The following is a 72,089-nucleotide window of genomic DNA, read 5'->3' as shown; positions in this document are numbered from 1 at the left end:
GTGATACATTTCGGTGATGCTCAGTGATAAAAAAATCGTCGCTAAGCCTATTTAGCGATAAATATCGCTACTTGTTGGTAATATGCCTTTAAGTTTCCCGTTATAAAGCTACTTTCCTTGACGTATCGAAATACTTAAAAAATATGAATTTTCGAAAAGCATGCATCGAATTCAATGGAGTGAGTCCTCTTCGTTCTGAACTATATTAACATGAGTGGTTATTGTTCCTGTTTGAAGGTCTATAGGATGACGTGATTGGTAAATCTTGAAACTGGTTTTATCCTTCTTGATTAATCCGAGTTGCGGATATGTCTATTTAATCGTGTATTACAGCTAATAATACATTAACCTACTTACATGTTCATGTTATCCATGATTTGAATTGCAGAGTCTAAGTGTGGGATACTTTTAAATTAATTTCCATTTTTTAGGTTTTTAAGACTTCTATGGAGTGGTGATGAAAGACAAAAGCTGGATGTGATCAGCCCTATCCTGCGATTCATGTTCAATGTCCCCTTCTTTTTCTCTTGATCATTTTCTATCCAGCAGTACTTGACCTACATACAAATGAAGGATATCAACTGTGATGTGTACTTCCAGAGCATTGAATTACTGTGGACTAGGCTGGGAATGTTTCCAAAGATGCATCTAGTATTTGAGGACTATTCACTAAAACATTTATAAACATGAGAATTATTATTACAGAGGTGCTCTTTTTCGTACCCTTGCTTGCCTTGTAATGAGCCAAGAAGCATCCTTGACCCTATTTGTAAAATTGCAAAGAGTCTTTTCTATGTTCCTAATTGGTATATAACTATACTGTGAGGTTTCCCGTTTGGGTCCCATTTCATATGTATTGGTGCCAATTCATGAAGGCATGTAGGGGTACATAAAAGAGAACAATCGGAGTACTATTGTATAAGCTCCAAAATGACTCTATCACTGTCTGAGTGGGTGTATTACTTTCTGTATCTTTTTACACATAGATATGTGAGTTGAAGAATAAGTAGGAGAGTGCCTCTATAACTGAACATACATCGTACTACAAGTGCACATGAAACTCAGTTACAATACGTATTATGTTTTAAGCTCATAGCTCCCTGTCCAATGGCCTAAACACAGCCTGCCTTAGGGGTGAGTTACATATACAGGCTCTACAGTAGCGGGCCTGACACATCGTTAACTGTCTATTTGTCTCCACGAGTAAGTGTCAGTTCTTCACCACATATCTAAATGAGTGTCTCAATCCCTGTGTGGGTGTGTCATTGGATATGTAAGTAAGTATGTTGGTATATGTCTGGGTGTCTTAGTTACTCTATGTCTCTCGCAATGTGCTTTTAAGGGGCTGCATGGATTCCCTTCTGGATGTGTTAGTGAGTATTGGGATATTTAAGTGTGTCTACTACAGTCTCGCTTACTGCTGGAGGCATAAGGACTGTATGTGTAAGTGAGTGAAAGTTTGGGTGCCTCTGTCACTGTCTGACTGGGTATATTACTGGGAGGGCTGGACGGAGCTCGCAAGGTTGCACTTCATGGAATTCTGCAGAGTTACTGGAAAACTCCATGAAATTCTGCAGAGTTCTGTACATAGTCGAAGTAAGGGGGAGAAAAGCACCTGCTACTCCTAGGCATATCACACCACTAATTAATTCTTCATGGCACAGACAGGCGCTTGTAATGGGAGGTTCAGTGCCCAATATTTAAAGAAGATCTAACTCCCATGCTCAGTAATTCCCTGAGATAATACTGAGAAAGACACACGTCTGATTCTCATGGGATGCAAGATCACCATAGCTCAAGAAGTTAACTGCAGTAGACTTGCACCGGTAATTGAAATAGGAACACAAACCCAAAAATGAAATGTTGCATGTGCACATCGATGTACTTTGGCTAATCATGCACGTCTGAGAAAACTGTGAGGGTACAAATGAAGTCAAACTGGCACAATATAATGTCACCAGCCAATGGACCAGTACCTACTGACCATGTACACCAACCCCAACCTGTCATTCTTAAATCTTATCGTACCTTTGCTACTTTGTCTGCACAACTTCACGCTCATCCCTTCAGCCGATGAGGCACTGTTTGGGGACTTAGGAAGGTATGCCCTGCTCACTACTCCAGCTGCCATCTTGGGGGGGAATTTGTGTTGGCGGGCTAGTTATCTTGGCCCCACCTGCCCTCAGAAGCATAAAAGCCGGGTCAGTACGCTCGCGCGCATACTTAGAGGATTCCTGAGGCGGAAAGCCGGGAATCATAGATCAGTTGTTTTTAATTGTAGTTGTTTTTAAATCTTATTGCACCTTTGCTACTTTGTCTGCACTATTTCACGCTCATCCCTTCAGCCAATTACACGCTGTTTGGGGACCTAGGAAGGAACACCCTGCTCACTACTCCAGTCACCATCTTGGGGGGGAATTTGTGTTGGCGGGCTAGTTGTCTTGGCCCCACCTGCCCTCACAAGCATAAAATGAATGACCTCACTAGCTCGGACACGCAGCAGGCGAGTGCAGCAGGCGCGCCACAGGCAAGCCTGTCTGCGCCCGTCCGCACCAGACCGAGCTGGGAGGCGAGAAACTCTGCCCAAATTGCACCCAAGGATTCATCTGCTGCCCTTTTGACATACACGGGATAGACATTGCATAAGATAAGATCCACCGCATATAGCAATCAAGGGCTTGCAAATAGTTGTCACACTAAGCTCTCTGCCCTGCTAGAAGTCCGTGTTGCCTGCAAGACATGTAAGTTTCAGTATACTCCGGGTATGGTTCGTTCAAATGAGCTCGGGATGGAGCATTACTTTATCGGCCACCTGGACCTAAAACAAACTTTGTCAATTATTTGACAGAATTTGTCACCATGCAGGCTTTGGCTTCCAGTAAATTCACTTTCCTGGGGGATTTTAACTTTCATGGAGAGGACCCTATGAACCTTGAAGTAATGAAGCTCACCTCCAGTCTGAATGACATTGGTCTATCACAACGGGTGTTTGGGCCTACCCACTGTGCAGGCCATATGCTAGATCTTATATTTACAAATATGGAGCAGTTAAAGATCCATCCCCCGCTTACTCTCACATGGACAGATCATTGTATGATCTTATTTACTCTCCTGCCTCAAATTGGCTCAATCCATATGAGGCATTCAAATCCAACAAAGAGACAATGGCATTGGCCTTGGCAGAAACTCACTTTGGAAGCCTTTAATGAGACATTTCCTCTTTACAATAAGGATTTCGGGCAATATCACCAGGATACATCTGACATGTTGGCCAGTTTTAACTCAGCTTTGGTAAAGATATTAGATGTAGTTATTCCTGAGTGTAAAAAGACCCTAGCTACCCGGCGGCATTCTGCCCCCTGGTACTCAGGCGACTTGAAAATTAATAAGTAATTGGGTAATGTTTTAGAGAGACAATGGAGAAGCACTAAAAACTCTGCTGATAAGCAAAGTTATAAATTAGCTCTATCCCACTACCACCAAAAAATTTAAATTGCCAGACTTACGTATATTCGTAATCAAATAGAACAATCTAGCAACTCCTCTAAAGCATTGTTTATTTTTGTCAAGGACTTTGCATCACCCCAAGCATGCAAACAGTCGCCACTAGAATCCCAGGAAATTTGCGATTCATTAGCACATTTTTTCCCAAAACAAAATCTCTTTGATCTATGCTAATTTTCCTACTACGAGCACAAATAATATTAGATCTACCAAAGATCTGGATGTTCTTACGATAGCTACTGCTTGTCATCTTAATCAGTTTGAGACCATTCCGCTGGAGGATGTAAGCAGTCTACTATCGGCAGCTAAATCCGGCACACCGGGTGACATGTGTTCCCCTAACATTATGGCCCTTCTCTCCCCTGTGTGTGCCTTGAAAATACAGAAAATGTTTAACTCCTCTTTTTGAACTGGTTCAATCCCCATTGCCTGGAAAGAAGCTTATGTCAGGCCTATCCTTAAGAAACCGACGGCCGATCCGCAGGTTCTTAGCAACTACAGACCGATATCTTTGCTGCCTTTGCTGGGTAAAATATTGGAAACTGTAATAAATAAACAACTCCGCCATTACTTAGAATCTAATGGCATTCTCGACCCTTCACAGTCTGTCTTTCACCTGGATTTTAGTACAGAGACGGCCATTTTGGCTGTCACTGATTCAATAACACTAACTCTTGATGCTGGAGGATCCATGATACTGATCCTCTTGGACCTCTCCGTAGCATTCATTACCATTTCTCATCGACTGATTGTGGAGAGGCTACATGAGTGTGGTATCACTCGGAGATTTCCGGTGGCGCTAGAGAGCAAGCAGAGCGCAGCAGTGAGCGCGGCGGTGGCGGCGGCGGCAGCAAAAGCAAGCGAGCAAGCGCCGAGCCCCGAAAAAAAGCAGCGAAAAGTAAAACCGGAAACCCGAAAAATAAAAAGCTGCGAAGAAGAAGCGAGGGAAGCCGCGGGAGAGCCGCGGGAGCCGTGGGAGAGGAATCCGGGCAAATTCGGGCAAACTCGAGCCCAAACACTGCCGTAACCCGCTCGAACCGAACCAGGGCTCTACACAAACGCCCTAGAGCCCCCCTCCCCAAGGCTGGGGGAGGACCAGCGGCAGCAGTGGCGGTGGCTGACTCTCTAGCCCCAAGGCACCCAGTGAACCAGGCAATCAGACATCCAGACAACCGGCTCTCAGCAGGCAACAGCGATTCCCAGCGTTTCCCAGCCGATGGGGGGAGGAGAGAGGTGAGCCGCGGCAAGCAGCGAAGCAGCGGGCAGGAAGTGTCGAAAGGAGCAAGGTGAGAGCGCAGCCCCGCGCAATAGTCCGGCCTCACCTGTATTCGCCTCGGACTGCTAGCACCACTAACACTGCTGACAGGCTACAGTGGCCCCCTCTAGCACCCCCCAGGCCATAGTAGCCCCCTTCAGCACCCCCCCAGGACTAAGTGGGACTTAGAGGGGGGAGCAAAGTATCGGTCAAGTCAGCAGGTGGTCGCTACCCTTGCGCTACCCTTGTGTCACGAGGGAGACAAGGGCGAATAAGGGCGACGAATAGTGGGAGACAGCCCGCAGCCCAGCGGACTAGCAAAGACAGGCAGATAGTCAACGAGGAAATCAAATTGAAGAACCAGGCTCAAGGACGAAGACCATCTGCGGGAGGAAGCTGGCTCATAAACTTATAACCTCGCCGCCCATCCTTCATACACTGCCGTGTTGGTCTGCACTGGACCACGCCAAGACCCCAGTACCCCTTCATCAAGGTTTAGGGGGGTAAGGAGGGGACAGGAGTCGGCTCCCAGTTCCAGCTGGTGAAATGAGATCAGGGAAAATGCGACACCCGGTGGAAAGTAAAAAGCCCCAAAAAAAAACGAAGAAGCCAAACGCAGAAGGGCCCGACAGGGGCCCAATCGAGTCCAAGGGAGAGGCTGGTTTCAGCACCAACCCCCGAAATTACATCAAATCTCACAAGAAAATCAGGGCTATTAAAATTATTTTATTTAAAGGACCCTATTTCTGCAATTTACGCCCCAACAGCTGAGGCCAGCAATTTGCCACACCCTATTTCCCCAATTAACGCACCCTCCCCACCGGCTAAAAGCCCGCCGAACAGGACCCATGATCAACAAGGGCTAAATCCCCTCAGCAGACCAAGGGCCCTCTACCCCAGGGAAAATCAGCGTTTGTTACCACACAAGTGCATCACCCAAACCCAGTGCTTAATTTGTGCCGGTGCTTTCCGGTGCTTAGCACCGGCACGTTTTTATCAGGGCCGGGTCTACAACTTACATCAACTGCCTGACTGCACTGCAGTCTTTACGTCATGCGTCAACGTAAAAAATGATGTACAATTGCCTTACTGCAGTATTGTGCCCTTCACACTTGTATAGTCAGTCCCCGGAGTCCTTCGGTGAAAAACAGTGCGGCGAGAGCGAGCCAGTCAGCCCGATAATAAATCTAGTTCCATGATGCCATTACGTACCATTTTTTATTTTCAGTGTTGCTGGTGGGCGGGCCAAAGATTGGGGGTAGGGCTCTGTCTCCTCAGCGTGCCGTGCGTAACCTTTTTTCATGCCAGGGACGGTGGAACTCAACGCAGCACACACGCACTGAATGAGTTACCAGCACAGCAGCACCGGTTAGGAGGACGTGAAGCAGCAGCAGGCCTCTAAGGCAGTCCTGCAGTGCCACCACGCAGTGAGTAATAAAAAAAAACAATGCTGCTTTTACTGGTGCGCACGCGTGTTGACCTGAACTTAGTCGGAGCCTCTGAGGCCCCAGCAAGCATGCCACCGGCGTCGGACGGGGGACCGCGTGCAGTGCAATGCTCCGAGGCTGCTGGGAAAGGCAGGGCCTTGCCTAATTTATGTTAACCCCTGGTTACTGTAAAGTGTCTGACTCTGACGTACTTGCTGCCACTGCCCAAAATAAATGAAATCAGTCCAGCATGAAAGCCAAAGCGCCAGCGGAATAAAAAAGGTGTGATGATATTTCTGTAAATCACATCATGTGATTTGCACTATGTGTAAAGTGCCACCAGGCCAGCAGTAACGCTCGGGCCTGTACAGCCTTCCTGTCCATATACGGCGGTTTCTGCTGGTTCAGGATCCTCTATTTTAAGTGTTTCTTAGGTACACGAAACACTGCAAATTGCGTTTACCAAATAGGGACAGCAAAAATTCCAGCAACCATTAAAAATTGCCCAGACATTCTTTATTTTGCCATGGGGTTAGGGCCATTGTAGTGAGGGTTGCTTAAATGCCCACGGTAAACAGGAACACAATGCTGACAGTTGGTGAAACGTGCCTCTCTTCAGCCTATACTCTCACCCCAGCTCTGGGGAGGACCGTCATCATGAAAACAGACTCGACAGGAGGTGGATGGATATTGCCCAATCGTTGGCAAGTGCGAGGTGAAGCAGGCTTTGAGCCCTGATGGTCTCAGAAAGCCGGCCTAACAGCTAGGTTGATGTTTGCCAAGAGAACGAAAATGACGCTGTGCATCAGAACTATTTGTTAGCTACACAGCTCGGGGCAAAAAATATACTGTGCTTCCCAATGAAAATGGGGATATCAGAAGACAATCTTCATTTTTTGTTCGTTAAAGTTGTGTAAGTCTGCGCTGGAGGACGCTTTACAGCTTTTGCATATAGCATGTTTGCATCTGTGCATTCCCTTTACAAAAACAGAACTAATACCTGTAATTGCAGCAAGTGCTCTGTCGCATCAATGAAGTAACACCAGATCTAAGTCTCCCCAGCTCAGCTGCATGGCTTTAAATATACACAAACTCACTTCCTCCAAACAAAAATATGTAATTGAGAAACACAAACTGTGACATAATGTACAGTTTACATGTTGGTAAATACGGTGTATTCGACTTCCAAATTGCATGCAATTTAATTGAGTACGCATATGTACTACGCCCTCACAGGACACATTGTTTCCCACAAACATAGGTATTACCATCAAATGCCAGAGATGACCACCATAATGCCAAGGACAACACAATAGGCCAATAATGGGTACCATTGCGTGGATGCCACCTTTGTGTCAGGTCTAGACACCATTAATACTATGGATGACCAAAATATATTAAAAACGGTAATCAAGGATGCAGAGCCAACAGAGAATGGGTGGGACAGTGGTGGAAGTGGGCGGAGCACGATGATAGTGGGTGTGGCTTCCAACCAATATTTGAGCACCTGGACTTCATATTTTACAAATTAAGCACTGCCCAAACCCCTATTCAGGGGTAAAAGACCACACCGAAATCTCAAAGGACACTGTGGTTGATCCCATCGCAAAGGATATCAGTCGGAACATAAACAATAGCATAACACTCACTGAACTGGTTGAAGTAATGGCTCTTAAAGGCCCAATAAGTCTCAAGCAGGGACCGGCAAGTCACAGCAATTCACTCTCAGCATCCCCTCGTGACGGAGATCCATGGCTAAAACCGCTGTTTTTATCAAATGACTCAGAATTGGAGGAACATACGGAGAGAATATCTATGTACTTAGATACTCAAGGCAGAGCACTACGAACCGATCCGAGTCCCAAAAATCATCACTCGAGTCTTGGTTTGGCGATGTCTACCCCACGACGCCCAGCGGAAAAAAGAAACCATCATAATCTCACAATAAATGACAGTAACATCATGCCAATAAATTACCGTCACTCAAATCAAACCGCACCAATAACTATTTCATCAGGTAGTACGATGGACCCAGCTCCCAAAGATTTAAACAAGACACAAGGAGATCAGCCGTCCACATCATGGACCAGGACCTCATTAAGCTCCTTAGATCAAACCATAAAAGTCCTGAACTACCAATCGAATAAAATGGAGGTGCAGATTGATCTCATCACTTCAGTGGCGGGCCACATTGCGGGCATAAATACAAAATTGGACTTAATTTCGTCACTAGTAACAAACAGGGGAAACTAGATGCCTACACCTGCTTCAACAAACAACAGTGTAATTGCAGATGTGGAATTATAATCGAAAAATTAGCAAGTTTGCCAGCTATCCTGAAGGATATCCTAGGGGAGGTAAAACATTCCCGCAATCCGGTTGAAAAAGTAACCGATCTTATTTCGGAAAAGTCTCATTCAGTCAACACGTCGAGCAGGAAGGAGCGCACAACCAGCAACCTGCAAAAGGATTTAGAACACAATCCAAGTGAAGCGGTGCCAGAAAGGTCAGCACTGGAAACAACACAGCCCACCCAAAAAGCCATTAAGGAGAAAAAAATACCAACCAAGAGGCAAAAGAAAAAGGCTAGGAAAGCCAGATTAAAGAATAAACAGCAACAAAACACAGATCTAGGCAACTTTTTCCCGATTTTTAAATCAAATACCCCCCAGGAATCCAATGCCTCTTTGCTCATCACGCCGCAAGGCGGAAAGGAGGGACCAATTCAGCCGCCAGACAAACTGGACACCCAAATCCTCTTGAGGGATGGAGAACCAAGTCAGGGAGTCACAACAATACCCTTCAAACAACAATACCCTCCAAACAACCCTGCCCTACAAATTCCTCACCATCTACAGCCCATAGCAATCAAAGAGAAATAAGTTCAGCTTTAATGAAAGACCACAAATCAAGGCAAGGAATCCTTGACCCTACTTATATTACTGATAACGGAGGCCCTGAGCAAATAAAGCCTACACGAGCTATGGTAGAAAACTCTGGCACACAAAGTCCGTCTAAATTGGTCAATAACCACGGTCCGATTTCCACCAGAATGCAGAACACCCATGTGAAATTGGGAATAACCTTAAATGAAAAACAAGGAGGATCATCAGAACCAAAGTCGAACAACGTACAATCCTGCATGTGCGTCACAGTTTTGGAAAACGAGCGCAGTACAATAAACTCAATGAAGTTTGTGAAAATGGATCAGGAACGAGAAGCCACCTCCAAAAGAAGCAATTTTAATGAATTCATGAAGACCCTATCGACCAAAACAGGCTTTTCACAATCGTCTAAAGAACTCCCTCATCACCCTGAATCACCATATCATAAGCTAACTTTTATTCCAGAATATCCAACAAAGGGGCCACAGGATACCCTCAATCGAGGGAACCTGTTAAAACTGTTTCACGGAACACCAGCACTAAGAGAGATAACAACACAGGACCTTCTGGCTGTCGAATTAAAAAAAAAACTTTCTAATACAGACACCGAAGACACCGTCACAACTTGGGCCTCAAAAGCCATCGCAGGTAAGATATTTTCCACAAAAGTCCATTTTGAAACATGGGGTATATCTATCGTACGACACACACGCCCAAGATATCCCTACCCGTTACAAAACAGCTCTCACAACGAAACAAAGGGGAACAAAAAAAATGTTCTCCCTTTTCCTGTCTACTAGGTGCACGTGCCACCTCACCTGTTGCATCAAGTACAAGGGATGGGGCAACCCTGAAAGAAAATGAGCAATCAACTAGTCAGCAAAAATCTTCTACGACATCTTGTAGGAGGAAGGAAATGCAGAGCTTTAACAAACCAACAAATCTCTCAGTTTGTTCATGGAACGTACATGGCTTCCAAGAAATGGAGCTGGACCATGACCCACAAGCCTTCTTTTACCAACAAGATGTAATCTTGATTCAGGAGTCATGGAAACTATCACCCACAGTAATACCAGGATTTAAGGGTCACCATATCTTGGCAGAAAGACTCTCAAACTTTGGGCACCCCCGGGGAGGCTTATCAACCTACATAGCCCAAAAATACAACTGGGTATCGGAAGTACTGGACGCGGGACTCAATTGGGTTCAAGCGATTAGAATCTCAGAAACTCTGACTGTTGGGCCCGAACAGTGGCAAATCATAATTCTCAACGTTTATATCGTCCCCCCGGGGGGTAATTTAAAAAATAAAACAGACCAGTTTTGTTTTTAAAAAAATTTGGGCCTTTTTTGTTCTTGTGGGACCACCTGGGCAGGCCTAGGGGGTCAGGGTGTATCTACCCTCCCCCTTTTTGTGTTCTTCACGTTTGTTTTTCTGCTTTCTTGTGCCTCGGTCTATCTACAAGCACACATATACACATATATATATGCATATATATGCATTTCTATATATGTATGTGTATATATATATTCACTGAAAAAACCATAGGTTATAGACCATATATAGTTAGGAATTAGCATTTAAAAAACCTTATTTTACTCACACAAAACCATTGAAATTCCATATATAGTTAGTTGCACTAACTATATATCGCGCACCTGCAATCCACTGCTGATGATGTCACATATTACATCATTCATGACATGGTCAGTGACATCACTGATGACATCACTGATGACATCTCAAATGACATCACTGATGACATCACTGATGACATCTCATTTGACATCAATGACCACATCACTGATGATATCATTCATGTGACAATACAATGCATCTCCTCACATTTTAATATAACCTCTGTTTCACCCAGTGTTAAATACAGAATATAATTTTTGAAACCATTGACACACCAATACTAGTTACTACATACGCACTCACTGATTCCTACGTCTACACACACCTTCACTCATTCACCCATACTATCATTCATACATACAATCACTCATCTTTACAACACTATCATATGCACTCATACACCTATACAGACACTCACAGTCTGCCACTCATCCATGGAGTTACTCACACACCTAGTCAGTCCTGTAAAGAATCAATGACACTTCCATTTTCTTGTCTATACAGTTAAACATAGAGCACCTTACATTTTCAAACATATACTAACACATACTTACCTTGTTATACAATCATTGATACAAGTACACATTGATCTGCACAGAGTCACACACCTCCCAGCCAGCCACACACACACTCAGTCTCCCATACAAATACTTGGACAATCAATCACTAACCCATATAGTTAATCATATAGCTACTGATCAAAACATGCAGCAGTTTACAGAACAACAGACATAATGATGCACAAATTAAGACACTTTAGTCACTAACCCATGCACTCAGTGAGACACATTTAATCACTCACTCATGCATTCAGTCATGCACCTACTAAATCCTTTGTCCAGACACTTATACTTCCACTCATTCTTCAATATGTAAGACACATTTTAACTTTACAGAAACATACAGTCACTGGATGTTGTCATCAGTGATGTCATCAGTGATGTCATTTGAGATGTCATCAGTGATGTCATCAGTGATGTCACTGACCATGTCATGAATGATGTAATATGTGACATCATCAGCAGTGGATTGCAGGTGCGCGATATATAGTTAGTGCAACTAACTATATATGGAATTTCAATGGTTTTGTGTGAGTAAAATAAGGTTTTTTAAATGCTAATTCCTAACTATATATGGTCTATAACCTATGGTTTTTTCAGTGAATTTTCAAGGTTTTGTAAATGCTAATTCCTAACTATATATGGTCTATAACCTATGGTTTTTTCAGTGAATTTCAATGGTTTTTTAATAGCAAATATCATAAGCTGTCGAATGTCAAGTACGTGGTAAGTGAAAACATTTTCGTGTTTATGCACACTGATCTGCTTTGAATGGTGCCCCCCCCCCTCATTTCTATTAGGAGTACTCTCTCTTTGCAGATAGTGAAAGGTAGTTAACGCAGGTCTTTGCCCCCATTGTAATCCGTCGTGCCTGCTTCTCTCTCCAGTTGATTCATTGTTATCCAAGTATTTACTGTTTTAGAATTAGTTCTCTTTGGTTCATTCTCTATTTACAAACAAACACAGAGTCGCAATACTCTGTTTAGTCTTTGCAGATAACGAAAAATCGTGTAAAAAAAAAGAAAAGGAATCGAGCAAAATCAGTAGGCCACTAATGGGATCTCTTTTTGACCTCGCTAAAATAGAAACATTAGGAACAACCCCTCATGACAAATACAAAACTAGTGAGATGAACTGAACTCCACACAATGATGGCTGCAAAACAGCTCTGCTCCGCCACCCACCCCGCCCAAAATAACGATAAAGAACGGCTGCCATGATTGGTTGCGGAATGACCACGACGGAGCTACGAAATGGTGCTGCTCTCATGCTAACCCCAGCTTCAGTCTGAAACATCCAGAAACACTGTAGACTACCAATTCGATCAGTTCCGGTAGCGCCCCAATGTAACCCGGTAGAGAAGAACTAGCCCTCCCCTCTTTGACTGATGGTTCTTGTTGCCTGTCCCTTCTGTTGTCATTTAACAGAACTATTTAGCCTGCTGAAAGGGGTTGTGTTCCGACCGCTGGTTGGTGGAGACATTTTGACTATATTCTGTACCTGCGTTGTCGCGTAATGCGTCATATGACGCGCCGCGTTAGCGCATCCGGAAGTCATCCGGGGCGCGCAGCGCGTAACGTAAGCATAACAAGTCATGTGACTTGTTAATAAAACTTTTCATTGGTTCATTTTACTTTTCTTATTGTAATGATGAAAGGCTTGCTCATATGACCTAAAAATTACGCTTTTCATTACTTCCGAACATTATTTTTTCTTAAATATATGTTATAATGTTCCAGGCTAATGTACTTTCCCGGAAATTTTACAACTGTCCTGCAAGTAAAATATATTCTTTTTTCGAGAAAAAGAGCGTTTCTTCGTCCCATGACGGAGCCGTTGAGCAAAAGAGGGTCGACCTGCTGTCTTAGTCGCCGATACGCCTGAATATGAGATTCTTATCGATCACTTTATGTTGCAGGAATAGAAAACACAACAGCCCTTGACCATTTATCTTTACTGCGTTCCTTCGTATTATACCTTTTACCCTTCATGTAATTGGTCTGCTTTATTTCACTTGCCTTTTAATGATTCTAAAACAGTGACTATTATTAAAAACTTTACCAATGTATATACTACTACCATGTTTTCTTTTAAAAACCTTTATTGTGAAAATTTCATTATACAAATACGAGCCTATAACCACGTGGGCCGGCCACGGAGCAAACTGTAATCGTATATGATGAATAGACATTTACACTGTACAGGAACGTAACGGGCGGGCCATTAGGTTGCAAGAACTAAGGTGTCTAACAGTTACGGAATCGGTGGACGTACATTTTATAATTAAAATACGACAGGGCCAGTTACAATAAAATTATCTAGATATACATTTGCGGGCAAGTACCATGGGTGACGTTAATTCGAACTTTCAACAGTACAGTAATCAATAACACATCAGAACTTAATATCAATAGGGATGTCGAAATATTCAATCAATTCTCGTCCCCGCCCGCCATGTGCTTCAAAACTGCATACGTATCTCGTGATTTCAAGGTTCTGCAACCAGTACACAACAAGGAGTTACGAGTCCCATTTATTCTGGCGCCATTTTGGGCGAGGACGGGCAGGTCCAGGATATAGTCAAAATGTCTCTACCAACCATCGACTATGATGATGTTCATATGCTGTATTTATTAGAGTAACACTCATCTGTCCACATGAAATAAATTTGCCACAATCTAAACATGTCATTTTAATCTTTCCAAAGTTCTTCTAAATATTTGGGACCGTTTCCCTTGCCTCTGAAGCTCTCAGTGCCACTTCTTTGATGAATGTACTAGCAGGTCAGGGGTTCTCCTCCAAATCTCTCTTTTATGCAGCACTATAATTAATTGGTGCCACCTCTCCATATGACGATGCATGGTATAGTTACCACAACTATATTTTTTTTCGGTTCCTCTAGAGAGTTCATCGTGGCAGATGAAGCGTGTAACGTACCGGGCATTTACCTTTTTTTGCATGTACAGGAAAGGAAAAAAAAATCGAGCGTCCGAGTTCTAAGGTGTCCCAGAGCCATTTTAGTGGACCAGGCCCAAATCCAAAGAACAGGCCGCCATTTTGAGAGTCCTGTTGCAGCCGCCTGTCGCAGTAGCATCAAGAGCAGCCGAAACTCAGCTGAATGGCAACTGAAACGGTAAAGGGGCGCCCCACTACAGCAGACGAGCCAGGCCCAAATCCAAAGAACTGCTATCTCACAGGCTAATGGGGCGACCCACGCCGAGTTTCAGCATTGTAGGATGACCACACAAGTACAGCAACTTGCTAGACATCACCTCGGTGCCATCCGGATCTCGGCGCCCCACTGCAGATGAAGTGCCTCTCAACTATGAAACCACCACGGTGACATCCGGATCTTGGCGCGTTGTGCTGCCTTCGGCCTATTCGCACATCGGTCCGCTACTGACGCCATCTCACAGGCTAATGGGGCGACCCACGCCGAGTTTCAGCATTGTAGGATGACCACACCAGTACAGCAACTTGCTAGACATCACCTCGGTGCCATCCGGATCTCGGCGCCCCACTGCAGATGAAGTGCCTCTCAACTATGAAACCACCACGGTGACATCCGGATCTTGGCGCGTTGTGCTGCCTTCGGCCTATTCGCACATCGGTCCGCTACTGACGCCATCTCACAGGCTAATGGGGCGACCCACGCCGAGTTTCAGCATTGTAGGATGACCACACCAGTACAGCAACTTGCTAGACATCACCTCGGTGCCATCCGGATCTCGGCGCCCCACTGCAGATGAAGTGCCTCTCAACTATGAAACCACCACGGTGACATCCGGATCTTGGCGCGTTGTGCTGCCTTCGGCCTATTCGCACATCGGTCCGCTACTGACGCCATCTCACAGGCTAATGGGGTGACCCACGCCGAGTTTCAGCATTGTAGGATGACCACACCAGTACAGCAACTTGCTAGACATCACCTCGGTGCCATCCGGATCTCGGCGCCCCACTGCAGATGAAGTGCCTCTCAACTATGAAACCACCACGGTGACATCCGGATCTTGGCGCGTTGTGCTGCCTTCGGCCTATTCGCACATCGGTCCGCTACTGACGCCATCTCACAGGCTAATGGGGCGACCCACGCCGAGTTTCAGCATTGTAGGATGACCACACCAGTACAGCAACTTGCTAGACATCACCTCGGTGCCATCCGGATCTCGGCGCCCCACTGCAGATGAAGTGCCTCTCAACTATGAAACCACCACGGTGACATCCGGATCTTGGCGCGTTGTGCTGCCTTCGGCCTATTCGCACATCGGTCCGCTACTGACGCCATCTCACAGGCTAATGGGGTGACCCACGCCGAGTTTCAGCATTGTAGGATGACCACACCAACTTGCTAGACATCACCTCAGTGCCATCCGAATCTTGGCATCTCAACGCCTAGTGGTATCTTCCATACAAAAAATATTGTTACGCTGCCTTTGGCCCCATTCGCACATCAGTCCGCAACTTAGACATCACCTCGGTGCCATCCGGATCTTGGCATCTCAGCGCCTTGTGGTGTCAGTCAGAAAATATTGTTGTGCTGCCTTCGGCCTATTCGCACATCGGTCCGCTACTGACGCCATCTCACAGGCCAACGGGGCGCCCCACGCCGACTTTCAGCATTGTAGGATGGCCACACCAGTGCGGCAACTTGCTACACACCACCTCGGTGCCATCCGGATCTTGGCATCTCAGCGCCTTGTGGTCTCTTCTACACCGGAAATATAGTAGAAAATATTGTTGCGCTGCCTTTGGCCCCATTCACACATCAGTCCGCTACTGACACCATCTCACAGGCCAACGGGGCGCCCCACGCCGACTTTCAACATTGTAGGATGGCCACAGAAGTGCGACAACTTACTAGACACCACCTCGGTGCCATCCGGATCTTGGCGCGTTGTGCTGCCTTCGGCCTATTCGCACATCGGTCCGCTACTGACGCAAACTCACAGGCCAACGGGGCGCCCCACGCCGACTTTCAGCATTGTAGGATGGCCACACCAGTGCGGCAACTTCCTACACACCACCTCGGTGCCATCCGGATCTTGGCGCGTAGTGAAGCTGCAGCAGCTGCAAATAAGCTTCAGACAGTGTTACAACCGCTGCTCAGAACTCTCAACTATGACACCACCTCGATGCCATCCGGATCTTGGCGCGTTGTATTGCCTTCGGCCTATTCGCACATCGGTCCGCTACTGACGCCGCCTCACGTGCCAACGTATTTTCTCCGCATTTTATACCCTATGCCGCATAACAGGTCATGTGACTTGTTTATAAAACTTTTCATTGGTTCATTTTACTTTTGGTTTCCTAATGATGGAAGGCTTGATCATATGACCTAAAAACAACACTTTTCATTGGATGAAAACTTTTTTTTCCCCCCAAACGATGAAAGCCCCACCTTGTTTCTGGATGTTTCAGACTGAAGCTGGCGTCACCATGAGAGCACCACCATCTCGTAGCTCCGTCGTGGTCATTCCGCGAGCAATCATGGCAGCCGCTCCCCACCAGAAGCCTGCAGGAGTCGGGGCCCCCAAAACTTTTGATGAATTCTCAAGGCGGAGGGGACGCTTTCGAGAATGGGGTCCAAGACCTAGCAGACAAGCGTCCGATTTCCAAGGTGTCCCAGGGCCATTTCAGTGGACCAGGCCCAAAAAGGAAACAGCCTGCCGCCATTTTGAGAGTCCTGTGGCAGCCGCCTATCGCTGCACCGCAAGAGTGGGCGCAACTCAGCTGAATGGCGGATTTTGACACAGTGGACCAAAAGCGGACGGAATGGCAACTGAAACGGTAAAGGGGCGCCCCACTACAACAGACGAGACTCCACCTGGAGAGGCCCGTTCACGCCGCCTCCCCCGGGGCGCTCCACGCCGTTATTCGGAGCAGCATTGTAGGATACCAAAACCAGTGCGGCAACTTACTGGACATCACCTTGGTGCCATCGTTCTGCTGCCTTGGAACTATTCGCACAACAGTTTGCTACTGATGACCCACCCCCCGCGACGCCCCACGCCGTTATTTGCTGTGTGGCAACTTACTAGACATCACTTTTGTGTCATCTAGATTTCGGCGCGTTCTGCTGCCTTGGAACTATTCGCACAACAGTTTGCTACTGATCACCCACCCCCCGCGACGCCCCACGCCGGAAATCTGGACGTTGTGCTGCGTTGGGACTATTCGCACAGCCGACCGCTACTTCGTTGTTTTTCTCTAAAAATGTTTATATGTTATTACTATTTTTGTTTTCTTGTATATATTTATAAATTATTAAAGTTTTATAATCTTACTACTTTGTCGGAGTGCTATATATTTTTAATGTGACACATAATTGTAAAAACTTTGATGTACAAAGAGTCATCCCTGGAATCTTCCGCTTCACGCTCGGTCCCCTCCCCAATCACAATACAGAATGGTTTTCAGATAATAGCAACGCTTCTGCTGTGACGGATCTCATCGAGTGTGGGCCTTGATCTACTATAACTCCTTTGAAGACGGGTGATTCTTTACAGCTGTGGCCATAAACTACATCTGCAGGGCTAGCTGATAGCCTAGGACCGGCCTGGACAATCGGACACAGAGGAAAAGGAGTGTCAGAGGGTGCGGTAGTGAATAGGGCGAAAGGGAGGTGTCGGGCGGGCACAGGGTGTGATTCTCAGGGAAGAACAGCGCAGATGGGGGGAGGTTTATTACCCATGCATAAAACAGAGAGCGGGGGTGACCACTGCCTGGGGGAGATGCTTGCGAGGGTGGGGAGCCATGGTAAGGATCGACAGCGTTCACAGAGTGGATCTGGTCAAGGCATCTAAAATGGCTGCCGTGCACGACAAAAGTGTGGCATTTGAAAAAAGACAAGATGGCGCACACAATGTTTTTCAACAATTCCTGATTTCCTTCGAATCGAACGTTAACAGACGTTGGGGCATATTACCAAAGTTAAGCGATATTTATCCCTAACGATGCATTGCAAAGATTTTTTTACCGTCAGAAATTATCGCAGATAAACCTTGCTATTATCAAGGTTTATCGCAAATACGATAAAAAACGAGCGCAATGCATTAATGTCGCTGAAAACTCCGCGATATTCATGCATTACCGAGCTAATGCTCTTAGCCATGTTATCCACCTCCCATTGGATAACATGGCTAAGAACTGCTCAGGGCAGCTGTTACTTTTTGGAGATATTCGCGCTTATCTCGAATATTTCCAAAAGTTGATAATAGGAGATAGCGATGTTAGCGACTGTTTCCAGTCGCTAACATCTTGGCATGCCCACTTTGCATGTCATTAGTGATAAATATCACTCACATGCAAAGTGGGACCCAAGATGGTCGCTATCTCCTACTAGCCGTCGCTAACTGGTGTTAGCAACAGCTAGGTAATACACATATAATTTTATCTCCGCGAAGCGGAGCGCTGTTACAGATATATATCTTGTTTTTGAACGTTAATTTCTCAAAATGCACTGAAGCACATATATTGAGACATAGCAAAGGCACATCGGGCTACCAGTCCCTAATATTTTACCAAGTTTCGTGCAAATCCATTCAGCCGTTCGATTATTATTATTATTATTTTTTTTTGCCCCGCGGGGCCCTTTTAAAACCTCCACATCAAACCTAGGGGGTCAGCGAGGATCTACTATGCCCCCTTATGGTCATCAGCCGTTCGATTATTATTATTATTTTTTTTTTTGCCCCGCGGGGCCCTTTTAAAACCTCCACATCAAACCTAGGGGGTCAGCGAGGATCTACTATGCCCCCTTATGGTCATTTGCCCCTTCGCTTTGGCCTCCTCTTGTCTCTCGATCCTACCGAGAGACAAGATGGCGGCCGCTACGTACTGTTTGGAATGTTTACAGACACCGGAGAGCCAATCAGCTTCGCTTCGCAAAGCTCCGTAACGCGAAAAGTACGCGAAGCGGTGCGCTGTTACAGATATATATCTTTTTTTGAACGTTAATTTCTCAAAATCCACTGGAGCACATATATTGAGACCTAGCAAAGGCACATCGGGCTACCAGTCCCTAATATTTTACCAAGTTTCGTGCAAATCCATTCAGCCGTTCGATTATTATTATTATTATTTTTTTTTGCCCCGCGGGGCCCTTTTAAAACCTCCACATCAAACCTAGGGGGTCAGCGAGGATCTACTATTCCCCCTTATGGTCATTTGCCCCTTCGCTTTCGCCTCCTCTTGTCTCTCGATCCTACCGAGAGACAAGATGGCGGCCGCTACGGACTGTTTGGAATGTTGACAGACGCCGGAGAACCAATCAGCTTCGCTTCACAAAGCTCCGTTGCGCGAAAAGTACGCGTCCTGGGACGCTGCCCGGTCCGCTGTTACAGATATATATCTTTTTTTAAACGTTAATTTCTCAAAATCCACTGGAGCACATATATTGAGACCTACAAAAGGCACATCGGGCTACCAGTCCCTACAATTTTGCCAAGTTTCGTGCAAATCCATTCAGCCGTTCGGGCTAAAAGTGAGGCCAACCGCCCTATGGAAAACTCAATGTTAAAAACACGTTTTGGGACCCCCCTTTTTTCTCGGCCCCCACTGGACGAACCCCCCCCAAATTTTCAAGGGCTGCTCAGAAACAAAATGTGCCATTTTCCTGAAATTTCAGCCGATTCCGTCCACAAACGCCAAAGTTATTAGACATAGAATTTTCAAAAAACCCATAGAGAAAAAATCCTAACTATATATACCTACTGGCGACCGCCAGTAGGTAATATATATACATACATATATAAACATATATACTCTGCATATCTATATAAATACAAATATAAATGCATGCATACATATACATATATGCATACATATGCATGTTATTTACATGAAAGTTTGAAAAACACTATTAAAAGCAAAGCTAAAAAGCCACCTCATTACAAACAGAATGGCTTAAACTTAAACGAGGGAGAGATCTATTGCATTTTCAATGCTTGTTTACTTTGGTTCCATCAAGAAGGCATTCAGATGTGTCACACATTTGCCATAAATTCTGAATGTTAGCACTCTAGTTGCTCATTATATCACTGTAGTAAAGCTACTGCTCACCGGGGAAGTCTGCTGCTGGTATTCAAAGTGCATGTTTCAGTCTGCATGTCAGAGTTTTTTTAATGAAATTGAAGATGATTTGAGAAGTCACTCAAAATGTGCCCTAATTTTTCTTTCTGAAGCACTAAACATACTTTCTATGGTAAAATGAACCCCCTCAATGTGTTCCTTTTTAAATTAAATGTTTTCAGACTTACCACTTCATTCCAATCAAGATGGCTTCTGGTGTGCCATACTTTTGTCATAAGTAAGACTGTTAGCACTCTAGTTGTTCTTTAGAACACTCTGGGACATTCTGTCATTGGGCTATACTTGGGCTACATCTGGGTGCTATTTGGGCTACATTTGGGCTCTTTTGTCTCTGGTGGCCATCTTGGGAGACTGCATGTCAGAATGTTTTAATGAAATAGAAGAGGATTTGAGAAGTCACTCAAAATGTGCCCTAATTTTTCTATCTGCAGCACTAATCATACTTTCTATGGCAAAATATACCCCCTCATTTTGTTCCTTTTTAAATTAAATGTTTTAAGAGTTACCACTTCATTCCAATCAAGATGGCTTCTGGTGTGCCATACTTTTGTCATAAGTAAGACTGTTAGCGCTCTAGTTGTTCTTTAGAACACTCTGGGACATTCTGTCATTGGGCTATACTTGGGTTACATCTGGGTGATATTTGGGCTACATTTGAGCTCTTTTGTCTCTGGGGGCCATCTTGGGAGACTGCATGTCAGAATTTTTTAATGAAATACAGGAGGATTTGAGACGTCACTCAAAATGTGCCCTCATTTTTCTTTCTGCAGTACTAATCATACTTTCTATGGCAAAACATACCGCCTCATTTTGTTCCTTTTTAAATTAAATGTTTTATGAGTTACCACTTTATTCCAATCAAGATGGCTTCAGGTGTGCCATACCTTTGTAATAAGTAGGATTTCCGGATTTCCTATGGTAGCTAGGTCCTAACTATATATACCGCCAGTAGGTAATTATAGTTAGGATTCAATTCAATTCAATTCAAATGATCTTTATTCGGAATTAATTCATCCATAAAAGTACACACAGGTTAAAATACATAAAAATTTTTGATAAAAACAAATTGATTTTGCTGTTGTATAAAAATAACCTTTTTCAATTACAGGTGAGTGATTATATATCAGAACATCGTTTGTGCAAATGGCAATATTACAAAGATTCACAGTGTGTGGATATTTTGCTTTATAGTTTCCACAGAAATTAAATCCATTTGGCCCGGGCAACTGAATGTCTATGTGCAAATATACAATAGTTAGATATACAAAGAGCAAGTGTGCAAAGAGGCAAAGTACAAATGTTCACATGTTCATTAGTCAAGTTCCATAGTTGCCCGTGACCGCACATTAGCTTTAAGGAAACAACTCACTACAAATATAACCTCATCTGAGGGCATCATTTGGAACATTCTCATTGCCTGAGTAAAATCTCTTAAATCATTTTTACGACAGTATGGCATTAGATATTGGGAAGTATACAATTTATAGAAACCACAGAAGAAAAAATAATGTATTAAGCTTTGTTTGCCACCCTTGGAACAAGGACAGTCAAGCTGCTCCAAATGTTTATTGTAGCCAAGGGGAAAGCTTAGTAAATTTACAATACTTCCATCCCGTACTCGGAACAGTAGGCTCCTGTTCCATCTTCCTAATGTGATCAGCAAATACCTCTGTGGTGTAACTAAAATACCATTATCGGGCTCAGCATAAGAAATATATTTGGTAACTGAATGTTTGGGGTATTCAGATCTCGTCCGTTCCTCCCTGTAAAAAGCAAACAGTGCCTGTTTGACCATTTTCTTATGTGCGTGGGCAATAGTATTTGGGGAGCTAAACAAGAGGCCATGCCCCACACTAGACAGGCTATTCTCGACAGCTTTCAGCCATGGTACAAGGTTAGACCTTTTGCTTTGTTGGCAGTCAGATATTATGCTGCGAGTTAAATGGGCAGCTGGATTTAGCCAGATTTTTAGCCAGAAGAGGGCGGGCCTTGATCGAATAAAATCCTCTATATACAGTAATTTTAGCTCATTGTGGCAGATGAATGTTGGGGCACAGAAAGCTCCCCCCAAGACCTTTCTGCAGAACCTATTTTCCTCTGTCTGAATTGACACACAGTTAGAATATCCCCACACTTCTGCTCCATAAGTTCCCGTAGGTTGACATTGGGTTCGGTAAATGTTTAGCAGAGAAGTAATGACGTCAGCTTGTTTGGGTTGCCGTAGGGAGAGAATTGAATTGATGGATTTGCCAATTTTATTTCTCCCATAGACAACGTGTGGCTGCCACGAGCCCGTATTAGAGAATAATAGTCCTAAATAAGGAAAAGTGCTTGTGCATTTTAAGATGTTATCGCCTGATTTAATTGAGGTTATATTATACTTTTTGGGCCCACAATTCATAATAAAAGATTTATTAAAATTAGTGTTGAGTCCCAGATCTGACATAAAAGCAACAAAACCAGAAATTAAAATTTGCAGGGCATTGGGTGTACGACCCATTAGCACTGCGTCGTCCGCGTATAGCAGGACAGGGGTTGGGTTACCATTTATAATTGGGACGTCCTTAGTTATCACACACAAGCTGCTACTCAACCCATTAATATATAAAATAAAAAGCAGTGGGGCGAGTACGCAGCCCTGTCTAACACCCCTATCAATAACAATATCATTCGAGACTTCTCCCTCAGCATTAATGCGTACTCTGGCCTTTAAGTCCCTGTGCAAATAAGAAAGGAAATACACCAAAGAATCTTCCAAACCATAACTAAGCAAAAGTGACCACAGACTAGAACGATTAACGAAATCAAACGCTGAACTTAAATCCATAAAACCAAGGTACAAAGGGGATTTTTTTTACAGTAGTGTACTTCGCCATTATCAGATTCAGATTCAAACATTGTTCAACCGTGCCCAAATGACTTCTAAAAACGAGTTGGCATTGGTGTAATACATTATTCTCCTCTGCCCAGCTCCTCATCCTGTTAAAAATTACCCTCCCCAGAACCTTCAGTGTGTTATCAATCAGTGATATCGGGCGGTAACAAGCGGGGTCCAGTCTGTCACCCTTTTTAAATATTGGTACAATAACACTGTTAGACCATGATTCTGGGATTGAGTTGTCGGATAAGTTGTTGAACAGATTACAAAGTAAAGGGGCCCAGAAGTTAATTTCTGATTTAATTTGATCTATTGAGAGACCATCTGTTCCGGGTGCTTTATTACTAGCACTTTCAACTATAGCATCTTCAACTTCGGATAGTGCAATGTTCAAGGGACCAGCAGTCATAGCAGGAAGAACAGAGCTTGTGGGAGACCCTGGTACAGCATAAATTTTAGAGAAATGCTCAACCCATGCATCTCCTGTTATATTACAATTAATAGCTTTAGTATTCGAGCCAAGGGATCTTAGGGACTTAACCTCTCTCCAAAATCCAGTGGTATCTTTCAGTGTCGCAGTACGAGTAAGAGATTCCCAGTGATCTGTCACTAGGGCCTCAGATCGTATGCGTAGCGTGGTTTTATATCTAGCTCTTAGGTCTCTAACAAGTGACAGATTCCTTGGTTTAATTTTTAGGGCTTCCCTAAATTCCTTGTTGGCCCTAGAGCAGGAAGAGTCAAACCAGCGAGGGCCACGGTCTTTAATAGCCCGGGCTGGTTTCGAAGATTCACCTTTAATAGCCATACAGAGATTACTAAAGGAACTAACCACGTCTAGGCCTGGTCTGTCAAGGGACAGGCAGTTCTCGATTAGTATTGGATGTTTATTAACAACTCTGGCTAAAATGTCTTTATTATCGACCCCTTTCCATACCACTCTTAGCCTGTCAGTGAATGCTTCCAAATTTTGTGCCCCAATATCTACTCTCATTACTTCCTTTGTATTCCCAGGATTATTTAAATATACTCTAATTGGGTAGTGATCGCTATGAACAGAGCAAGTGACCTCAGCCTTTAGAATAATATCACTCAGTGAAGGGGAAATAAACATATAATCTATTGTGGAAGCACATCCCTGGCCAATAAAGGTGGGGGTTAACATATTGTTCCCTCCGTTACCAGCGACTTCCATAGCATTCACTAAGTCACGAGATACTAGGTGGTCCCTCAGTTCCTCCCCGCTTCTACAGGGGGGATTGTTACGGTACGTATGGGCGTTGAAGTCTCCCCCAATGCTAATTCCATCGAAAATGCCATATTTCTGCCCCATTAAAATTTCATCAATAAAATTAAACAAAATTAGAAAATTATTATTAGGGTGGGTCACAAAATCGTTATTATAAAAGTTAATTAGACACAGTTTTAACCTATTGGTGTATTTTATAGCCATCAAACATTTTCCATGTGTCTGGATCAATTTAGTTTGTACACCGGTTTTTATTTTAGCCCAAATAGAGAGGCCCCCACTAGGACGACCCATGGATGAAGCAGATGCCATTAAATTATGGCAACTGTAACCCTCTAATGTGGGCATGGTTGTACACCAAGTCTCCTGTAGCATTAATATATCACAATTTTCGTAAACCCAATCTGTCCACTCTTTAATTTTTAGTTTCGATCTAAGACCCGCTATATTCCAACTTACAAGAGATAATTCGGAGCCCTGTATGATGGTTCTTGGGTTTACAGATTGTTGACTAGCTATAGCGAGTGAAGGAGACACGTCAATGTCCGATAATACCTCCGAATTGGGTGCCTGGGGTGGTTGATCCGCATTCATAATACCCAAGTTGATAGCTGGTGGTCAATCTAACATATCCAGTTCGGATAGGGCTGCAAACCTATTATGCATTTTAAGGGGAAAGGGGGCTGGGAGAAATTGCCTTATTGGTGGTCTGTAGAAATAGCTTAGAGGTAGTGGGGTTACAATGGTGGAAATGCCAGACCGGTTGTTATTACTGTTAAGCAAGAATCTTACTGTCCCTGGATTTTTAAAATTAAGGACTATACAGTCACCTTCAATGTTTTTAAATGACGGCCCCACCCATGATACCCTACGGGCTGATAGAATTTCTCTAGAGATGTCGTGCCCAACACATTTATGCTTGGTTAACCAATCAATGCATTTATTATGCAATTGAACCCATGATTCCCCCTGTCCCTCCCTCAATGGTGGTATACCTGCTAGTACCAAGACAAATGGGCAGGCATCAGGAGGTAGATGCAGAGCAGGCCCCTGGTGTTTAAGTGGCCTGCTATGCCCAGACTGCCCTGCACCCCTGTTATTAGTAGATGTAGGCCCTGCCACCGTGGATGGCTGAGCGGTGCTATTGTTCTGGTTGTCAGTTCTAGGATTCACAATAGCTGGTGGTAGTGAATTTATGGTAGTGAGCGGGGGTTTAGAAGATAGATTAATTGATACTTTATTATTCCCAGCATTATTACATATGGGTTGGGTGGTTGGCAGTGCAAGGGGCACTTAGGGTCCAGAGATACTAAGGTCCACGGCCGATTTAGGACTGTGACGTGAAACATCAGACTTCCCACAGGATAAGGTATTACTAACTAACTAAAGCTCTTTCAGTAGTTGGTCACCCCTGATTTGATCCAGAGTGGCAGTCCCCTTTCTTTTTGCCTCTTCATTTTTTATCAAATTTTCTAATTTATCCAGTCTTCTAAAAACATTATTAAATTGTTTTGTCATTTGCTTCTCTAAACGATTAAAAATGGTGTCGACTATAGTCTCTATGAGATTCCCATTTTGTTTCGATATGTTATTATTTACTCCCACTGAGGCAGTGTGTGTCCATATCGTATTCTGATTCCCAGTGGGATCACTGGTGGTAGCAATAGAGATGTCATCCGTATCCGCTGAGCCGTTATCATCTATACAGATGATGTCTTTCCCTACTGATTTTTGTTTATTCCACAGGCTCTGTGGCGTGGGTTGATTCTTAAGGGTTAATGGTTGTTTTCTTTTGTTTGCCCTGGGCTTGGCTGCATCTCTTTTGCGTTTTTCCCCTCCCGGCTTATTATTAGCGTCCAAAGTCCCGATAGCAGTAGCCTCCACCTGGGAATTGTTTGTTATGGCGGGGGGGCCTCCACCAGCAAAGTCTCAGGAGGTATTAGTCCTGGAGCAGATTTGGAGATTACAACTGTAGGGGATAAGGGAAATCCGGGGCTCATTTGCGGGGATATAGGCAGTGTGGAGATAATCGAGCAGCTCAGGGACATTCTCCTATCCGTATCCGCAATTTCGTTTGTGACCAAAGTGAGGGCGTTTTCAAGTAATGACTCAAATGTGGGAGGGGAAAAGGGAAATCATCCTGAGTAACTATGATATCCGTAAACTCCATGGAGACATGATTTTAACTCACCACAGTGGAAGTACAAGAGGGGTGGCCCGCCCGCCCGTCCACTGGTGTCCACGGAGGGCCACAGAGGGCCCGCCCTTGTACCGGGCTTCTCCCTGGTGCCTCCCGCGCGCGACTCGCGGGCGAGAGGTGCTCCTCAGCTTTATCACGCCTCCGGGTGCTCTGCAATGACGGATGAGAGCTGCGACCGCCGGAGCACCTGGGTCTTGTGGTGCAGCCCTCTCGGCGGTTGCAGCAAGGGTCCGGGTTCACGCCGCTTGCCCCCGCACACTGGAGCACACTTGAGCAGTATGCCCGGAAGATGTAAGATGCCGTTTCCCTCACGGCTCGGTGATTCTTTCACTGCCCCCCTATAGTTAGGATTGTTTTCCATAGGAAATCCGCAACATTCTATTGGGAATAACTTTGGCGCCGGTGGACGAATCTTCGCGAATTTCTCAAGATGGCCCGCTCCACTCCGCTCCACTCCGCTCCTTCCCTGAAAGTTTGGGGGGATTCGTGAAGTGGGGGCCGAGATAAAAGGGGTACCCAAAACGTGTTTTCCCCATGTTAATTTCCATTGGGTGGTTGGACTCACTTTTAGCCCGAACGGCTGAATGGATTTCCACCAAACTTGGCAAAATTGTAGGGACTGGTAGCCCGATGTGCCTTTGCTATGTCTCAAGATATGTGCTCCAGTGGATTTTGAGTAATTTAGGTTAAAAAAAATATATATATCTATAAGCGCGCCCCGGTACGCGTACCGGGAAGCGCTCCAGCGCGCACCGCGAGTTCGCGAGCGGAAAGCTGATTGGCTTTTGGGTGTCTGTCAACATTCCAAACAGTCCGGAGCGGCCGCCATCTTGTGTCTCGGTAGGATCGAGACACAAGATGTGGCAAAAACAAAGGGGGAAATGACTGAAAGGGGGCAGGGTAGAGCCTCCCTGACCCCCTAGGTTTGATGTGGGTGCCATAAAAGGGCCCCGCGGGGCAAACAAAATAAAAAAAATCGATTTTCGCGGGGGGAGCGTACCGGAGAGCGTACTTGGGTGAAAAATTTTGAAAAAAGTTAGTGTAAAATAATCATTTTGAGTGATCAGAGGTAGGGTAGCTCTGAAAAGAGCTTTTGGGTTCTGTGGCTGATTTAGGTACCTACAAGTACATCCCATACACACCCACACGCACACACCCCACACACACACCCACACACACCTCACATACCCACACCTCCACCCACACCCAAACACCCCCACACACCCACACCCACACACACACCTTACACATCCACACCCCCACCCACACCCACACACCCCACATGCCCACACCCACACAAACACCTCACCCCCCCACACACACACACCTCACAGACACACCCCACGCATCCCACACACACATCTCACCCCCCCACACACACACACCTCTGACACACACCTCACACACACACACACACACCACACACACCTCTCTCACACACACACACACACCCACACACACACCCCACACACCCACACACCCACACACACCCCTCCACACACACACACCAACACACCCCCCCACACACACACACCCACACACCCCCTTCACAGCCACACATCACACCAACACCCACACACCCCACATACACACCATACACACACCCCCACACCGCCAGCCACAGTTCCACACACACCCCACACACCCACACACCCCATACACACAGCCCACACACACCCGCATATCCTACACACACAAACACACCCCACAGACACACACCCCCACACACACACCCACACACACCCACACACACACTCCTCACACACACACACCCACACATCCCACACACACACACACATCCCACACACATACCCCCCACCCCCACACACCCCCACACACACCTTACACCCCCACACCCCCAACCACACCCACACACCCCACACACCCACACACACCTCCCCCCCCAGACACACACACCTCACAGACACACCCCACACATCCCCCACAAACACCTCACCCCCCACACACACGTACCGGGAAGCGTACCATGGTGAAAGCCCAGTGAAATAGTAAAATAATAATTTAAAGTGCATAGAGGTAGGGTAGCTCTGAATAGAGTTGCTGTGTTGTTTGGGTGTTTTAAGTACCAACATGTAGGTACCAATGCAGAGTCTTAAATTTAATGTACACCGTTTCCTCTGTAGATATCTTGCATGTTGTTGCAGAAGTTATTGTGGTATATGGAATCCATATCATAGTCTGTCAGGAAAGCAGAAATAGATACTTTAAGCACTCCCTGAGAAGGCCTAGGGGATCATGTGTAGTCTATCCTGCTCCCTTATGATGATGAAACTGAGTAAACTTACTATGTAAGACAAAGAAGTTGCACAGAATACTATAAGTCTCACTTTATATTATAATCATTTTGGTAGTACTTCATGAATTACATATAAAAATGAATAATGTCTCAAACAATTTTTGATTAATAAATATAAATGTATTCTTCTGATTCTTTTTCAAAATTTAATAAAACTTCTAACATTATATTGTCTGGAATTTCCTCATAATTATCATTGCATGATTCAATTTGTTCCAAACAGTCAATTAATTGACGGTCTATAGAGTCATCCATGAAATCCAAGACATCTTTTTTTTCATCTGGATTGTTTTCAATCTTTACTTCGAAAGAATTAACATTGGATTGCTGTTTTTCTTCCATTTTCTTTCTGTAAATTGCATAAACAATAACTTTATCAGTTGAGTTAGGGTACTTTTGGGTTTAAGTTCAGACAGGTATTTCTGAGTTTTTAACAGTGAAGTAAATTTTCGGCAGTGTATGGTTTCAGGCAGGAAGTAGAACTATTAAAAAGTGCATGTGATGAAGCCTAAGTAAATTCATAATTATACCAGAGAAACCTAACTCAATCCATAACTATTACAGAGAAGCCTATCTCAATCTCTAACTATTACAGAAGGATAGTATATAACTATCAGAAAATGTTTTCCCAATTTAACTTAAAGTGCACAACATACTTCCCTTTCCAAATTAACAACTTACCTTTGTGAAAGCAGTTGAAGTTTTCAGTGAAAATCCTTTTCAAATGTACTTCAGGAAGTACTAGTCAAAATGGCTGTGTTTCCCTCTCTTTTTTATATATATTCATGTACATAACCAATCAAATGTCAGCACATAAAAGTACAAAATGTAAGTAACATTTTAATTGGTTGTAATTTCTAACACTTTCATATGTGTTTTTGTCATGTAATTTACCTCAGGATATTTAGACAGGGTATAGCCTAAATGGCTGAATGGAATATAACCAAATTTGGGAAAATGGTAGGGGCTGGAATGTAGTATGGCCTATTCTATATATGGTGAACATCTCTACAGAGGTTTTTATGTAAATTACCTTTTAAAAAATGTTGGGAGCGCTTCCGGTGAGTGCCCCGGTACGCGCACCGGCAGCGCTACGGGAGTCCTCCATCTTGTGTTTCGGAAGAATTGAGACACAAGATGGAGGACAAACAACATTGGGAATGGGTAAAAGGGGGCACGGTAGATACCCCCTGACCCCCTAGGTTTTCTGAGGGGGGCTTAGGAGGCCCATATAGGCCCCAAATATTTTTTTTTAACATTTTTCGCAGGGGGGGCGCCCGGTACGCGTACCAGGGAGCGTACTTTGGTGAAAAACAGTGAAAAAAGTTAAAGAAAAGTAATCATTTTGAGTGATCAGAGGTAGGGTAGCCCTGAAAAGAGCTTTTGGGTTCTGTGGATGATTTAGGTACCCACAAGTAGGTTCCAATGCACAGTCTTAAATTCAGAAGGAATATTCTATTCCCCTCATCTGAGAAGTGCACACCATCTCCTCTGTAGATATCTTGCATATTGTTGTATATTGAACCCATTCCATAGTCTCTCATGTAAGCAGAAACAGATTTATTCACATGTTTCAGTGCTTTCTCAAATTGTGGACGAAATTGGTTGGACCACTTCCATTTCTGTCTTTGGCATATATTGGAATATACCAAGGCAGTTTGTGGAAAAAGTGTCATCAATTGCCCAAAGGTGTCCTTTAAAACCATTTCCAGACCTATCCCAGTCAAAGTGCCTAGGTCATTTCCACCACAGTGCAAAATTGTAAGGTCAGGGTGTGGCAGATGGTGAAAGGTTTTCACCAATGGTATCAATTGATGACATCTCAATCCTCTTTGGCCAATCCATTTGATGTGCACATTTGGTAAATCAAGGTTGTGAAAATTTCTGAGAGCTGTATACCTTTGAGCCCAGTGGATGTAGCTATTTCCAAAAATCCAGACAGAATACATGGTGACAGGAGGTTCTGGTGCAGTCAGATGAAGTGTAGGAATAAAATGGCAGTTGGAACAGTAGGATTTTGCACAAAAAAAACTGTGGAGTTTCAGTGCTGTTGAATTACAAGCAATGATTGGTGGATTCAGATAGTTGAAAACTGAAAGTTAGGGTGCATGTTTCTGTTCTGTGAAAGAAGTAATTTGAATGGTTAAGAAAAAGTAATTAAAAGAAAGATTGCACCTGATAAGCTGGTGTATTGAGAGGTCAAACATCCTTGCTGAGTTCATTTGCAACATTGTAGAATAACATTTTAACCCTGAGAGCTCAGTGAGGAGGGAGTTGCTATGGTAACAGGTAGAAAGGGCTGAGGGGGGAAGGGTGTTGGTTTGAAAATAGAGAGGGAAGAGTTTTAATTGGTTTACATGAGGGATATGTGTGTAGAATTAGAGGTTTTCTGTGCCATTCATGGTTGCAGTGCCTGGAGTACATACCTTTTGCTCTGCTAAAGAAATATTGGTGTGTGTATCTGACACTGTTCTCAATCTCCCAAAGCATTTGTAAAGGTGAGTTATGATTCATTCAATATAGATAGAGAGTTCAGATTAGGAAGCACATTGAGCTTCTTTGCTGTTGGTTTGTGTGATGCTTTTTGAAAATGCAATATTTGAACCTTTCACAATCATGTCACCTGTGTTACCTCAGATTAGGAAGCAGACTGAGCTTCTTTGCTGTTGGTTTGTGTCATTTTTTTGGTAATGCTTGGTAGGAATGTTGGCAAGAGAGTGGAAATGTATTTTGTAAAATAGTGAGTTCTCAGTACTGAAATGGAATGCTTGTACATAGGACCTGCGCTCTGTTTCTAAAATGTTATTAAAAAAACGATGTTGGGGCAAATCAATGGCTTTTACATTTTTTAGAAGGAATAAATAGTGTGTGCATGATTACATAAAAATATTTGAACCTTTCACAATCATGTCACCAGTGTTACCTCAGATTAGGAAGCAGACTGAGCTTTTTTGCTGTTGGTTTGTGTAATTGTTTGGGTAATGCTTGGTAGGAATGTTTGCAAGAGAGAGGAAATGTATTTTGTAAAATAGTGAAGTTTCTGTAGTGAAATTGAATGCTTGTACATAGGTCCTGTGCTCTGTTTCTAAAATGGTTTTCAAAAAAACGATTTTGGGGCAAATCAATGGCATTTACATTTTTGAGAAGGAATAAATAGTGTGTGCATGATTACATAAAAATATTTAAATTTTTCACAATCATGTCACCTGTGTTACCTCAGATTAGGAAGCAGACTGAGCTTCTTTGCTGTTGGTTTGTGTCATTTTTTTGGTAATGCTTGGTAGGAATGTTTGCAATAGAGAGGAAATGTATTTTGTAAAATAGTGAGTTTTCAGTACTGAAATGGAATGCTTGTTCATAGGACCTGCGCTCTGTTTCTAAAATGTTATTCAAAAAACGATTTTGGGGCAAATCAATGGCTTTTACATTTTTGAGAAGGAATAAATAGTGTGTGCATGATTACATAAAAATATTTGAACCTTTCACAATCATGTCACCTGTGTTACCTCAGATTAGGAAGCAGACTGAGCTTCTTTGCTGTTGGTTTGTGTCATTTTTTTGGTAATGTTTGGTAGGAATGTTTGCAAGAGAGAGGAAATGTATTTTGTAAAATAGTGAAGTTTCAGTAGTGAAATTGAATGCTTGTACATAGGAGTTGCGCTCTGTTTCTAAAATGTTATTCAAAAAAACGATTTTGGGGCAAATCAATGGCATTTACATTTTTGAGAAGGAATAAATAGTGTGTGCATGATTACATAAAAATATTTAAATTTTTCACAATCATGTCACCTGTGTTACCTCAGATTAGGAATCAGACTGAGCTTCTTTGCTGTTGGTTTGTGTCATTTTTTTGGTAATGCTTGGTAAGAATGTTTGCAATAGAGAGGAAATGTATTTTGTAAAATAGTGAGTTTTCAGTACTGAAATGGAATGCTTGTACATAGGACCTGCGCTCTGTTTCTAAAATGTTATTCAAAAAATGATTTTGGGGCAAATCAATGGCTTTTACATTTTTGAGAAGGAATAAATAGTGTGTGCATGATTACATAAAAATCTTTGAACATTTCACAATCATGTCACCTGTGTTTCCTCAAATTAGGAAGTGGATTGTGCAGATGAGGTGAGGCATGTCCAGGGGTGCAAAGGAGTTGAGGCCTGTGTCCATGAGTGCAATGGAGAGGACTTACCTCCTCTGACCCTTCGACAAGCATTATCTAATCTGTGCCCCTTGGACAGACCTCAATACATTGAGTATAATTGATGGTAACAGGGTGCAGATGAGAAGAGGCGTGTCCAGGGGTGTAGATTAACTGAGGCCTGTCTAATGGTGCAGATGAGTTGAGGTCTATTCAGGGTTGCAGATGAGGTGAGGATTGTCCGTGGGGTGCATAGGAAGTGATGCCTGTGTTGAAGAGTGTAGTGGAAGAGAGGTCTGTCCAGGGGTGGAAAGAAGGTGAGGGCTGTGTCTAAGAGTGTAGTGGGGGATAGGCTTCATGAAGTCCAGTCCAGTGCACTCTTAGACACCGGTCTCACCACCTATGCTCCCCAGGACAGGCCTTACCTCATGTGTACAATCTGCTTACTAATCTGAGGAAACACAGGTGATATGATTGTGAAATGTGCAAATATATTTTTTTAATCATGCAGATACTATCTAATCCTTGTCAATAATGTAAAACCAATTCATGTGCCCAAAATATTTTTTTAGAATAACATTTAAAAAACAGAGATAAGGTCATATGTATAAGCATTATAGTGTTTATATCGTTTGCTTATTGTCATTGCTTTGTTGTTTGGTAATAGTGGTCTATAATCATTTTTTTTATTTTTTTTTATTTGTTTACCACAGATTGAAATCAAGATTTCAATAGTAAGGAAATATGCCCTCAAGGCAGAGGAGACGGAAAGATGCTAAGCCGAAAAAACTCAAAAACAGCAACGGAATTAAAGCAGTCTCCTACAACAAATACTTCAAAAAACGCAAAAAAAGCTCCTGGTAAGACAACTAAGGGCCAGATGTAGGTAATTCTATTTTACCGACTCATAAATACCGAATTGTACCGATTCGGTATTTATGAATCGGTAAAATAGAAGGTGGGAGATGTAGGTAAAATCGGTATTTGAAATACCGATTCTGTAAAAATCAGTATTTACCGATTCTGTAATTACAGATTCGGTATTTCCCATTGATTCCTATGGGCTTTGAAGCCCATAGGAATCAATGAGAAATACAGATTCTGTAATTACAGAATCGGTAAATACCGAATCCTGCAAGGGTGCAGGGGGTGTCACTTTGACACCCTCTAGCACCCCAAATACAGGCATGTGTGCCATGTGGCACACAGACATGCCCTAAGGGCACGTCTGTCTGTCACATGGCATAGGTGTGCATGCACACATGTGTGCATGCACACCTGGATTCGGTATTTTACCACCCAATTGGATTGGGTGGTAAAATACCGAATCTGTAAGCCCTTTGGGACTCAGAAGAGTCCCACCTACATCTGGCAGTTACAGAATCGGTAAAAATACTGATTCTGTATTTTACCTATTCGGTAAATTTACCGAATTGGTAAAATTGGCCCCCTACATCACAAATACCCATTTACCGTTTTCTACATAAGTAGATCCAAAAAAAATGATAATATACATGTGAATGTACAGAAGGAGATAGAAAATTTGAAGAGGAAGGAGAGATACCCAAAAAATGTTACTACTGCTGCAGGAGACAATAATATGTATAGGAATAGAAGGCAAAATCAATTTAGGGACATTCGTAAACGAATGTTTTGCAATAGGGTGGTTTTAAATTTGTTAAAAAATATTAAGAAAGGTAAACAGAGAGCTGCTTTTTATAAGAAAAAGAAAAGTGTAGAGAAGATAGTTGATCAGGCTTTTGAAGTTAAGAAACATTTTTTTATTTTAGTAATCAATAGAATTAGGACACTTAACAAGACAATTGATGTTTTCAAATCAAAGAGTAGATGCAAAAGAGTAATTAATCGGACTAATTTTTGTAAAGTTTTTTCTGGAGAATGGATGCATAGTTCAAGTTGTGAGCCATTTTTTAATGAGGAGAGTTACTTCCAGGAGAATTATTTGGTGCATGCAGTTGACACCAGTGGTCGAGCATATGAGGTCAAAGAGGGTTGTCCGATTGAAAAAGAGAAACTTGTGCCTAGAGAAGCAGAAGAGGTGTTAGCTGATGAAGTTTTAGGGAGACGTACTAAGGGTCCAGTGTACACTTGGAAGTGTTGTAGTATTTGTAGTGTGCGACAGGATTCAATCGATGTGCTTCGTAATTTCTTACGTACATATAGTAAGAAAAGTCTAAAACAGAAAATGAAGATGTTGCAAGACTTAGATCCTTGCAGAGTGAGAGAAAACACAGGTTTGCAAGGGCATTCACTGGCTTGTCATTCTAGAAAAGTCTGTCAGAGTGTTTTTCATCATTTTAGGATGTTAGCAGTGCATCATAACAAAATGAGGAAATTAGTGAGAAGGTTGTATTATGCAAAAAGTCCAGCACTTAAGCTTAAACAGTTAAAGAGTGCTCTTTTGCATAGAACTGAATTAGATGTGAAGAAGATTTGTGAAGAAATTGAGATTTGTTATTTTTGTGAAAAAGAGGACAGTGTAGAAATTGACACAGTAATACAAGGTAATGTGGAAGACAATGTACAGATTTCAAGTACGGAAAAGTTTGACCAGGAAATTACCAGGTTTAAGGTGAAATCAAGTGAAAGGCCTAATTTTACTTGTGTGTGTTGTCAACAAACTCATTATAAGCATCAAACTAGATTAGTTGATTTATATGTAAAAAGTGAAAAGATAAATAATTATGAGTGGAAGGATTTTGCAACTTATTTGTGGGTGGAGAATTCTTTTGATTTGAGTTCTCATCAGCGTATTTGTAAATATTGTTATAATAAATTAAATCAAAACAGAATGCCTGCTGGAGCTGTTCATAATAATCATGAGTTGGTAGACATTCCTCCTGAATTGATTGATTTAAATACATATGAGTCTATTTTGATTCAATGTGTCTATCCGTTTCAGGCAATTGTTCGCACGGAGCCTAAGATAGGGAAATTGCCTCCTTCAGATTTACAGAGAGGATTAAAGGGAAGAGTTGTTTATTTGCCTCTAGATTTCAAGAAAAATATTGATACAATTGGTGTAGAGAAAGTGGAAGAGGAACCTCTGGTTATTCTAGTAATGGGGTTCCGACAAAGAGTAAGAAAATCTGGCAAGATTTAGAGGATGTTAGGAAAGTCAAAAAGGCAACGTTGTATTTGGTCAAAAACAATGAGTACTACAAACATGTATGTGTTGGAGCAGAGGGAACAGCTGCAGATGAAGACAGTGATTGTTCAGCTGGCCAAATTGAAAAGGTTGATGTGTCTACAAGTGAAGAAATATATGAACATTATACTGTTCATCCTTTGCATTCCAAAGAAGTAATGGGGAATGCAATTGACTTGTTTCAAATGAAATCAGCAAAAGGAAGTCCCATTAGTGTATGGGAAGAAAGTTTGGAAGCTCGTTGTTTTCCACATTTATTTCCAACAGGTCGAGGTGGACGATATGACGATCGAGCACTTCAAATTCCTGCATCTGAATACCGGACTTTAAGATTATATGCTGAAGATCCAAGGTTTCGTCAATGTATTCCATATTTGTTTCATCTACTGTATGAAAGTGACTTGTCTGGGCTTTCTTATGCAGTAAATCATATACTGAAAAGTGGAGCACATCTGCAAAATGTTTCGGCGAGGGACTTTATGGAGAAAGCCAATCTGCAAGATAATATTTTGGAATCTCATCTAATCAATCTCATGGCATGTCAGCGTGGTACAAATGAGTATTGGTACCGTCGTCATGGGGAATTGAAATGTTTGCTAAGAAACTTAGGAACTCCTACATGGTTCCTCACTCTTAGCTGTGCCGAGTATGCATGGGACGACTTACTTCAATTTATACGCGAGGCAAATGCAAATATACAAAATATAGAATTCAAAACCCCTGGAGAACTGTGTTCTTTGGATCCAGTGAATGTATGCAGATATTTTAATCATAGATTTGAAGATATGATGTATTTTATTACCAACAAAAAAAATCCTCCCCTTGGTGAGGTTTTGGATTTCTTTTGGAGAAAGGAGTATCAAGCGAGAGGTGCTCCTCACATACATATGTTGTTGTGGATTAAAGATGCACCCAAATTTGGAACAGATTCGGATGAAACAGTGATGAGTTTCATTGAAGAGTATTCAACATGTGCTGTTCTGAAAACTACCGAGGAAAACAGTTTAAGGCAACAAGTTTTACGCTTTCAATCCCATCGTTGTGGGAAGTATTGTCGTCGAAAATTCAAAAAGAAGGAAAAGTTCTACACAAAATGTCGTTTCAGCTTTCCACGACCAGTGATTTCTAAAGGAAGAGTAAATAATTTGATGTCTTCTCTGCGACATACTGTGACGAGGAAATCACCCAAAAATACATACAATTTAAATAGAAACGAAGAATCCAAGTACATCAACGACTACAACCCAGTGATTTTGTCCATGTGGAATGCTAACATGGATATTCAATTCGTTGCTGACAACTCTATTGCTGTGGCTCGATATGTGACGTCTTACATCACAAAAAAAGAGAAGACAGAACTGAAGGAAATGTGGGAGAATATTTCACATGAAAAGAGTCTAAGCAAGAAATTATACAGTTACAGTCTGAAGATGTTGTCACATCGAGAAATTGGAGCATATGAATGTTCTGATCGATTGTCATCAGCAAGTCTATATGCCAAATCTAGAACCATCATTTGGGTGAGTCTAGGTCTTGCTGCAACACGAAACCGAGTTTTTAAATCTGTACAAGAAATAGAGTATTTGGCGGAGAAAAAACCAGAAAGTACAGATATTTTGAAGACAAACATGTTGGATCCATACTATCCAAATAGAAGTCCTTACCTTGAGAACGCTTGTCTCTATGAAGTTCTGCAAAGATATATTTATAAGAGGAACATCAGAGAAGATATCAATAATGGAATATATGCTGTCATTGGATGTGAAGGATGTCTAGTGAAACAGAGAAAAGGTAATTTGATTAATCATCGAAAATTAAGTTGCGAAAATCCAGACAAAAGGGAATTTTACTATTTGGCTCTTTTGCAACTCTTTAAACCATGGCGTACAGAAGAGGAACTACATGGAGATTTTCTCTGTTACAAAGACTCTTTTAATGCAACCAAGGACACCATAGAATGTCCTGTTTTTCCAAATTATCTACAAATGTTGAACGAAGAAATAGAGCAAGAAGCAACAATTGCTGCAGAGATTGTGAGAGACAGTTCTCAAGACAGTCAGAGTTCTACTTCATTGAGTCAGGATCCACGAGGAGGACCAATTATTCAAAATGAGGCTGCCACTGCCATGGATGAGGTGGAAAGAGCTATGGAACAAGCTGAAGAGGATGTAATTAATTCAGAAGATTTGGTGAAACAACTAAACATTGAGCAGAAACAGATATATGACGAAATCACAGAACAGGTTGAACATGGATTCAGTCATGAAAAAAAAGAGTGCTCTTGTACATCATTTAAGCCTGTCCGACTGTATGTGAGTGGAGAAGCGGGAACTGGAAAAAGTTTTCTGATTAAAGCAATTGCAACTTATCTGCAGAAAAGGACTGAATCACCGCTGTCTTGTGTTGTTACCGCTCCAACTGGGCTGGCAGCACATAACATTAAAGGGATTACTTTACATCGTTTACTGATGCTACCAGTTGAGCATGATAACAAATTACAATACCACAAGCTATCTGGAGATGCTTGTTCTGAAGTTTCCAGAGTCCTGAAGAAAATGAAACTTCTTATCATTGATGAGGTAAGCATGGTCTCAAATCTAATGCTTGCTTTTGTGCATTTGAGAATGCAAGAAATTCTTAGAACAGACTATGATGTCTTATTCGGAGGAAAACACAATATTGTTTTTGGAGATCTACTGCAGTTGACTCCAGTGAAAGGACAACCAGTGTTTAAAATGGTCACGCATGAAGATACCAGGAAGTGCCTAGGAAGCATTGGAAACGTTAATATATGGTTAAATTTCAAATATGCAGAACTACTTCAAAATATGCGACAGGCAAAGGATGAAGATTATAAAAATATTCTACAAGATGTAAGAATCGGAAAAGTAAGTGAGCATGGGAAAGAAGCTTTACATGCACGATTAATTTCAAATTTGTATCCAAATGAAAACATTCTTCCAGAGAATATTTTTAAGAAAATTAACGAGAACAAATCTGGGATATGTTTGATGCCAACTCTGAAAGAATGTTCCATCTTTAACAACAAAATGTTAAAGTTAGAAAATGAAGAGATTTTGAAACTGGAAGCTATAGATAAAATAGAGCATATGGGAGCAACAATTAATTTGTCTGAAAATTTGAAATCAAAATTGGAATCATTAGAGAAGAGTATATGTAAAACTGCTGGTTTTGAAAAGACTCTGAATGTGTGTTTAAATTGTCGTATCATTTTGAGAAGGAATTTAATTGTTGAAAGAGGTCTGGTAAATGGAGCAATGGGTCATGTTGTTGATTTTGTGAATTACAAAAATAGAGATGGAATTGAAATTTTAAAAATTAAATTTGATGGCATTGACGAAATAGAACAACTTTGTCGTTGTTCAGCTAGATTTTTGCTTGTGTTCGCCGAAAACAGTTTCCTGTTTGTTTGGCATATGCAGTGACAATTCATAAATCTCAAGGTTTAAGTGTAGATAGTTTAGTTTAGTTTAGTTTAAAGGAGTTTGTAGAGCGCTTGGTAACACCTCTCGGCGTGTCCCCGCGCTGTGGAGAGAAAGTGCAGCAACGGAGAAAACCAATCACACAGCAAAGAGGCAAGTTTTCAACTTCTTCCTGAACATAATTTCATTGCTCTCCAACCTGATATCTAGAGGCAGGCGGTTCCATTGCTTGGCAGCTAAGGTGCGGAATGATCTGCCTCCCATTTTAGCTTTTTTGGGGCAGGTAGTTTTGAGCAGACCCATTCCTTTGGATCTAAGAGATCTGTTAGGTTCATATACAGACGCCAAATCAGACATATATGCCGGTGCTCTGTGATGAATTATTTTGTGGCACCAAAGCATAGCTTTAAAGACAATCCTATTACTGATCGGTAGCCAGTGGAGGGCTGCTAGGGAGGGGCGTGAAGGAGCTCGGCGGGGAAGCCTTAGCACCAGGCGAGCTGCCGAGTTTTGTAAAACCTGTAGCTTTGGTGAACATTGGAAGTTCTGTGTTTAAAGAGGGTATGGCATATGTGGCATTATCACGAGTCAGAACTTTATCAGGATTGTACTTGATTGAGTGTGATGAAACAAAGATTTGTGCTGATCTAGATTGTGTTAAAGAATACAGTAGGTTAAGAAGAGAGTATGCTGTACATTTGCCTCAATATCCTCTGTTAGAAAAACGTGTGGTAGGCCGAAAAAGTAGAAATGAGAATAATTGTAGTGAGGCAATAGCAAAAAGACAAAAAGTAGATGAAACTGTAATTGTAAGCAGAAAAAAAAAGGATTCTTTTGAAGATGTTGTTGGATTTCAGTTTGAAAACAGTTCAGGTGACAACTGCTATGCTAATGTAGTGCTTAATGTTGTTTTTTTTCTTCAAAATTTACAAGAACAGACTGTTGAAAATCGGGATGAAACATTCTGCTGTTTATTGAATTCTGTGTTTGAGAAATGTAGCAGTGATAGAGCAAAAATAGAAAGTGTTTCAGAAATTCGAAATCTTCTAGACATATGTTCTCGACAAAATCAATTTTCACAGAATATTCAGCAGGATTGTCAGGAATTTTTAATGTATATGTTTGATGTATTGGAAGATGAAGGTGTAGATATAAAAAATCTTTTTAGCCTTTCTTATCAATGGCAGCATGACTGCGACAACTGTAGTTCATCAAGTAGTACTAGAATAGACACTGAAAGATTTATATATTTGACTTTACCAGACTGCAAATCAGTGTCTTTTAATAATCTAGTTAAAGCAGCTGATCACAATATGGTGTGTACCCAATGTAAGTCTGCAATGCTGTCCACATTATTTTTACAAACTTATGGTAAATATGTCATTTTAATGTTCCAACGATGTAGACCTGATGGAAGTAAATTGTCAACTTCTATTAAAAATGTTGTGGCTTCTCAGTTATCAATTTCAGGAAGAACTTTTGCAACTGTAGCTATTATTTATCATGACGGTCCTTCAACAACATCAGGGCATTACACATGCTTTTTAAAAAGTCGTAAAGGTTGGACAAACTGTAATGACACTCATTTGACTTTCAAACAACCTTTGCCTTTTGACTTAAAAAATTCATACCTAGTGTTTTTAGAACCAAAATTTAAGTAAAGGTAATTGCCCTATGAAGACGGGAGCATTTAATAAAAGTTAGTTTGCTGTTTAAAATTATATTGTGAGTAAAAGTGATGAAGATAATATAAAAATGATAGTTCTCATAAAGGTACGGTAAGTGGATCGCATATTAAGTGATATCAGTATTATAGGAAATGTTCAACATGAGAGAGCCAGAGCTGGAATTATGAATATTTAAATATTGTGAAAATATTGTTTGAGCCTTTCTTTCAGAACGTCGGGAAAACGGTAATTTTAGAGTTTGTTTTAAGTAATTTGAAAATATACTGATACATCTGACACTATTTGGCCTTAAGGAAAGGTGAAGGAATGAGCAAAGAGTCATGACTGAACAGAAGGAGTATATGCAAACATTGAAACATATTTCAGATGTTCTTGGAGCTTTTTTTCTAGAGAGTCGATGAAATGGAATTTTTAGAGAACAGCAGAGTATCTTCCAACGAAAAGGACCTTCATGATGTACTATTTGGCCTAAAGGAAAAGTAAGTGAATCAAAGATTAGTGTACATATGTGATTTGTAAGTTTATATGTTTTTTTTTTAAACACAATCTTTTTGATTGTGGTTTTTTTCCCCGCTGTAATATGATGAATAGTTTGAACTCACTGATTTTAGTGAAATTCAATATGTTCTGAGAACAGCAACAATAAACTATCTAACATGTTGTATAAATTATTCTATAGTTTGTATTGTGTAATTTATATTGTATTCCCATTGTCTCACACTCACTTTCCTTTTTCCTCTCTGTTTCAGCTCTCTTTACTCACTCACACTGCCTTTTTCTCACTTTATTTCACATCCATTCGTTTACTGCACTTCTTTCACAACCCCTCATTTCCATTTCAACTGTCTGCATCCACTCTCTCCCTTGCATCACTTTTCAGCTTTCAGTCTCTCTGTTTTACTTCCCTTTTCCGTCTTTTCCTCCTTTGCTCTTTTAGTAATTCCTCTTTACTCACTCACCAGTATTGTTGCACTTTATCACTATAACTAACCCACTCTCCCTCGCTTATCTTTGTTTGCTCCTTTTTTTTACCTCTTCTCTCTATTTTCCGTTCACTACCTCTATGTCCTCAGTCCCTCACTCTCCTTGTGTTATGTTCACTTGTGTTTATCTACCTTCTATCATTTCTCTTACAACAACTTCACTGCTCCTCTCTCATCGTTCTTCATCCCATTTCTTTTACTCTGGTTCCATTACTACCCCTCATTTCCTATCTTTCAGTGTTCTTCTCTTTACTTTCATCACCGAATCACTTTCTCTCAGTACCACTGTTTTAGTCCTCTTCTCCTCTCTTTCCTTTTTTTGCTCCCTTACTCATTTCCTTTCCTCACTCATTGTACTCCACTTCACTCAGTCCTTCTCTTAGTCTCTCTGTCTACTAACTTCCTCACTCTTTTTCCCTCAAACCTTCTATATTATCCTATCTCCCTTAATCCCTTCACTCTATGACTCTCCTTCACTTACTCTCAGTTATCTTCCATTCCTCATTCTTCTAAATGCATCCTTAATTAGACTCCTTTCCCTCTCAGTCTTTATCTTTTTACTTACTCCTGTTTCCTGATTTAGTTTTGCTAACTCACATTCTTTTAGTATCTTTCTTACCGTCAGTTCATTTCTCTCTTCTTCTCTTCCTCTCTGTCAGTGAATCTAAATGCCTTACTCTTAGTAATTTGCTCTCCTTCTATTTCTTTTTCCCTCTTTTTGTCCTTCTACCTTACTTTATTTCCCTTTCTGTGTCCTTCACTCTTATTTTATTTCTAAATACACTGTTCATTTGTATCTTTTATTTTAAAATACATATTTTACTAATTATAACTTATTTTTTCTTCTCTTTCACAGATACAAAGTGTAGTAAAAAAATTAATTAATGTTACATTAATTATATGGCAAGTGTGACTAAAAAATATAGTTTGTCATCACCTTTTTCTTTAACCTCACTACTATTTTCTCACCCTACCTCACTCCTGTTTCTTTACTCTGCTTCGCTCACTTGTTCTTATCCTCCATGTTTACTCCCCTTTCCCTAACTCCCCTCCCACATTCAACTTCTTTCAGTCCCCCTTCTTTACTTCCCTTACCCTCTGTTCCCTTCCTTTGCTCCCCTCACTCATTCTCTTCCCTTAATCATTTACTTCACTCCTACACACACCTCACCCCCCCACACACACACACCTCTGACACACACCCCACACACACCACACACACACCTCACACACACACACACCCACACACACTCCTCACACACACACACCCACACATCCCACACACACACACACACACCCTGCACACATACCCCCCACACCCACACACCCCCCACACACACCTCATGCACCCACACCTCCACCCACACCCAAACACCCCACACACCCACACCCACACACACACCTTACACACCCACAGCCCCACCCACACCCACACACCCCCACCCACACACACCTCACCCCCCACACTCACACACACCTCACAGACACACCCCACACATCCCCCACACACACCACACCCCCACACACACACCTCTGACACACACACCCCACACACAGACACACACACACACCACACACACACCTCTCACACACACACACACACCCACACACACACCCCACAACTCCACCCCCGCACCCCCCACACACACACCCCACACACACACACCCACACATCCTACACACACACACCACACACACACACACACACACTCACCATTTTTTTTATTTTTTTGGGGGGGTGCCCTAACTCCCCTCCCACATTCAACTTCTTTCAGTACCCCTTCTTTACTTCCCTTACCCTCTGTTCCCTTCCTTTGCTCCCTCACTCATTCTCTTTCCCTTAATCATTTACTTCACTCCTACACACACACCTCACCCCCCACACACACACCTCTGACACACACCCCACACACACACCACACACACACCTCACACACACACACACATACACACTCCTCACACACACACACCCACACATCCCACAACACACACACACACACCCCACACACCTCCACCTCCACCCACACCCAAACACCCCACACATCCCACAACACACACTCACACCCCACACCCAAACACCCCACACACCCACACCCACACACTGTGTTTCAAGGGTTACATTACAGTGAAAGGAGGTCTGTCACTCTGTCACAAGGATGGTGTCATCAGTGATGTCATGAGTGATGTCACTGACCATGTCATGAGTGATTTAATATGTGACGTCATCAGCAGTGCATTGCACGCGCAAGTTATAGTGAGTCCAACTAACTATAACGTGGGAATTTCAATGGTTTTATGCCAGTAAAATTTCCAGCTAATTATAACTGGTGTGAAACCTATGGTATTTTCAGTGAATTTAATAGGTTTTTTTAAATGCTAATTCCTAACTATAACTGGTGTGAAACCTATGGTTTTTTCATAGAATATATATATATATATTACCTACTGGCGGTCGCCAGTAGGTAGTTATAGTTAGGATTGTTTTCCATAGGGAATCCGCAACATTCTATTGGTAATAACTTTGGCGCAGATTGAGGGATCTGCCTATAGTTTTCCTCAAATTTGCCTCGCGGTGGTCCGCTCCTTCCCCGAAAGATTGGGGGGGATTCGTCAAGCGGGGGCCGAGATAAAAGGGAGGTCCCAAAATGTGTTTTTCCCATGTTAATTTCCATAGGGCGGTTGGACTCACTTTTAGCCCGAACGGCTGAATGGATTCCCACGAAACTTGGCAAAATTGTATGGACTGGTAGCCCGATGTGCCTTTGCTATGTCTCAAGATATGTGATCCAGTGGATTTTGAGTAATTTAGGTTCAAAAAAATATATATATCTATAAGCGCGCCCCGGTACGCGCACCGGGGAGCGCTCACGGCGCGCACCGCGAGTTTGCGCGCGGAAAGCTGATTGGCTCTCGGGTGTCTGTCAAGATTCGAAACAGTCCGGAACGGCCGCCATCTTGTGTCTCGGTGGGATCGAGACACAAGAGGTGGCCAAAACAAAGGGGGAAATGACCATAAGGGGGCAGGGTAGACCCCTCCTGACCCCCTAGGTTTGATGTGGGGGCCATAAAAGGGCCCCGCGGGGCAAAAAAAATACATATTGTTTTTCGATTTTCGCGGGGGGAGCGCCCGGTACGCGCACCGGGGAGCGTACCGGGGAGCGTACTTTGGTGAAAAATAGTGAAAAAAGTTAATGTAAAATAATTATTTTGAGTGTTCCGAGGTAGGGTAGCTGAGAAAAGAGCTTTTGTGTTCTGTGGCTGATTTAGGTACCTATAAGTACATCCCACACACATCCACATGCACACACTCCACACACACACCTACACACACCTCACACACCCACACCTCCACCCACACCCAAACACCCCACACACCCACCCCCACACACACACCTTACACACCCACACCCCCACCCACACTCACACACCCCACACACTCACGCCCACACCCACACCTCCCCCCACACACACACACCTCACAGACACACCCCACACATCCCCTACACACACCTCCTCCCCCTCACACATGGGAAAAACCCAGTGAAACAGTAAAATAATAATTTAAAGTGCTTAGAGGTAGGGTAGCTCTGAATACACACACCTTACACCCCCACACCCCCACCCACACTCACACACCCCACACACCTACACCCACACACACCCCCCCATTCACACACACCTCACAGACACACCCCACACATCCCCCACACACACCTCCCCCCCTCACACATGGGGAAAACCCAGTGAAACAGTAAAATAATATTTTAAAGTACTTAGAGGTAGGGTAGCTCTGAATAGAGTTGTTGTGTTGTGTGGGTGATTTAAGTACCAGCATGTAGGTACCAATACAGAGTCTTAAATTCAATGTACACCATCTTCTCTGTAGATATCTTGCATTTTGTTACAGAAGTTATTGTGGTATATGGAATCTATACCATAGTCTCTCAGGAAAGCAGAAACAACATGGAGGCAGGAGATGAAAAAGAGATGTCAAATACACATTGGAGATAATATAGTGGGAGAAAGGAAGTAACTATGAGCAAAATTACTATGTAGGACAAAAGAGTTGCACAGTATACTATAAGTCTCACTTTATGTTATATTCATTTTGGTACTATTTCTTGAATTACATATAAAAAAGAATAATGTCTAGAGCAATTTTTAATTAATAAATAAAAATGTATTGCTCTGATTTTTCAAAATTTAATAACACTTCCAACATTATATCGTCAGGAATGTCCTCATTTTCAGTCCATGATTCGATTTCTTCCACACAATTAACTAATTCTTCGTCTAGAGACTGATCCATAAAGTCCAAGTCTTCCTCAGAATTGTTTTGAAGAACTATTTCGAAAGAAATATTTGCTTCTCCTTCCAATTTCTTGCTGTAAATTGCATTAAAAATAAATATATCAGTAGAGTTAGGGCAGTGTTGGGTTTAAGTTGAGACAGGTACTTCTGAGTTTTTAACAGTGAAGTTATCTTTGGGCAGTGTATGGTATCAGGCAGGAAGTAGAAATATAAAAAAGTGTATGTGAAGAAGCCTAAGTAATTTCATAATTATACCAGAGAAGCCTAACTCAATCTATAACTATAACAGAGAAGCCTATCTCAATCTATAACTATAACAGAGGGACAGTAAATAACTATCAGAAAGCGTTTTTACAAATTACCTTAAAGTGCCCCTCACAAATTAACAACTTACCTTATTGAAAGGTGATGAAGATAAATGGAGAAAATTGTTTCAAGATGTACCTCAGGTAGGTGTAGTCAAAATGCCCGTGTTTCCCTCTCATTTTACATTTATATTCATGTACATAACCAATCAAATGTCAGGAACAAATAGTAGAAAATGAAAGTAACATTTTAATTGGTTGTAAATCCTAACTGTTCATATGTGTTTTTGTCATGTAATTTACCTCAGGATATTTAGACAGGGCTAAAGGGCAAATGGCTCAATGGAATTCCACCAAATTTGGGACAATGGTAGGGACTGGTATGTAGTATGGCCTATTCTATATTTGGTGAACATCTCTACAGAGGTTTTTATGTAAATTAACTTTTAAAAAATTTGGGAGCGCTCACCGGTGTGCGCCCCGGTACGCGTACCGGCAGCGCAACGGGTGTCCTCCATCTTGTGTTTTGGTAGATTTGAGACACAAGATGGAGGACAAACAACGTTGGGAAAGGGTAAAAGGGGGCACGGTAGACACTTCCTGACCCCCTAGGTTTTCTGAGGGGGACTTAGGAGGCCCATATAGGCCCCCAATTTTTTTAATTTTTTTTTATTTTCACGGGGTGAGCGCCCGGTACGCGCACCGGGGAGCGTACTTTGGTAAAAAATAGTGAAAAAAGTTAGAGTAAAATAATCATTTTGAGTGATCAGATGTAGGGTTGCCCTGAAAAGAGCTTTTGGGTTCTGGGGCTGATTTAGGTACCTACAAGTAGGTTCCAATGCACAATCTTAAATTCAGGAGGAATATTCTATTCCCCTCATCTGAGAAGTGCACACCATCTCCTCTGTAGATATCTTGCATGTTGTAACGCAAGTTTATTGAACCCATTCCATAGTCTCTCATGTAAGCAGAAACAGATTTATTCACATGTTTCCGTTCTTTCTCAAATTGTGGACAAAATTGGTTGGACCACTTCCATTTCTGTCTTTGGCATATATTGGAAAATACCAAGGCAGTTTGAGGAAAAAGTGCCATCAATTGTTCAAAGGTGTCCTTTAAAAGCATTTCCAGATCTACCCCAGTCAAAGTGCCTAAGTCATTTCCACCACAGTGCAGAATTATGAGGTGAGGGTGTGGCAGATGCAAAAAGGTTTTCACCAATGGTATCAATTGATGACATCTCAATCCTCTCTGGCCAATCCATTTAATGTTCACATTTGGTAAATCAAGGTTGTGAAAATTTCTGGTAGCTGCATACCTTTGAGCCCAGTGGATGTAGCTATGTCCAATAATCCAGACAGAATACATGGTAAGAGGAGGTTCTGGTGCAGTCAGATGAAGTGTGGGAATGAAATGGCAGTTTGAACAGTAGGAGTTTGCAAAAAAAAACCTGTGGAGTTTCAGTGCTCTTGAACAAGCAATGATAGGTGGATTCAGATAGTTGAAAAGTGAAAGTTAGGGTGCATGGTTCTGTTTTGTGAAAGAAGCAATTTGAATGGTTAAGAAAAAGTCATTTAAAGAAACATTGCACTGGATAAGCTGAGGGAATTAAGAGGTCAAACATCCTTGCTAAGTGGAATTGCAACATTGTAGAATAAACTTTTAAAACCTGAGAGCTCAGTGAGGAGGGAGTTGCTATGGTAACAGGTAGAAAGGGCTGAGGGGGGAAGGGTGTTGATTTGAAAATAGAGAGGGAAAAGTTTTGATTGGTTACCATGAGGAATATGTGTGTAGAATTAGAGGTTCTCTGTGCCATTCATGGTTGCAGTGGCTGGAGTACATACCTTTTGCTCTGCTAAAGAAATATTGGTGTGTGTGTCTGACACTGTTCTCAACCTCCCAAAGCATTTGTAAAGGTGAGTAATGATTCATTTAATATAGATAGAGATTTGTATACTCTATGGAGAATATTTGGAAGCAAAATGTGTTTTTTTAATGTTGCTTTGTGTCACGTTTTTGATAATGCTTGGTAAAAAGTTTTTGCTGCATAGAGGAATTGTATTTTGTAAAATTGTGAAGTTTCAGTAGTGACATGGAATGCTTGTACATAGGACCTGTGCTGTGTTTCTTAAATGTGGTGTCAAAAACGATTTTGGGGAAAATGAATGGCTTTTACATTTTTGAGAAGGAATACATAGTGTCTGCATGCTGAAAGAAAGAAATTTGACCCTTTCACAATGATGTTACCTGTGTTAACTCAGTGTAGGAAGCACATTGAGTTTCTTTGCATAGCGGAATTGTATTTTGGAAAATTGTGAAGTTTTAGTAGTGACATGGAATGCTTGTACATAGGACCTGTGCTGTGTTTCTTAAATGTGATGTCAAAAACGATTTTGGGGAAAATGAATGGCTTTTACATTTTTGAGAAGGAATAAATAGTGTCTGCATGCTTAAATAAATAAATTTGACCCTTTCACAATGATGTTACTTGTATTAACTCAGAGTAGGAAGCACATTGAGTTTCTTTGCTGTTGGTTTGTGTCATGTTTTTGGAGAATGGTTGAATTTCAATAGTGAAATTGAATGCTTGTACATAGGACCTGTGCTGTGTTTCTTACATGTGATGTGAAAAACGATTTTGGGGAAAATGAATGGCTTTTACATTTTTGAGAAGGAATAAATAGTGTCTGCATGATTAAAGAAATACATTTGAACCTTTTACAATGATGTCACCTGTGTTACCTCATACTAGGAAGCACATTGAGCTTCTTTGCAATTAGTTTGTGTGATGTTTTTTGATAATGCTTGATATCAACATTTGCAAGAAAGAGGATTTGTATTTTGTGAAATAGTGAGGTTTCAGTAGTTGAATTGAATGTTGTACATAGGACCTGTGCTGTGTTTCTTAAATGTAATGTGAAAAACGATTTTGGGGAAAATGAATGGGTTTTACATTTTTGAGAAGGAATAAATAGTGTCTGCATGATTAAAGAAATACATTTGAACCTTTTACAATGATGTCACCTGTGTTACCTCATACTAGGAAGCACATTGAGCTTCTTTGCTGTTGGTTTGTGTCATGTTTTTGGATAATTCTTGGTATGAATATTTGCAAGATAGGGGATTTGTATTTTGTGAAATTGTGAAGTTTCAGTAGTGACATGGAATGCTTGTACATAGGACCTGTGCTGTGTTTCTTAAATGTGATGTGAAAATGATTTTGTGGAAAATGAATGGCTTTTACATTTTTGAGAAGGAATAAATAGTGTCTGCATGATTACATAAATATATTTGAACCTTTCACAATAATGTCACCTGTGCTACCTCAGATTAGGAAGTAGATTGTGCAGATGAGGTGAGGCATGTCCAGAGGGACAGAGGAGGTGAGGCCTGTGTTCAAGACTGTGGTGGGAGAGAGGCCTTTCCTGGGGAGCATAGGTGGTGAGGCCTGTGTCTAAGAGTGCAGTGGACTAGACTTCATGAAGCCTATCCCCCACTGCAGTCTTAGACACAGGCCTCACCTTCTTTGTACCCCTGGACAGACCTCTCTTCCACTACACTCTTCAATACAGGCCTCATCTCCTCTGCACCCCTGGACAATCCTCACCTCATCTGCAACCCTGAATAGACTTCAACTAATCTGCATCCTTAGACAGGCCTCAGCTTATTTACACCCTTGGACATGCGTCACCTCATCTGCACCCAGTTACAATCAATTATACTCAATACATTGAGGCCTGTCCAGAGGACACAGATGAGGTAAGGATTGTCCAAGGGTCAGAGGAGGTCAGTCCTGTCCACTGTACTCATGGACACTGACTGCTTGTACATAGGACCTGCACTGTGTGTCTAAAATGTTATTTGAAAAATGATTTTGGGGCAAATCTATGACTTTTAGATTTTTGAGAAGGAATAAATAGTGTCTGCATGATTAAATAAATATATTTCAACTTTTCACAATGATGTCACCCGTGTTACCTCAGATTAGGAAGTAGATTGTGCAGAAGGGGTGAGGCATGTCCAGAGGGACAGAGGAGGTGAGGTCTGTGTTCAAGACGGTAGTGGGAGAGAGGCCTTTCCTGGGGAGCATAGGTGGTGAGACCTGTGTCTAAGAGTGGACCGGACTAGACTTCATGATGCCTATCCCCCACTGCAGTCTTAGACACAGGCCTCACCTTCTTTGTACCCCTGGACAGACCTCTCTTCCACTACACTCTTCAATACAGGCCTCACCTCCTCTGCACCCCTGGACAATCCTCACCTCATCTGCAACACTGAATAGACTTCAACTAATCTGCATCCTTAGACAGGCCTCCGCTTATTTACACCCTTGGACATGCGTCACCTCATCTGCACCCAGTTACCATCAATTATACTCAATACATTGAGGCCTGTCCAGAGGACACAGATGAGGTAAGGCTTGTCCAAGGGTCAGAGGAGATCAGTCCTCTCCACTGTACTCATGGACACTGAATGCTTGTACATAGAACCTGCACTGTGTGTCTAAAATGTTATTTAAAAAACAATTTTGGGGCAAATCAATGACTTTTTGATTTTTGAGAAGGAATAAATAGTGTCTGCATGATTAAATAATTATATATTTAAACTTTTCACAATAATCTAACCCATGTTATGTCAGATTAGGAAGTAGATTGTTCAGATGAGGTGAAGCATGTCCAGAGGTAGAGAGGAGGTGAGGCCTGTGTTCAAGACTGTAGTGGGAGAGAGGACTTTCCTGGGAAGCATAGGTTTTGAAGTTAGCGTGTAAGAGTGCAGTGGACTAGACTTCATGAAGGCTATCCCCCACTGCACTCTTAGACACAGGTCTCACCTTCTTTGTACTTGTGGACAGACCTCTCTTCCACTACACTCTTCAATACAGGCTTCACCTCCTCTGCACCCCTGGACAATCGTCACCTCATCTGCAACCCTGAATAGACCGTTTGCTTTTTGTCATTGCTTTGTTGTTTGGTAATAGTGGTCTATAATGTGCTATTTTTTTGTTTACCACAGATTGAAATCAAGATTTCAAGAGTAAGGAAATATGCCCTCAAGGCAGAGGAGAAGGAAAGATGATAAGCGGAAAAAATCAAAAACACCAACGGAATTACAGCACTCCTCTACAACAAATACTTCAAAAAACAGGAAAAAAGCTCCTGGTAAGACAACTAAGTCTTTCTTACGGAACATATGTAGATCAAAAAAAAATGTTGGACAGAATGTAGAAAAAGAGAAGGAGAGAGCAAATTTGAAAAGGAAGGAGAGGCCCTCAAAAAATGTTATTACTGGAGCAGGAGAGAATAATATGTATAGGAATAGAAGGCAGAATCAGTTTAGAGACATTCGTAAAAGAATGTTTCGCAATAGGGTGGTTTTAAATTTGTTAAAAAACATTAGGAAAGGTAAACAGAGAGCTGCTTTTTATAAGAAAAAGAAAAATGTAGAGAAGATTGTTGATCAGGCTTTTGAAGTTAAGAAAAAATTATTTATTTTAATAATCAATAGAATTAGGACACTTAACAAGACAATTGATGTTTTCATTTCAAACATGGGATGGAAAAGAGTAATTAATCGGACTAATTTTTGTAAAGTTTTTTCAGGAGAATAGATGCACAGTTCAAGTTGTGAGCCATTTTTTAATGAGGCGAGTTACTTTCAGGAGAATGATTTAGTGCATGCAGTTGACACCAGTGGTCGAGCATATGAGGTGAAAGACGGTTGTCCGATTGAAAAAGAGAAACTTGTGCCTAGAGAACCAGAAGAGGTGTTAACTGATGAAGTTTTAGGGAGACGTACTAAGGGTCCAGTGTACACTTGGAAGTGTTGTAGTATTTGTAGTGTGCGACAGGAATCAATTGATTTGTTTTGTAATTTCTTACGTACATATAGTAAGAAAAGTCTAAAACAGAAAATGAAGATGTTGCAAGACTTAGATCCTTGCAGAGTGAGAGAAAACACAGGTTTGCAAGGGCATTCACTGGCTTGTCTTTCTAGAAAAGTCTGTCAGAGTGTTTTTCATCATTTTAGGATGTTAGCAGTGCATCATAACAAAATGAGGAAATTAGTGAGAAGGTTGTATTATGCAAAAAGTCCAGCACTTAAACTTAAACAATTAAACAGTGTTCTTTTGCATGGAACTGATTTAGATGTGAAGAAAATTTGTGAAGAAATTGAGATTTGTTATTTTGGTGAAAAAGAGGACAGTGTTGAAATTGACACAGAAATTCAAGGTAATGTGGAAGACAATGTACAGATTTTAAGTACAGAAAAGTTTGACCAGGAAATTACCAGGTTTAAGGTGAAATCAAGTGAAAGGCCGAATTTTATTTGTGTGTGTTGCCGACGAACTCATTATAAACATCAAACTAGATTAGTTGATTTATACGTAAAAAATGAAAAGATAAATAATTATGAGTGGAAGGATTTTGCAACTTATTTGTGGGTGGAGAATTGTTTTGATTTGAGTTCTGATCAGCGTATTTGTAAATATTGTTATGATAAATTAAATCAAAACAGAATGCCTGCTAGAGCTGTTCATAATAATCTGGAGTTGGTAGACATTCCTCCTGAATTGATGAATTTAAATACATATGAGTCTATTTTGATTCAATGTGTCCATCCTTTTCAGGCTATTGTTTGCATGGAGCCTAAGATAGGGAAATTGCCTCCTTCAGATTTACAGAGAGGATTAAAGGGAAGAGTTGTTTATTTGCCTCTAGATTTCAAGAAAAATGTTGATACCATTGGTGTAGAGAAAGTGGAAGAGGAACCTCTAGTTATTCTGGTTAATGGGGTTCCCACAAAGAGTAAGAAAATCTGGCAAGATTTAGTGGATGTTAGGAAAGTCAAAAAGGCAACGTTGTATTTGGTCAAAAACAATGAATACTACAAACATGTATGTGTTGAAGCAGAGGAAACAGCTGCAGATTAAGACAGTGATTGTTCAGCTAGCCAAATCGAAAAAGTTGATGTGTCTAGAAGTGAAGAAATATATGAACATTATACTGTTCATCCTTTGCATTCCAAAGAAGTGATGGGGAATGCAATTGACTTGTTTCAAATGAAAGCAGCAAAAAGGAAGTCCCATTAGTGTTTGGGAAGAAAGTTTGGAAGCTCGTTGTTTTCCACATTTATTTCCAACAAGTCGAGGTGGACGATATGACGATCGACCACTTCAAATTCCTGCATCTGAATATCGAACTGTAAGATTATATGCTGAAGATCCAAGTTTTCGTCAATGCGTTCCTTATTTGTTTCATCTACTGTATGAAAGTGACTTGTCTGGGCTTTCTTATGCAGTGAACCATATATTGAAAAGTGGAGCACATCTGCAAAATGTTTCGGCGAGGGACTTTATGGAGAAAGTCAATCTGCAAGACAATATTTTGGAATCTCATCTAATCAATCTCATGGCATGTCAGCGTGGTACAAATGAGTATTGGTACCGTCGTCATGGGGAATTGAAATGTATGCTAAGAAACTTAGGAACTCCTACATGGTTCCTCACTCTTAGCTGTGCCGAGTATGCATGGGATGACTTACTTCGATTTCTACGAGAGGCAAATGCAAATATACAAAATATAGAATTCAAAACTGCTGGAGAACTGTGTTCTTTGGATCCAGTGAATGTATGCAGATATTTCAATCATAGATTTGCAGCTATGATGTCTTTTATTACCAACAAAAAAAATCCTCCCCTTGGAGAGGTTTTGGATTTCTTTTGGAGAAAGGAGTATCAAGCGAGAGGTGCTCATCACATACATATGTTGTTGTGGATTAAAGATGCACCCAAATTTGGAACAGATTCGGATCAGACAGTGATGAGGTTCATTGAAGAGTATTCAACATGTGCATTTCCGAAAAGTACCGAAGAAAACAGTTTAGGGCAACAAGTTTTACGCTTTCAATCCCATCGTTGTGGAAAGTACCGTCGTCGAAAATTCAGAAACAAAGACAAGTTCTATACAAAATGTCGTTTCGCGTTTCCGCGACCAGTGATTTCTAAAGGAAGAGTAAATAATTTGATGTCTTCTCTGCGACATACTGTGACGAGGAAATCACCCAAAAAATACATACAATTTAAAAAGAAACGAAGAGTCCAAGTACATCAACGACTACAACCCAGTGACTTTGTCCATGTGGAATGCTAACATGGATATTCAGTTCGTTGCTGACAACTCTATTGCTGTGGCTCGATATGTGACGTCTTACATCACAAAAAAAGAAAAGACAGAACTGAAGGAAATGTGGGAGGACATTTCACATGAAAAGAGTCTAAGCAAGAAATTATACAGTTACAGTCTGAAGATGTTGTCACATCGAGAAATTGGAGCATATGAATGTTCTGATCGATTGTCATCAGCAAGTCTATTTGCCAAATCTAGAACCATCATTTGGGTGAGTCTAGGTCTTGCTGCAACACGAAACCGAGTTTTGAAATCTGTACAAGAAATTGAGTATTTGGCGGAGAAAGAACCAGAAAGTACAGTTATTTTGAAGACAAACATGTTGGATACATACTATCCAAATAGAAGTCCTTACCTTGAGAACGCTTGTCTCTATGAAGTTCTGCAAAGATATATTTATAAGAGTAACATCAGAGAAGATATCAATAATGGAATATATGCTGTCATTGGGTTTAAAGGATGTCTAGTGAAGCAGAGAAAAGGCCATTTGATTAATCATCGAAAATTGAGTTGCGAAAATCCAGAGAAAAGGGAATTTTACTATTTAGCTCTTTTGCAACTCTTTAAGGCATGGCGTACAGAAGAGTAACTACTTGGAGATTTTCTCTGTTACGAAAATTATTTTAATGCAACCAAGGATACCATAGAATGTCCTGTTTTTCCAAATTATCTGCAAATTGAACGAAGAAATAGAGCAAGAAGCCGCAATTGCTGTAGAGATTGCTAGAGACAGTTCTCAAGACAGTCAGAGTTCTGCTTCATTGAGTCAGGATTCACTAGGAGGACCAATTATCCAAAATGGAGCTGCCATGGATGAGGTGGAAAGAGCTATGGGACAAGCTCAAGATGATGTAGTTAACTTAGAAGATTTGGTGAAACAACTAAACCTTGAGCAGAAACAGATATATGACGAAGTCACAGAACAGGTTGAACATGGATTCAGTCATGAGAAAAAAGAGTGCTCATGTACATCATTTAAGCCTGTCCAACTGTACGTGAGTGGAGAAGCGGGAACTGGAAAAAGTTTTCTGATTAAAGCAATTGCAACTTATCTGCAGAAAAGGACTGAATCACCGCTGTCTTGTGTTGTTACCGCTCCAACTGGACTGGCAGCACATAATATTAAAGGGATTACTTTACATCGTTTACTGATGCTGCCAGTGGAGCACGATAACAAATTGCAATACCACAAGCTATCTGGAGATGCGTGTTCCAAAGTTTCCAGAGTCCTGAAGAAAATGAAACTTCTTATCATTGATGAAGTAAGCATGGTCTCAAATCTAATGCTTGCTTTTGTGCATTTGAGAATGCAAGAAATTCTTAGAACAGAGTATGATGTGTTATTCGGAGGAAAACGCATTATTGTTTTTGGAGATCTACTGCAGTTGACTCCAGTGAAAGGACAACCAGTGTTTAAAATGGTCACGCATGAAGATACCAGGAAGTGCCTAGGAAGCATTGGAAACGTTAATATATGGTTAAATTTCAAATATGCAGAACTACTCCAAAATATGCGGCAGGCAAAGGATGAAGATTATAAAAATATTCTACAAGATGTAAGAATCGGAAAAATAAGTCAGCATGGGAAAGAAGCTTTACATGGACGATTCATTTCAAATTTGTGCCCAAATGAAAACATTCTTCCAGAGAATATTTTTAAGAAAATTAACGAGAAGAAATCTGGCATATGTTTGATGCCAACTCTGAAAGAATGTTCCATGTTCAACAACAAGATGTTAAAGTTAGAAAATGAAGAAATAGTGAAACTGGAAGCTATAGATAAAATAGAGCATATGGGAGCAACAATTATTTTGTCAGAAAATTTGAAATCAAAATTGGATTCATTAGAGAAGACTATATCTAAAACTGCTGGTTTTGAAAAGACTCTGTATGTGTGTTTAAATTGTCGTATCATTTTGAGAAGGAATTTAAATGTTGAAAGAGGTCTGGTAAATGGAGCAATGGGTCATGTTGTTGGTTTTGTGAATTACAAAAATAGAGATGGAATTGAAATTTTAAAAATTAAATTTGATGGCATTGACGAAATAGAACAAATTTGTCGTTGTTCAGCTAGAATTTTTCTTGTGAAAGACTTATATGTTCGCCGAAAACAGTTTCCTGTTTGTTTAGCATATGCGGTGACAATTCGTAAATCTCAAGGTTTAAGTGTAGATAGTGTTTTGGTGAACATTGGAAGTTCTGTGTTTAAAGAGGGTATTGCATATGTGGCATTATCACGAGTCAGAACTTTATCAGGATTGTACTTGATTGAGTGTGATGAAACAAAGATTTGTGCTGATCTAGATTGTGTTAAAGAATACAATAGGTTAAGAAGAGAGTATGCTCCACATTTGCCTCAATATCCTCTGTTTGAAAAACCTGTGGTAGGCCGAAAAAGAAAAAATGAGAATAATTACAGTGACGTAGTAGCAAAAAGACAAAAAGTAGATGAAACTGTAATTGTAAGTAGAAAGAAAAAGGATTCTGTTGAAGATGTTGTTGGATTTGAGTTTGAAAACAGTTCTGGTGTCAACTGCTATGCTAATGTAGTGGTTAATGTTTTTTTTCTTCAAAATTTACAAGAACAGATTGTTGAAAATCGGGATCAAACATTCTGCTGTTTATTGAATTCTGTGTTTGAGAAATTTAGCAGTGATAGAGCAAAAATAGAAAGTGTTTCAGAAATTCGAAATCTTCTAGACATATGTTCTGGTCAAAATCAATTTTCACAGAATATTCAGCAGGATTGTCAGGAATTTTTAATGTACATGTTTAATGTTTTGTAAGATGAAGGTGTAGATATAAAAAATTGTTTTAGCCTTTCTTATCAATGGCAGCATGACTGCGACAACTGTAGTTTATCAAGTAGTACTACAATAGACACTGAAAGATTTATATATTTGACTTTACCAGATTGCAAATCAGTGTCTTTTAATAATCTAGTTAAAGCAGCTGATCACAATATGGTGTGTACCCAATGTAAGTCTGAAATGCTGTCTACATTATTTTTACAAACTTATGGTAAATATGTCATTTTAATGTTCCAACGATGTAGACCTGATGGAAGTAAATTGTCAACTTCTATTAAAAATTTTGTGGCTTCTCAGTTATCAATTTCAGGAAGAACCTTTGCAACTGTAGCTATTATTTATCATGACGGTCCTTCAACAGCATCAGGGCATTACACATGCTATTTAAAAAGTCGTAAAGGTTGGACCCACTGTAATGACACTCATTTGACTTTCAAACAACGTTTGCCTTTTGACTTAAAAAATTCATACCTATTGTTTTTAGAAATAAATTTAAGTAAAGGTAATTGGCCTATGAAGACGGGAGCAGTTAATAAAGGTTAGTTTACTGTTTAAAATTATATTCTGAGTAAAAGTGATCAAGATAATATAAAAAATTGAGTTGTCATATAGGTACTGTAAGTGGATCTCATAGTAAGTGATATCAGTATTATAGGAAATGATGAACATGAGTGAGTCAGAGATGGAATTACGAAAATTTAAATATTGTGAAAATGTTGTTTGAGCCTTTCTTTCAGAACGTCGGAAAAACAGGTAATTTTAGAGTTTGTTTAAATTAATTTGAAAATATACTGATACATCTGACACTATTTGGCCTTATGGAAAGGTGAAGGAATGAGCAAAGAGTCATGACTGAACAGAAGGAGTATATGAAAATAATGAAAATATTTCAGATGTTCTTCGAGGTTTTCTTCTAGAAAGTCGATGAAATGGAATTTTTAGAGAACAGCAGGGTACTTTCCAACGAAAAGGACCTTCATGATATACTATTTGGCCTAAAGGAAAAGTAAGTGAATCAAAGATTAGTGTACATTTGTTATTTTTAAGTTTAGATGGGTTTTTTTAAAACACAATCTTTTTGATTGTGTTTTTTTCCCCGCTGTTATATGATGAGTAGTTTGAACTCACTTTTTTAAGTAAAATTCAATATATTCTGAGAACAGCAAAATCAAACTATGTAACATGTTGTACAAGTTAATCTATAGTTTGTATTCTGTAATTTAAATTATATTCCCATTGTCTCACACTCACTTTCCTTTTTCCACCCTCTTTCAGCTCTTTTTACTCACTTATAATGTCTTTCTTTCACTCTCTTTCAACCCCGTTCTTTTACTCCACTTCTTTCACAACCCCTCATTCTCATTTCAACTGTCTGCATCCCCTCTCTCCCTTGCATAACTATTCAGCTTTCAGTCTGTCTGCTTTACTTTCCTTTTCCGTGTTTTCCTCCTTTGCTCTTTTAGTAATTCCTCTTTACTCACTCACCAGTATTGTCGCACTCTATCACTACAAATCACCCACTCTCCCTCGCTTATCTTTGTTTCCTCCTTTCTTTTGACCTCTTCTCTCTATTTTCCGTTCACTACCTCTATGTCCTCAGTCCCTCACTCTCCTTGTGTTATGTTCACTTGTGTTTATCTACCTTCTATCATTTCTCTTACAACAACTTCACTGCTCCTCTCTCATCGTTCTTCAACCTATTTCTTTTAGTCCGGTTCCATTACTACCCCTCATTTCATATCTTTCAGTGTCCTTCTCTTTACTTTCATCACCGAATCACTTTCTCTCAGTACCACTGCTTTAGTCCTCTTCTCCTCTCTTTCCTTCTTTTGCTCCCTTACTAATTTTTCTTTCCCCACTCATTGTACTCCACTTCACTCAGTCCTTCCCTTAGTCTCTCTGTCTACTAACTTCCTCACTCCTTTTCCCTCAATCCTTCTATATTATCCTCTCTCCCTTCATCCCTTCACTCTATGACTCTCCTTCACTTACTCTCAGTTATCTTCCATTCCTCATTCTTCTAAATGCATCCTTTATTAGACTCCTTTCCCTCTCACTCATTATCTTTTTACTTACTCCTGTTTCCTGATTTAGTTTTGCTAACTCATATTCTTTTAGTATCTTTCTTACCTTCAGTTAATTTTTCTCTTCTTCTCTTGCTTTCTGTCAGTGAATCTCTATGCCTTACTCTCAGTAATTTGCTCTCCTTCTATTTCTTTTTCCCTCTTTTTGTCCTTCTACCTTACTTTATTTCTAAATACACTGTTATGATTTTTAACCTCTTCATTTGTATCTTTAATTTTAAATACATATTTTACTAATTATAACTTATTTTTTTCTTCTCTCTTTACAGATACAAAATGTAGTAAAAAAATTTAATTAAAGTTACATTTATTATATGGTAAGTGTGACTAAAAAAATGTAGTTTGTCATGACCCTTTGCTTAACCTCACTACTATTTTCTCAACCTACCTCACTCCTGTTTCTTTACTCTGCTTCTCTCACTTATTCATATTCTCCATGTTTAATACCCTTTCCCTATTTCCCCTTCCACATTCAACTTCTTTCAGTCCCCATTCTTTACTTCCCTTACCCTCTGTTCCCTTCCTTTGCTCCCTCACTCATTCTCTTTACCTTAATCATTTACTTCACTCCTACACACACACCTCCCCCAACACACACACACACCTCTGACATACACCCCACACACACACCACACACACACCTCACACACACACACACAGCCACACACACTCTTCACACACACACACCCACACATCCCACACACACACTCCACACACATACCCCCCACACTCACACACCCCCACACATATCTTACACACCCACACCTCCACCCATACCCAAACACCCCACACACTCACACCCAGACACACACACGTTACACCGCCACACCCCCACCTACACCCACTGACTCCCTATAAGTCACCCACACTGCCTTACTTACCTTTCTTTCCTGTTTCACTCAGACCCTTTCAGTCACTGTTTCCTTTACTCTCTCTCTCTTTTCTGTCTGTCACTCCCCATGTCTTACCCTAATTCAGTTTTTTCACCCTCTTTCACCCCTCTTTACTTACACTCACTGCTCTTTTCTCACCCTCCCTCACCGTTGTTCATTTATCCCGGTTCCGTCACTACCCTTCTTTCCCCATTCTTTACTGTCCTTCCTTTTTCTTTCAACACCCACTCACATTCTCCCAGTACCTCTACTTTACTCTTCTTCATTTCTCTTCCCTAATTTCGCTCCCTTATTCATTTTCCTTTTCTCAATAACATCCTATTATACCTTCTCTGTTTTTTACTATGTAATAAACAATCCCTCTGTGTTGCTCTCTCTAGCTCTCTTCCTCTTAACATTACTCTCTCTGTGTTCTTCTCTCATGCTCACTCCTTCATTAATTTTTTTTTCTTTTTTTTTGGTGCGCGCCGCGGTGCGCGTACCCTAAGGAAAAAAGAATGACAGAGATTCTTTAAAAATATAGGTTTATTTTAATAAATTAAAGGTAGTTCTAAAAAGAACTTTTTTTTATTCTTTTTGTTGTTTTATATTTTTTTATTGTTTTTTTGTACATTTTTTACTTTTTTTGGCTTTTCTGAACATTTTTATATTTTTTTTGTATTTTTTATGGGGAGAAACAAAAAAGAGGGAATTGTAAACGGCTCAACTGAAGCAAAAAAAAAATCAGGAAAAAATTTGGGTTTTTTGGGGCAATTGTGGTTGTCACCAGCAAGAACGATGAGCTTTACGCTCTGCTCACCATAGCTGATGGTCTTACCACAAAAAATACAAGTGACCCTGAATTCACCAAACCGTGGTTGTATGATTGGCATCGTCTCCCTTGTGTCTGGTCCCGATGGAGTGGGTTGCTTTCTTTTGGAGGTGCTGGGTGAAGATTGGGGAAGGTTACTGGCCATTTCTATCATCTCTGCAGCAGCACAGTTGTTGGGATGCTTGTGCTGCATATGCCTAATCATGGTGTAATTACCAAATGAATATTTCCTATTAGGGTTCCCCCTTGAAAGTTCCATGCCACAGATTCGGCAAGTCACCTTTGGCGCATTCACTTTTTTCTTGCCCTCTGGGATGGAAAAAAACTCCCATACAATATGTTCCTTTGGCCTATATGGGGTATTGTCTTCTGGGAGGAATGTCCTTCTCCCCTTCTCGTCCTCATCCTCCTCTTCTTCTTCCTGACCACCAATGTGATGTTGTGGTGGTCCTCTTGGTGGTGGTGGTGGTGGTGCAGATGCTCCAGCTGCTGCTGCTACTGTAGCCATTTTAAAGTAGAAAAGATTAGAGACAGATCTCCAAACAGGTCTTCCTCAGTCAAAGGACAAAGTCAGAATAAGGAAAAAAGGTGGGGGCTTTCATCATTTGGATAACAAAACTGTTCTGGACCAATGAAAAGTGTTATTTTCAAGTCACATGATCCGAGTTTTCATCATTTCGAAACCAAAACTGATCTGCACCAATGAAAAGTGTTATTTTCAGATCACATGACCCGACGCGCTTACGCTACGTGCCCCGGGGCGCGCCCGTAGTCGCGCCCCGGGGCGCGCCCGGGGGCGCGTAGCGTAAGCGCGTCAGGACGTTGCGCGATCGTATGCGCTCGCGTGTTTCCGGGTGCGCTTACGCAGTGCGTCATATGACGCATCACGTGGCTACGCGATACGTCACGATGTTGTTTTCGTTCGCAGGAATAGCGCTAATTGGACGCTCACCGGTACGCGCCCCGGGGCGCGCCGTAGCTCTGCGCTTACCCGTGAGCGCATCGGTACGCGCCCCGGGAGCGCTCCAGGGCAAAATATAAAAAAATATATATATATTACATAATTATACAATATAAAATTCGTTATAAAATTTTTTACTTTTTATACCTATAGAGATTTGCTATTAAAAAACCATTGAAATTCACTGAAAAAACCATAGGTTTCATACCAGTTATAGTTAGGAATTAGCATTTAAAAAACCTATTAAATTCACTGAAAAAACCATAGGTTTCACACCTGCTATAGTTAGCTGGAAGTTTTACTCGCATAAAACCATTGAAATTCCCACGTTGTAGTTAGTTGGACTCACTATAACTTGCGCTTGCAATGCACTGCTGATGACATCACATATTACATCACTCATGACATGACATGGTCAGTGACATCACTCATGACATCACTGATGACACCATCCTTGTGACAGAGTGACAGACCTCCTTTCACTGTAATGTAACCCTTGAAACACATATTCAAAAATAGAAACTAAAATTTTCAAAAAAATGGAGATACCCATACCAGTTACAGCAACCAATTCAATAATTCCACCATCTATATACACATCCACTCATTCACCAAGAGTTCTATATAATCACTCATACGTATACTCACTCATCATATGTAGTGATACACCTATACATCCTGTTACACACCGAAAGTCATCCAAAAGATACTCTCACACATACTCACACATGCAAATAAACTATTGAACATCCATGTATTTGCATATACAGCTATACACACACTACCACCTTACTTCTAATGAACCTTACACATACTTACTCTCTTAAACAATCACTTATAGAAACACATACTTATTTAAACAGGAACTCTTACAATCTCTTACTCTCACATATACTCACTTATATACATCAATATTCACATTTATTAGATTAAAACATATGTAGTTACTGATAAAGATACTATTGAGACAGTCATTCAGTCACTAACACACACATATATACACTCATCCACCCATACAGTCCTGCACATATGCTGTCTTCAAAACACATATAAAGAGAGAGTCAGTCATTCATGCATCTATGTGCTAAGTAATAACCCCACCAAACCATACAAACACTCATACAGATACTAAGAAAAACATCTAATAACCCATATACATACATATGTAGCTACTAACCAACCCATGCAGCCACTTATACACAGTGAAACACTAATACATATATTTAAATATTTGAATGAATGAATGAATTACGCACTTGTATAGCGCATGGCTACCCGAGGGCATCCCAGCGCTTCCAACTCAGTCAAACTCCAAGATTCAAACAAACAGGAAGGTCTTTAACAATTGTCTGAATCTTAAGTGATTTGCTTCCATTCTGATTGCTTCGGGAAGGGTATTCCAAATATTTGTAGCTTTTAAGGAAAAGCGTCTCCCTCCGGTACGCACTCTCCTTGTCTTGGGGACCGCTAACAAGTTTTTGTTAGTGGATCTCAGGGTCCGCTTGGGAGCATATGGGCAGAGCATGGATTGGATAAGGGCAGGTCCGGTTTTATTAACTGCCTTATGTACCATAGTCAGAGCTTTAAATTCCGCTCTTTGTTTCACTGGTAGCCAGTGAAGCTGGCGCAGACCAGGCTTGGCAGATGACCTACGCGGGACATTCAGCAGCATTCGTGCTGCACAGGTCTGTACTGTCTGTAAAATTCTGATTGTCCCTAATGGGGCACCGAGATATAGTGCATTAGCATAATCCAAACGTGTCAGGATCAGCGCTTGCACCAAGATCTTCCTAGCTTCGAAAGGAAGAAGCCTAACAATTTTCCTCAGTAGCCTGATATAGGCAAAGCAGGTACCTGCAACCCTCCGGGCCTGTGCCGCAAAATTAAGAGTCGGATCTAGCCAGACCCCCGGGCTTTTAATTTTTTCCTTTGGTAGAGGTGGCTGGCCAAGCCTAGAAGGCCACCAATTTTCCACAGTGGTGGGTGGGTTGTATCCCAGCATCATCACCTCCGTGTTTGCGCCATTTAACTTTAAAAAGGATTTATCCATCCAGTCATAGATCTTATCAAGACAGGTGGTAAGATTTTCATACGGGGCGGCTTGGGTGGTCAGGGAGATGATGAGCTGGGTATCGTCTGCATATGTCACCAGCTGTACCCCCCAGGACAGCACCACCTCAGCCAATGGCCTCATGTATATATTAAATAAGGTAGGGCTGAGGGAGGAGCCCTGGGGAACACCACACTGTAGACACATTTGGGGGGAGGATACATTATCCTCAACCACAGCAAACGATCTATCGGACAGGAAGGAGCACAGCCAATTGAGCGCCTGGCCCGTGACACCTACTTCTCTTAGCCTCTGAATCAGAATGGAATGATTCACGGTGTCAAAGGCCGCGCTCAGATCTAAAAGTAATATGGCTGCACAACTTCCACTGTCCATGATCTTCCTTGTTTCCTCCACCACTGTAACCAAGGCTATTTCTGTACCCAGATTGCTTCTAAAGAGTGTCTGTGTAGGGTGCAGAGAGTTACTGTTCTCCAAAAAGGAGGAGAGCACGGAATTTACATGCTTCTCAGCAAGTTTGCTAACAGTTGGTAAAAGGGATATTGGACGGTAGTTTGCCCAGTCATCCAGTCATAGGTTTTTTTAGCAAGGCCCTCACTCTTGCCTGTTTCCAGGAGGGGGGCACTACGCCTGCTATAAGGGAGGAGTTAATCACCTCCCTGATCACTGGAGTCACAGTATCAGACACCAGATTCAATATAGTTGGAGGTGCGGGGCTTAGAGGAGAGCCAGATTTAAGATTCTTTAGAAGCATTTTGGTGGTCGAGCAGTCCAACAGATCAAAATGCTCGAGTTCATTTACACCTGCATAGGAGGGGCCGATGGATTCAGTAGGAGAATGTTGAAAGGAAGAAAATATATTAGCCACCTTTGTGGAAAAGAAGTTAGCAAGTTCATTACAGCGTGTAATTGCTTGGCCGGGGTCAGCTATGGGCACAGGGGGAGCAACAAGAGAATTAAAAAAAATTAAAAATTCTCTGGGTGCATTAGCTGCAGCACTGATTTTTATCTGGAAGTAGTTAGATTGTGTATTTTTTATTTCCTGTTTGTACTTCCTTAAAGCTAATCTATAGCTCTCCTTACTGGTTGCCGTATAATCTTTCCTCCAGCTTCTTTAAACATTACTCTCTAATATATGTATTCACTAAGATACACTTAATAAACCAGTTAACCAATCAATAAAAAAAAAAAACATCCATGTAAACACTTATTTAAACATTTATTCTTCCATCCACTTTTACATATACATATATAACACATATTTACTTTTTTAAAAAGACACACATTCACTGGATGGTGTCATCAGTGATGTCATGAGTGATGTCACTGACCATGTCATCAGTGATGTAATATGTGATGTCATAAGCAGTGCATTGCACGCGCAAGTTATAGTGAGTCCAACTAACTATAACGTGGGAATTTCAATGGTTTTATGCGAGTAAAACTTCCAGCTAACTATAACAGGTGTGAAACCTATGTTTTTTTCAGTGAATTTAATAGGTTTTTAAATGCTAATTCCTAACTATAACTGGTGTGAAACCTATGGTTTTTTCAGTGAATATATATATATATATATATATATATATATATATATATACACTCTGATAATCCCTCTCCACAAGGAAAAGAAGTTGGATCGCACACAATACTCCTTTAAAGTAGATTCCAAATATTTATTTTTAAACCAACTCCAAACACTCCAAACGCCAACGCGTTTCAATCTCTGACTGAGATCTTGATCACGGTGCCGCCCTTCTCTTTCCATTCGTTTTTAAAGATCATGAGTTACCTTGACAAACTCCCCCTTACTTGGCAAGGCATTCTGGTTATTGTAGTGCTATTTACAAAAACAGTGAAAAGCTTCAAAAAAAAATTAAAAGAAATAGTATTCAATGTTACAAATTATATAAAATAAATAAAATTAATCAATTTGTAATGATTGATAAGTTGTAGATAATTGAAATAATTCATCACATTGTCCACTCATATTTTATAACGAACCAACGAGGTCAACCCCATACTTACTTATTGTTACCATTAGTCACAATTTAGTCCATCAAATTATTCATTTGTCACTACTAATCGTAGTTATATTACCAGTGTCTTTTGGTTAAACCATGTATGCAACTTACCAATTTCCTTTTTCTCATTACAACAATTTTTGTGCGCTAAATTATAATAATGAAACAGTTTCCAAATTTAAACATGATTTTGATGTGATGCCAAGAAAAAGACATATCTGTTTATCCTCTGCCTATGTTACATGAGTTCATAATATTTCCAGTCCCAAAGTCTGTTTATAAATGTATATACATTTCCTCACTCTGGTTCAGACCGTACGGAGTCATTGTTCGTAAGCTGAGAATGTATCTTGATTCTTTTTTTCTCAGCATAAGCTCTCTGTTTCCTCCTCTCAGTGTTTTTTTTGCTGTATCAATGCCATAGATTTTTAGACTTTTCCAATCGCTGTTATAATGAGACTCCATGTGTTTGGCAACTGCATTACTTTTATCCTGATGTACAGTTGCCCTAACATGTTCCAAAATCCTCTTTTTTAGTTCATTCTTTGTGCTACCCACATATTTTAGTTTGCACGGGCATTCAATTACATAAATTACATATGGTGTTGTACATGTAATTAGCTCCTCAATTTTCCAGATTTTTCCATTTGCCAACATAATTTCTTGGATAGGTTTACATATTTGACAAACCTTACAGTGAAAACATTTTATGAAACATTTTCCTTTCAACCATTCTTTCTCTTCCTCTTTGAAAAAATGACTCCTCGTTAGACGATCTTTTAGATTTGGTGCTCGGCGGTATGTTATTTGTGGTATATCACCCACAATGGGACCAATGGTTGTGTCCATTTTTAAGATCTTCCAATTTTTCTTTAGAATATTCCTGATTTGTTTAGATTCATTTTAAAAGGTTGTTATGAATCTTATTACATCATTGTCACTCTCTTCTTTTTGCTTTATTTGCAATAAATCATTTCTTTCCTTTTGGCTTGCTCTATCCCAACCTTTCTTTATGTGACCTTTTGAATATCCTCTCTTTTCAAATCTTTTACTCATGGATGTACTTTGTTTGTCCCATTCTGATTCTTCCGAACATATCCTCCGCAGTCTTAGAAATTCTCCAAAACGAATATTTTCAAACAAACACTGCTGATGGAAACTACTGGCATGCAGTGTCGCATTGGTTGCGGTTTTCTTCCTGTGTAAGGTTGTGTGTACTTCATTTCCTTTGATGTAAATTTCAGTGTCCCAAAAAATTATTTTGTTATTGCTGAGTTCATATGTAAATTTGAAATTTGCAGGGGATGAGTTGAGGATTTGAAAATATTCCTTGAATTCATTTTCTGAACCGTCCCATACAATGAGCAAATCGTCGATAAAGCGTACCCACATCATCACTTTATTCAACATGATGTCATTTTCTGCTTGCCACGCCCATTTCTGTTCCCACCACCCCATGGTGAGACAGGCAAAGCTTGGACTAAAGTGACTTTTATTTGGGCGTAGATTTCCTCTCCAAAATAAAAGATGTTCTGGTTCAGACACAGTCTCATCATTTCTTCCAGCATTGTGTTTTGACATGAATAATGCATATTCCTATCCTGGAGAAAGAATTTACAAGCTGCAATTCCCACCTCATGATCTATATTCGTATATAAGGATACGACATCCATTGATATTAGTTTATACGAAGATTTCCAGGGAATTCCATTCAGCTGTTTTAAAATGTCCGTCGTGTCTTTTATGAAAGAACTTAACTTTGAAACATATGGGAGTAAGAAAAAATCCAGATAGTTTGCTATTGGCTCAAATAGGGAACCAATGGCGGAAACTATAGGTCGCCCTGGTGGTCTAGTTCGATTCTTATGTACCTTCGGCAAAAAGTACATAGTTGCCATCACCGGGTCATCCACTGTGAGATATTTGTGTTCATCAAAATTAATCAGACCTAAGTCTAGCCATTCTTTTAATTTTTTATCCAATGATTCTTTCATTTGCTTGGTAGGATCATCTGTTAGTTTCTTGTAGTACTTTTCGTCTTGTAGTTGATCATGGGCTACTCTGGCATATTCTAATTTATCCCATATGATGACGTTTGCGCCCTTGTCCGCCATTTTGATTTCAATGGTTTTATCCTGACTCAATGTTTTTAACGCTTTGCGTTCCTCAATTTTCAAGTTATCCAAGTAACACTGTTTTTTCAATTTGTAAATATCCTGTATCACGGCTTCATGAAAAATATCCACCTTGTTACCCGGTGGAAATTGCGGATAAAAACGTGATTTCCGCTTTTTTTGACTCAAGCCCGCTCCAAGTTGGGTACAGGTTTGTTCTAATGTCAATTCTTGTGATTCGCTAACTGTGTTCAAATTCATCAGTGTCACATAGCTTTCAGCGTCTTGGGCCAGTAAGGTACTACTCCGTGTGCCTTTAGATGAAGGCGCAGTTTTTTTTATGTAATTTTCTTTTTCTTTATAGAGCTTGGCTAGTTTGATCTTACGCACATATTTATATAAGTCTATTCTCGTTTGTGCTATATCTAAATGCACTTTCGGGCAGAAATTCAAGCCTTTCTTCAATAATGTGCTTTCTGGTTCTGTTAGTTGACGACTTGATAGATTAATAACAGTCAGTTCTTGATCTTCTTCTAGAAAGTTTTTTTCAATCTCATACTTAGTGTAAGAGTTCCCACTCTTTCCTCGCCGGTTGCCCCTTCTTGCTCTCCTTGTTTGTTGCCTCACGGTTTTCCACGGCCACGTTCTCGATTTGGCGGCTGAAATCCTCTTGTTTGTTCCCACTGTCGTTGTTGCAGGACCAGCCGCATACCCCCAAAAAAGACTGCTTTCTGATTGATGTAATTTCTTCATCACTTTGTTCCACAGATACATTTGATGATAAACTATCTGAAGTGCTTGCATCACTTAGACTATAATTTTTTTGCTGTAAATGTTCATATTTTCTCGCATATGTGAAGATGCGTCCTTCACTATAATCCTTTTTGTCTTTCATGAACTTTAAACATTTGCGGTTTTGTACTGAGTCTTCATGAGCCTCAATTTGTTTTTCTAAATCCGTTTTGAATTTTTTTAGGTCAGGTGTTAGATCAAGTGTTGCAATTTCTTTCTCCATTTCTTGAACTTGATTTTTTATTTTTTGCAGCGATATTTCAATATGCTTGACTAATATGTTCATTAAACCAAGTGATGAGCAGAGCAGGTATTCACCCCATTCCTGTAGTAAATCATTGCTCGAGTCTTGATGGCTTGGCATTAGATGGATTCTCAAGCCTCTTGGCACTCTTTGGACTTCTATATATTTTTTTAGTGTGGTAACTTCCCATCATTTGTTTATCTCTTTTTTGGAGATTTTCTCCCAATTCTTCAGTTTTGTCTTTGCTTCAGTCTTTTTATTGGTACTGGGGTCTGTTCCTTGTGTCCCCCCTGTTTCAAAAAATTTAGGCTTGTCTAACAGAGTCTGTCTCTTTGCATCACGTGATTCCATTTTGTTTGTGTGGTTCGGAGTTTTGACAATCTTCGGTTTTTGTTATTCCGTGTTATACACTTTCTGCTGTAGTTGTCGTGACTCACTTAATAAGTTGTGCGTCTTCTTAACCTGATTTGCATTGAAATCATTCTACAATGGTTAAATTTACTTCACGCTTCTCTTTAGTGATTAGCCACGGGCTGACCGACATCTTGCTCATTGCACTCGCTAAAAGGCTTTTTTGCATTGCCCTCCTGTTCGTGAAGAAAGGGTTTCGCGCTTACCTTGTCTTCGCCGAGTATCACCCCCTCCCCCCTGCCGGCAGTCGGGCGCGTCCTCAGCTTGGACTTGGCTTCGCGTATTCCTTTTCCACTCGCAGTTCAGGGCAGCAGATAGAAATCCTTTGTTGCTTATCGAGTCGGTGATCGCCGCAGTCCGCTTCCTTCCAAAAACCCTTTGATGCTCGTTTTGCGGTCCAGGCGCTGCTTCTCAGCCGTGCGTTATCCCACGGTCGAGAAGACCGCCGTCAATCTGATAATCTCTCCCCACAAGGAAAAGAAGTTGGATCGCACACAATACTCCTTTAAAGTAGATTCCAAATATTTATTTTTAAACCAACTCCAAACACTCCAAACACCAACGCGTTTTAATCTCTGACTGAGATCTTGATCACGGTGCCGCCCTTCTCTTTCCATTCGTTTTTAAAGATCATGAGTTACCTTGATAACCTCCCCCTTACTTGGCAAGGCATTCTGGTTATTGTAGTGCTATTTACAAAAACAGTGAAAAGTTTCAAACAAAAACTAAAAGAAATAGTATTCAATGTTACAAATTATATAAAAAAAATAAAATTAATCAATTTGTAATGATTGATAAGTTGTAGATAATTGAATTAATTCATCACATTGTCCACTCATATTTTATAACGAACCAACGAGGTCAACCCCATACTTCTCATTATATTATTAGTTTAGGTCATTTTTTTCTCTTCCTTGTTTTTAAGTTACTTTCATACCTTTTTCCCATTAATGCCTCCAGTGGCCTGAAACTTATTGTTACCATTAGTCACAATTTAGTCCATCAAATTATTCATTTGTCACTACTAATCGTAGTTATATTACCAGTGTCTTTTGGTTAAACCATGTATGCAACTTACCAATTTCCTTTTTCTCATTACAACAATTTGTGTGCGCTAAATTATAATAATGAAACAGTTTCCAAATTTAAACATGATTTTGATGTGATGCCAAGAAAAAGACATATCTGTTTATCCTCTGCCTATGTTACATGAGTTCATAATATTTCCAGTACCAAAGTCTATTTATAAATGTATATACATTTCCTCACTCTGGTTCAGACCGTACGGAGTCATTGTTCGTAAGCTGAGAATGTATCTTGATTCTTTTTTTCTCAGCATAGGCTCTCTGTTTCCTCCTCTCAGTGTTTTTTTTGCTGTATCAATGCCATAGATTTTTAGACTTTTCCAATCGCTGTTATAATGAGACTCCATGTGTTTGGCAACTGCATTACTTTTATCCTGATGTACAGTTGCCCTAACATGTTCCAAAATCCTCTTTTTTAGTTCATTCTTTGTGCTACCCACATATTTTAGTTTGCACGGGCATTCAATTACATAAATTACATATGGTGTTGTACATGTAATTAGCTCCTCAATTTTCCAGATTTTTCCATTTGCCAACATAATTTCTTGGATAGGTTTACATATTTGACAA

Source organism: Lissotriton helveticus, chromosome 9 (genome assembly GCF_964261635.1).
Source record: "Lissotriton helveticus chromosome 9, aLisHel1.1, whole genome shotgun sequence".
Lineage (NCBI taxonomy): Eukaryota > Metazoa > Chordata > Amphibia > Caudata > Salamandridae > Lissotriton > Lissotriton helveticus.
The sequence above is the reverse complement of the archived record's forward strand: the minus strand, read 5'-3'. Positions refer to the sequence as shown.